The sequence below is a fragment of the Acomys minous genome (genome assembly GCF_964271855.1).
Source record: "Acomys minous genome assembly, chromosome: 3".
NCBI lineage: Eukaryota > Metazoa > Chordata > Mammalia > Rodentia > Muridae > Acomys > Acomys minous.
This window is the reverse complement of record NC_140485.1, coordinates 62010025-62078893: the sequence shown is the minus strand read 5'-3', so window position 1 is coordinate 62078893 and position 68869 is coordinate 62010025. Positions and strand designations below refer to the sequence as shown.

General features: G+C 49.4%; 3 protein-coding genes across 16 annotated transcripts; all 3 read left to right on the top strand.

Moving 5' to 3' along the window:
• The first annotated feature begins 1788 nt into the window (after positions 1–1788).
• On the top strand, positions 1789–16735 carry SPO11 (SPO11 initiator of meiotic double strand breaks). Of its 8 annotated transcripts, none has more exons than XM_084774388.1 (13): positions 1789–1990; positions 4053–4166; positions 6042–6130; positions 6693–6759; positions 7196–7304; positions 7700–7786; positions 8405–8441; positions 8738–8835; positions 11328–11427; positions 11803–11840; positions 12430–12506; positions 15121–15232; positions 16194–16735. In XM_084774388.1, exons 1-13 carry the CDS (start codon positions 1860–1862, stop codon positions 16311–16313), a joined length of 1179 nt encoding a protein of 392 aa, XP_084630514.1. In that variant the 5' UTR covers positions 1789–1859; the 3' UTR covers positions 16314–16735. The 8 variants fall into 8 exon arrangements, 7 of the variants coding, with proteins under 7 accessions (XP_084630514.1, XP_084630513.1, XP_084630516.1 ...); XM_084774387.1 differs by having other exon boundaries at positions 8726–8835; XM_084774390.1 differs by having other exon boundaries at positions 8726–8835; positions 15121–15236.
• Positions 16736–24095: 7360 nt separating this feature from the next.
• RAE1 (ribonucleic acid export 1) lies at positions 24096–39511 on the top strand. Of its 5 annotated transcripts, none has more exons than XM_084774398.1 (13): positions 24096–24217; positions 25840–26130; positions 26588–26682; positions 27233–27337; positions 29051–29143; positions 31176–31262; positions 32534–32620; positions 32741–32812; positions 34439–34546; positions 35977–36083; positions 36160–36235; positions 36678–36872; positions 39092–39511. In XM_084774398.1, exons 3-13 carry the CDS (start codon positions 26593–26595, stop codon positions 39176–39178), a joined length of 1107 nt encoding a protein of 368 aa, XP_084630524.1. In that variant the 5' UTR covers positions 24096–24217; positions 25840–26130; positions 26588–26592; the 3' UTR covers positions 39179–39511. The 5 variants fall into 5 exon arrangements, with proteins under 5 accessions (XP_084630524.1, XP_084630521.1, XP_084630523.1 ...); XM_084774395.1 differs by having other exon boundaries at positions 24096–24378; XM_084774397.1 differs by lacking the exon at positions 25840–26130.
• Positions 39512–43545: 4034 nt separating this feature from the next.
• RBM38 (RNA binding motif protein 38) lies at positions 43546–58124 on the top strand. 3 transcript variants are annotated; one of them, XM_084774400.1, is made up of 5 exons: positions 43546–43943; positions 44955–45647; positions 46166–46289; positions 46751–46805; positions 57021–58124. In XM_084774400.1, exons 2-5 carry the CDS (start codon positions 45417–45419, stop codon positions 57322–57324), a joined length of 714 nt encoding a protein of 237 aa, XP_084630526.1. In that variant the 5' UTR covers positions 43546–43943; positions 44955–45416; the 3' UTR covers positions 57325–58124. The 3 variants fall into 3 exon arrangements, with proteins under 3 accessions (XP_084630526.1, XP_084630525.1, XP_084630527.1); XM_084774399.1 differs by lacking the exon at positions 43546–43943 and having other exon boundaries at positions 44824–45647; XM_084774401.1 differs by lacking the exon at positions 43546–43943 and having other exon boundaries at positions 45406–45624.
• The last annotated feature ends 10745 nt before the right edge of the window (positions 58125–68869 follow it).

The window sequence follows — 68869 nt, the reverse complement described above, 5'->3', positions numbered from 1 at the left end:
CCCTCAAGGCACCTCAGTTCCCAACTGAGGGTTTGACATGAACCCGGCTTCAAAGTCTCCCTCTTGGCTCAAAAACCTACTGGTGGCCCAACCTTGTGTGCACCACTCAACCTTTCTGACCCTCAGTGTAATGACTGAAACATGAGATGCCAGGCAACAGATATGATATGAAGAAGTTTATTACGTGAGAGAGGGAAGTGGGAGGGGCCACCCCAGAGAGACAGAGACAGAGACAGAGACAGAGACAGCAAGAGAGAGGAAGAGAAGAACAAGAGGTAAGAGAGGAAGAGGGACCAGAAACAAGAGAGAGGGAGATGAGGTGATTTTGCCCTTTTTTAATATCCTGGGCAGCCGGCCCACCTAGTGGCAGGTAGGTGATGACATCATAGGTTGCTAGGCAGACTAGGGGCAGTATGCTAAAACCCAGTCTCTGTCCAGAAAATGAGGATGAGTTTTCATGTTAAGTGTACTATCTCCTGATCCATTTAACTGAGGGTGCATCTGCTTACCATAGTCCCAGCCTCTCCTTGGACAGAGCCCTGGCTTTCCCATCCGTCACTAACCACTATGGTTAGTATAGGAGAGGCAACACTGTGATAACAATGAAGAAAGGCTCTTAACCCAGGTCTGGCACACAGACTGTCAGTGTGGACAAGAAGAGGCGGTTATTTCCACTCAGAAACTAATTTGTGTTTAAAAACTATCCAGTGGGGTCTGTGGTCAGGTGGCTCTTATGGAATCAACTCCAACATCCCATCCATGCACCTTGGTTCAAGCCACCTTGCTCCACAGTTTTATCTTACCCTGGTCTCTCCTCTTTGTCAAGGACATGGTCCTTCAGAAATCCTGCTTTTCGCTCTAGATGGCTCAGAGAGAAACAGAGCAGCCTGCAAGGAGAGAAGGATATTCCAGCTTTTAAGGCTTAGGAAGGAAATCCCATTTTCATAAAAACAAACTTTTTATATATTGTAAAGAATGCATTTCTTTCTTTCTTTCCTTCTTTCTTTCTTTCTTTTTAACATTTTATATGTGTGTACTATATACATGAAGGAACCCACAGATGCCAGGGGGCATGAGGTTCCACATCATAGAGTTATGAGTCGCCTGATGTGGGCTCTAAGAACTGAACTTGGGCTTTCTGCAAGTGCATAAGGCTCTTAACGCTGAGCTTTTTCTCCAGTCCAAACAACAACTTTCTTTCTTTTCTCTCTCTCTCTCTCTCTCTCTCTTTTTTTTTTTTTTTTTCTTTTTTGGTTTTTCGAGACAAGGTTTCTCTGTGTAGCCTTGGCTGTCCTGGACTCACTTTGTAGACCAGGCTGGCCTCGAACTCACAACGATCCGCCAGCCTCTGCCTCCCAAGTGCTGGGATTAAAGGCGTGCGCCACCATGCCCAGCCACAACAACTTTCTAAATAAAAGCAAGTCCCAAAAATGATTGAGACGGTAGAAAAGCCTTTAATCCCAGCACTTAGGAGGTGGGAGGCGGGTGGAAAGGACACGGTACAGAGGTGGGAAGCCAGGCTTCCATCAACCCAGGTTTCCACTAACCCATATGCCTGGTCTATGACCGTCCTAGCAGAAAGTTGCAAATATTATTTTCTCCAAATGACCTCACAAAAGGGATTTGCAAATATAATTTTCCCCAAGTTATCAGGCCGAAGAAACCTCAGTCCCACTGGTCCTGACGCTGGCTAAATCTGCATCTGAGCGCTCCAGATCCTCCCCGGAGGTTTCCAGGTGCCACGGAGTCCCTTGCGCCTGCGCACTCTGCTTAGGGGCTGCCCATCAGGCCTTGCTGCAGTGCGCAAGCGCTTGGCCAGAGCTCAGTGACAGGAGGAGCGGCTCGCGGTGTCCGCCATCATGGCGTTCGCGCCTATGGGACCTGAGACCTCGTTCTTCGAAGCCCTGGATCAGCACAGGGCTTCCCTGTTGGCCATGGTGAAGAGACGTACAGGGGAGACCCCTGCCGAGGCCACCCGCATGGCCTCTAGGTACAGCAGCTACGTAGGTCCATGAAAAGCCCTAGAAGGTGCCTCATGGCGCTGAGGTGGCCGCTATGAGGAGAATGTCCGAGGCCGCTCCTGCGCGCTGAAATCGGCCCTCCCTAGTACTGCTTCCCTAGACACATAAGCTGTTTTCTAGAATGTTCCAGGCCCATCCCTTTAGCGTAGGTCCTAAGATTTTCAATATCCTTTATGTCAGAGAGTTGAGACTTGATTTGGCGTTTGTTTGCTTGTTTGTTTGTTTTTTAATGGAATCCTGACATGGTGGTTCTCACCTTTAATGCCAGAATTCCAGAGGCAGAGGCAGAGACAGGCAGATCTGTGAGTTGGAGTCCCACCTGGTCTTCAGAGCAGTTCCAGGACAGCCAGGGCTATTAGACAGAGAAACCCGGTACTGAAAAAAAAAATTTTTTTTTTGAAAATTTTAAAAAGAAAAAAAAGAAGTTATTAGGTTTGGGATTTGCGGTAAGGGATGAGAAGAGGAAAGAGAAAGTACAAAGTGTTTGTACTCTGAAGGATCACTCAGAAATAACAAGGACAGCAACACGTTTTAAGTGATTTATAATAAGGCATTTTCTTGACCTGTAGGGAGCAGATGAATATATTTTAAATGACTTATTTAAAACGAACTAGACACTCTCCTACCACTGCAGGTTGGCTATAGGGAATGCATTTTATGTGACTCACAGTTTTCCTTCCTTGTCTTTCTCATGTATAACCAATTTGCCTCTTAAACACCTTTTATAATAATTTAAGCCCAAACCAGCTACCCAAAATCCCACAGGCAAACATCTTAACAAAAGGATTTAGTGTGTGGTTTAACCTGATTATATCTTCATTTTCAGTATTTTTTCCAAGCTTTGAAACAAATTAGTCATTAATCTTTATTACTTATTAATCTTTAAAAATAATTGTTTTAAAATCTATTTTTCCCAGTGGAAATGTCGAAGATTTTGCAGATGTTAAAACTCAACATTTTGCCCGTCTTCTATGTTTAACTTGGTCCCCCTCCCTAGACAAATGCCAGTGTTACTGAAAATGCATTTGCTGAAGCTGATGGTTTGTGAAATTAACAGGCAGCTGAAAGAAAACTGGGTTCAGTCTTGATATTTTGTGGTGAAGTGGCATGTGGCCAAGTAAACCATTTAGAACAAAACTCACAATTTATTCCTTTCCTGATAGTTACTAATTTTTTGTCTTTTGAATCACTAAAATTTTAAAATGTTTCCTTCTTTAAAGCGTGAGATCAATGAGGGCAACATGCTCCAAGAAGGTGTGTGTGTGTGTGTGTGTGTGTGTGTGTGTGTGTGTGTGTGTGTGTGTCTGCATTGATTCTTGAGAAGGAAGTTCAAAGCTAATCTTACACCATCCTCAGTTAAAACATTTAACGGTTCTAGTTCAAGCCAGGTCTGCGTTGAAGTTCAGCGACACGGAAGTAAGTTAATGTGAGCAAATAAAAATGCATTTGCAAGTTATATTAGCTCGTCGTTAATGCAGAAGGGTTATTTGAGAGATGGATTTACAGGTAAGCCTAGTGTTTTTATCAGTGACCACACTGCTTGAATGCATGTTAAGGTAAAGATGGTTATTGACGTCTGTTTCCAATGCTTAAAAAACCAAACAGAAGGGAGTTGTGGTGGCCCATACTGAGACCAAGGCTGGATTATGGGTTTGAGGCCATCCTGGACTTCATGGTGAGTTCCAGGCTAGCCTCAGCTACCTTGTGAGACCTTGTCTCCAAAAGTAAGGCGAAGCAAAAATCTAATGAAATAAAGAGGTTGTGCCAAGCGGTGGTGGCACATGCATTTAATCTGAGTCTGCGTGTCAGCGCTGACTGCCATGGCATGCAGAACTCAGGAGGCAGAGACAGGCAGATCTGTGAGTTTGAAGCAAGCCTGGTCTACAGAGTGAGTTTCCGGTTGGCCAGGGCTACACAGAGAAACCCTGTTGTGGCAGGTGGTGGTGATGGTGATGGTGGGGATTGTCTTTGTATAGATCTGGGAAATATAATGTGCTATAAAATTGAATCATGGTGTGTTTGTTGTTTCAGTTTGGAGGTTCTTACATCTATAGAAAATGTTATCCAAGACATAATCAAAAGCTTGGCAAGACATGAAGTGCCTGCCTTCACAATAGACAACAGATCAAGCTGGGAAAACATAATGTGGGCATTTTTCAATTTTATTTCTATATTTTAAAAAGATCTCTCCCTCCTTCCCCGTCTCCCTCTCCCTCTCCCTCTGCCCTCCCTCCCTCCCTCCTTCCCTCCTTCCCTCCCTCTCTCCTCCCTCTCTCTCTCTCTCTCTCTCTCTCTCTCTCTCTCTCTCTCTCTCGTGCGTGGGTGTGTACTTGAAAGTGCATATGGGTGCCCACGCAAGCCAGAAAGAGGGAGTCAGATCCCCTGGAGCTGGAATTACAGGTGCTTGGGAAGCCACCTGGTGTGGGTGCTAGGAACTGAGCTCCAGTCCTCTGTGAGAGCAGCAAGCTTTCTTAATGGCCCAGCCAGCTCTCCAGGCCCTGAAGTTTTATTTATTTGAGACAAGGTCTCATTATATTGGCCAGCTGGCCTGGAACTCACTCACAATGTGACCTCAAATCCACAAAGATCTGACTGCCTCTGCCTCCCTAATGCTGGAGTTAAAGACATGTGCCACCATGCGTGGCCTCTGCGGTTTCATTAAGATACAGTAATTATGTCATTATTTCAATTTGTTTGAATTAGAGTTGTAGTCATATGTTATTCTTTTATTTTTTTATTTTTCATTCTTTTTATCTCCTTTATGTGCACCATAAAAAATTAGTGGATTTACAAAATCCGTGCCCAGCAAGAGAGCTGTATAAACTGGAAGTCAGTGTGAAAGATAGGGCAAAGACAAGCAGGCCAGCAATAGAGGTGCACTAAGGGAGGGGGTGCTCAAAGTCTGACCTTGCTCAAAACAGCCCCACCTCTCCTCAGCACTGGGGAAACAACCTGGTGTGACCATCTTCCACTCTGCAAAAGCAAGCCTTTGCTCAGGCAGCGGCAGTCAGTGCTGACATGCAGACACAGAGCAAGCATCCTGAACTCAGTACAAGGATGAGGTTCATTTCTCCCCTCTACCTGTTTGGTTTGGGAGCTTTATCCAAGCTCTCCAGCCCAGTGATAAAGTTTGGCCTTTCTAAGTCTATAGCCTTCTCTACCAAATGACAAATGATTCTCAGACCTTGTGAAACTTACAGAAATAGAGGAGCAAGGCGGGGACACCCTTTGTAATATTATTTTAAGATCAGTATAATTAGCGTAAGCTGTATACTTGGACAATGCTGTTTGAAAGACAGATTTTATGCAGCTTCAAAGAAGCTGCCATGTAGCATGTTTGCCTGGTGCCTTCTGCCACTTTTAGGAGAGCCTGGGAAGATCAGTTTAACAAAGTGATATCAGTAGTTCACATGATATCACTGTGGCTAAATTGAAATAAAATATTTCAAAAATATTAAATTGAGCCAAATTGTTAGCTGAGAATGAGTAGAACACATGATAGTAAAATATGTGTCCATATTTAATATCCACTGTCTCCCAACAAAGAACTACACACACATACTTCACACTGAAAGATGCCTAGTGTGCTTAAACCTTAGCTAGTGACCTAGTAACTACCTGCAGCCATTGAAACCTCTGAGTGTACCTAAGCTCTAGTGCCCACAGAGAGAGAAATGTGGGAGATGGCTGTGTAAGCGGGAGCAGCAGTGTTAGGCTACCCAGCACCCCTGTAAAAACAAACTCTTGCATATGCCTATAATGCCAGGGCTAGGGAGGCAGAGACAGGTGAACCCTGGGGCTCAACGACCACCCAGTCTCTGGTAACTGGTGAGCTCCAGGACAATGAGACAGAGACCACTTTACAAAACAAGATGGGCGGCACATGCAGAAGAGTTCTCAAGATTGACCTCTGTCCTCTGTACATGTGCTCATCATGTGTAGGTCACACCAAGTGTGTGTTCCAAGATTCAGGAATTAATCCCTTCTCATTTTGTTCCTTTGTGTTAAACAAAACTACAGGTTTGAAGATTCTGTTGGCCTTCAGATGAGACCTCGGTGTACCACAAGAAAAGTTAGAAGCGATTCACCAAAATCAGTTAAAAAATTTGGTAAGTAGCCGAGTGTGGTGGCATACACCTTTAATCCCAGCATTCTGGAGGCAGAGGCAGGTGGATCTCTTCAAGTTCCAAACCACCCTGATTTACAGAGCAAGTTCCAAGACAGCCAGGGCTTGCTACACAGAGAAACCCTGTCTCAAAAAACAAAACAAAATTGGTAATTTTCCATGGCATTGAGTAATCAAGAATAACTGAGTTATTTCTAGAGCTTGGCTGTTGCTAATTGGATGGCTTCAGGTGTTCTTTAATAGGTAGCTTGACCTTAACTTTCTATAGCCTTTCATTTGTCAGTAACATCGAGAGCATGCTGCCACTCAAAGTAAGTCCAAGTTCAGGGGACACTACTCTGGTTTGCTACCCAGAAAGCACTTTAAAAAAAAAAAAACCTGATTCACTGGACAATTGCACTTTACATAGCCCTTCTCCTTTAGAAAGGTAATTTTTAAAACATTAAAGACAGACAATGGAGACAGTTAAAAATTTTGATAGCAGTATCTTTTCAAATTAGTAAAGACAGAGAGGAGTAAATTGTTTCTCATGTCTTATTTTCCAGCTCTAATTCTGAAAATATTGTCCATGATTTATAAATTAATACAGAGCAACACTTATGCAACCAAGAGGTAAATATATTGTTCTGGCAAATTCATCTTCAAAGAATGCGGTGTGAGATTTAGTTAAATTAACTTTTTTAGTTTTAAATTTAATATGTATGGTGTTTTGTCTGCATGTGTGTCTGTGCACCACATGCATTTCTGCTGTCTGAAGAAGCCAGAAGATGGTGTCGGTTCCCCTGGAGCAGGAGTTACAGATATTTGTGAGTTACTGTGTAGATGCGGGGAATTGAACCCAGGTCCTCTGGAAAAGCAGGCAATGCTCTTAACCACTGAGCCATCCCTCCAGCCCCCACTAACTTTTAAAATATGCTGTGAAAAGCCATGAAGCCTGGGTGCCAGGTAGTAAGTAGCTCTCCTTGTGTGCTGTGTTCCTTGCAGTAAATGTTCTTACGTAGTGCTCTACATAAGGCTCATTCACAATGTCCACCTTACATCTCCACAGAGACATATACTACACTGACAGCCAGCTCTTTGGGAACCAGGCTGCAGTGGACAACATTATAGATGACATTTCCTGTATGCTGAAAGTGTCCAGAAGGAGCCTGCATGTGGTGAGCCAGTCTAAGTACTAAACACTGCCACAAAACAAAATGGCAGCTCCCCTTAGTCGCAGACAGAGTCCTGCAGAGGCAGGCAGGTCAGCCAGAGCCACATGGAGACATCTTGTCTTGGGGTGTTGTGTTGAGTGTCTGTATCCTTTTTTACATGCCCTTTGGTACTAGATTTTCTCAGCATAACTTTAATCTGTTTCTGATGTGTTCCTTTGATAGACTAGACCAAAAGAGAGACCTTATCAAATGAATTTATTTCATAAATACTCTCACATGTTTTCTCCTTCATTTCTACCTCAATTCTGATCTAAGCTAAAGTACAAATATCTTAACAGATGAGCATGAGAAGAAGCTTCTAGCAACAAGTATGTTTTCAAATGTGTTATTTTCTCCAGCTATCTACGTCCAAGGGATTGATTGCTGGCAACTTGAGATACATGGAGGAAGATGGTACCCGAGTGCAGTGCGCCTGTAGTGCCACAGTAAGCATCCTTCCATCTCACAGGGCTGCACAGCCCTTCCATTTTGAACTAGATTTCATTCCTTACTTTATTGTGTAATTTGGAGATCAGGTTAAAAATTACTTATCATGTGAATATCAGCATGGCTATATGTGCTCATTGGGAGCTCTACACTGAGCACACGGGTTTTAGGCTAATTGTCATATTGAGATAAACAGACACACTCTCCATTGAAATGTGCTGTTACTGTACATTGGCTATTTACATGATGTGTGTGATTCTGAAATGAACACGTCTCGTCCCTGAGTCCTTCCTGATGCGCTGCACTAGAGCAGCAGTGTGGCTCGGCAGATGCCCCATCAGGACAGGGCAGAGCAATGCTGCTAAAGCCTGAATCAGGACACTGTCCTCCATCTTGTCTGCTTAAAGCACAGCTGCGCAAAGCTTCCACAGCTGTCTATGTTTCGGAAGAGCCCCGGGGGGTGGGGGTGAGGGGCTGGGCTGCTCCTCCCTGCGTAACCATCTCTACCCTACCCATCAGAGAAGATTGTGGGCATGGGGCTGTCGGGATGACTTGTAAAGGCAGCCACACCTACTTTTTATTTAACTTACAAACTGTGATTTCTTCTTTAACCTTAGGCTACTGCTGTGCCATCTAACATTGAAGGAATCCAGAGTATCCTTTAGTGGTAAAACTGTTTAAGCTAGAAGGTCCCTGCAGTGAGCTTTGCCGTCCTGCTGTGTAAAATGCAAGTTAGGCTATAGAGACAAACAGCCACAGTCCCCTTGCCAGGGAGCCCAAGAGCTCGCTGCGGTGAATGTAGATACTGGAGGGGAAAATGAAAACCTTTTCCCTACAGTGGCTCTTGTGTTGAGGTACACAGTGTTGTGATGTAGCAGGTGGCTAAGCTTGGGTGCTGTGCTGATAGTTTCCATAGTTTCTCAGCCTTAGCACTGCAGATCTGATCACAGATGCGAAATTTCTGTTAATAGTCGAGAAGGACGCAACATTTCAACGGCTCCTGGACGACAACTTCTGCAGCCGAATGTCCCCGTGCATCATGGTCACGGTAGGCTACCTGCCCCACTTCACCACAGTGGTGCCTGGAAAAGGGGTTCCAGCAGCATCTGTGCATCATATCCCTGACCAATATAATGCATTGTCTAGCATCACAGAGCAGACATGTCCAAGGTGCCTACTTCAATGTCCTCACACCCAACTCAGGTTCAGACTACATCCTCTATTCTTAAACACGGGTAGTTCTCCAAAACAGGGTTTGTTCCCATGCTCCTCTGTGTCTGTGTCTCCCTCACACCATTCCTGCAGTGGTTTCTCCAGTGCTGTGGGGAGCTGACAGGATCTCTGCCTGCTGTCCTTCACACAGGTTGGTATCCCAGGAGATTCATTGGGTCAGTCTAAAGGAGCATGCTCTTTCCAAACATACATGTGCAAGGGCAAGATGCCTCTGCAAACGGCAGTGTCTCAGCCAGCAACAGCCAGCCCAGAAATGCAGTAGGCAGGATGACTGAAGCAACATGTCTACTTCTCAAAGTTCTCCACCCTGGGGCCAAGATTAATGTGTTAGCTGATTCTCTGTCTGCTGAGGGCCCACTTCCTGGTCGCTAAGAAGCTGTCTTCTCATTTGGGTGTTCACATAGCTGGCTAGATGAGACAGAGACAGAGGAAAGTCTTTCTGGGGTCCCTTACATAAGGGCTTCCATCCCTTCGGGGCTCCTGCCCTTCTGTTCTCCATCCCAAAGCCCTATCTCTTGAGTCATCACATTGAAGGGTGGGGTTCTGACATGGATTTGGGAAGGACAGAGTGCTGGTCCACTGTGGGCTGTCAGCTTCTTTCCCAGGCTGCCTTTGCATGGCTGTAGAAAACCTACCCTGGAGAAGAAAGAGTTTCCAATGCTCTCGTTCGGAGGTTGATTGGGAGTGCAGTCCTGGTAGAGCAAGGAATCTATGCGGAGGTGTGAGGCAGCTGGCAGAGCCTTGCAAGGCCTGAGCAGTCCCATAGCATCCTGACTAGGAGGCTTTGCATACTACAGATTATGTGGCAACCTGTGGGTCAGATGGCAGCCATGAGAGTCACATAGTTCTTGGGAGGTTTAGGCTTATCTCAGTGTGAGGATGACTGAGAGGGAGGGCTGAATGAAGAGCATTTAAGAAGGACTAGATGACTGTGCTTGTGAGGAACAAGTCTGCATGGCTCTCACCTGTGGCACCTTACTGTAGTGTTTCCATGGAGAGCCACTGTAGGAGAATGTTAATTCAGAACATGGCTGTTCTGGCAAGAGACCACATCTAAAGAACTTCTAGTTCTGTGTGATCTGGCTAGAACACAAGCATGCCTTTAATCCAGGAGACAGGGACAAATAGATCTGAGTCCAAGGCCAACCTGGTATAGAGTATGTATCAGGTAAAGAAAAGCTGAGGTCCAGGCGTGGTGGCACAAGCCTTTAATCCCAAACAAAGGTAAAGTTAGTTTGTAGAAAGAAGCACCCATGTTTGAAAGTGATGTCTAATTGAGTGGCAGTAAAGGTGATGAATCAGAGAAGATTTGACAGAATAGGATACGCCCAACTATCACAGAAGGGAGCAGAAAGAGAAGCTATTTAAGAGGCAGTTTTACAGAGAAAGGAGGAAGTTTTTACCAGGGCAGTAATAGAGAAATGGATTGCAGAGACAAAACTCAGGTGAAGACGGAATGAGTCAGAAGATTAGAGCATATTTCTGAGTTAGTTTGAGGCCAAGCAGAGCAATTCCAGGCAGAGAGAGAAGCCAAATTAAATAAGTCAGCTGAGAGAAGAGTTTGAGCCAGAACAGCTGAGTTGAACCAGCCCAGAGCTCAGAAAGAACAAGTAACGGTGAGCTCACTAAGCAGTAAGTCTCAGAGGCTGAAAACATTCTAGGCCTAGGTTAGAGGCTAGAAGCTTCCAAGAGTAGGCCTAGACTAGCAGTAGGAGGTAGTAAGCCTCCCAGATAACAACTGAACCAGAAGAATAAAATTATTCTTACAAACCACAGACAGACACAAGCACTCAGCTCTTTATGGGAGAAGTTCCAGTTGTGATTTTGGCATGGGCACTTGGGGTGAGGGCAGAAAATCCTAGTGGTATCTGCTTAGGTGAAAGAGCCAAGAGGCAATATAGAAGATGGACAACTGGCAAGTGTCTAGTTCATCTTTCCTTGCATCATATGGGTCCCGGTGACTGAACTCATGTTGCCAAGCTTTCCCTGCTGAGCCATGGCACTGGCCTTCTGCCATTTTCAATAACACTGCAGTGAGCACCTTTATGTATGTAGGGCCATTATAGTAATATTCCTGATGAAATGCTTCCTGGGCATGGGGTCCCCAAACAGATATACCCAAAGCAGGAATGTGACCATGTGGCCCCTTCTCCCTGTGGCACACTGCACATTTTCTTCACTATCAGCACTAGACTCCCCCACCTGGAAGTCAAGATGGGGTCTCACTTGTCAATATTGATGAAATACAGGCAGAATGTACCCAGTTCTCTTTCTGCAGGCACAATGCCTGATTCTGTCTGCTTTCAGGGAAAGGGCATTCCAGATCTGAACACAAGGCTCCTGGTGAAGAAGCTGTGGGACACGTTTCATATCCCTGTTTTCACACTGGTAGATGCTGACCCGCATGGTAATCTCTCCTGGACTATCTGGGACAACAGTTGTGACTAAGTTGCTTGTGATTATGGTTTTCTGGTCGTAGAACATTTGCATAATATATTGTATGGGCCCAGGATAGCTCCATGATAGTGTACTTGGCTAACATGCATGTCCTAGGTTCAATCTCCAACATGGTAATCAGTAAGTAAATAAATCTCAGGGGCTGGTTAATACAGTCAGAGTAAAGACTGTAATCATTTAAGGCAATGTTTAACATATGAAACTGAGAATATTTTTTTCATTGGTAATGTCCACAGAAATAAAAATGTTAGATATTAGATGAAGTTTGCGAGTTCAGATTCCATAGCTGTGACCTGAGTCTAATCTCAAAGCTCACTCTCAACAGGCATCGAGATAATGTGCATCTATAAGTATGGATCCATGGTGAGTACAGAAGGCGCGTCTGCCCCTCCACCACCTTATACACTTACAGGGATGGGATAGTTTACTTATATCCTAGTAAGCCAGGGCTCTCCAGAGTGTCCTAAGGGAAATGGTGACCTTTTCAAGAGGCTGTCTGAGCTTCAGTGGTGTGAGCCCAGCTCACTCACAGGTAACAGAGGGACAAGCTATGTGCAAGAGGCACAGCCATCTACCTGTTGTGCTCTTAAGAGCATCAGATGGACCATGAATGTCAAGGTTAGCTTTTGGTTTTGACTGTGGATGCTACAGTGAGAGAAGGGAAGACATTATCAAGTCCACACACTAGAGCACACAGTGAACAAATTCACCACCTCTTGAAAAATCTGTAGAGCTGCAAATCCTGGTTCCCTCGAACCTGCTGAGCCTGCATCTCCAAATGAGCCTGTAGCCAAGCCAAGTTCACAGCAGAGGGGTAGCAAAGCAGGGAAGGAGGAAGTGAGTGCAGACCAGAGAGATTAAGAAAAATGGTCTAGAGTCCCTCACCCTGCTGCTAGAACAGAAAGCCAGTGTCCTGTCAGCTCACCTGACACGGCTCTGCTCTCTGTTTCAGTCCATGTCTTTCGAAGCCCACAATCTCACTGTCCCAACAATCAGATGGCTTGGTCTCCTCCCTTCTGATATTAAGAGGTAAGATGACACACTGTACTGTGTGTGACATGCTGTATGTCACTAGAAAAAGCACTGGCTGCCTACAGTTATGAATTAAATTTCTTGGAGTTTCTGTTATTTAAACAGTTAATGAAGGCTAGGCATGGTGATATATGCCTTTAATCCCAGCACTTTGGAGACAGAGGCAGGCAGGTCTCTGTGAGTCCAAGGCCAGGCTTGTCTACATAGTTCCAGGACAGCCAGGGCTACTACAAAAAGAGGCCCTGTCTCAAACAAACAGACAAAAACAAAAACAAAACTAATGAATTTCACTTTTAGCCAGCTCCAAATTATTTTTATAGTTATGTTCAAACCTTTGTACAAGTTCTTTGTATTTAAAAGAATAGTACATAGAGAGTCATGGCAGCATATGTGTAACCCTGCATGCCTGAGTTGGAGGCAGCCTGGGCTCCAGAGTGCATAGAGTCAAGGCAGCATATGTGTGATCCTGCACGCCTGAGTTAGAGGCAGCCTGAGCTCCAGAGTGCATAGAGAGTCATGGCAGCATATGTGTAATCCTGCATGCCTGAGTTGGAGGCAGCCTGAGTTCCAGAGTGCATAGAGAGTCATGGCAGCATATGTGTAATCCTACATGCCTGAGTTGGAGGCAGCCTGGGCTCCAGAGTGAGGCCCTGTCTCACAACACAGATAACAAGTGTGAGGCCTGGAATGGAATTCCAATGCATCCTGATCTTGGACATTCCAACTTCATACAGAGCTTGGGAACTTCCAGCATGTAAAGTCGAGGGTCATCTGAGACAGGACAGTCCTGGGTGGCTGTGACTTTCTGCCAAGAGCCATGACCCTTCTCCAGAAACATCAAGGTTCTCAACTGTTTCTTTGTCCTCTGTTTTTTACATACAACACAATGCGATCACTTTTTGTACCAATAAGTACACTTCTCTCCTGTGACCTCACAGAAACAGCTCCTACTCCTAAACTTAACTTCAGCTTTCCCTGTGACAGCATTTGTTGAGGCCATCCCTTACAGCTGCTCTGCTGAGACTGTAGGTGACAGGAAGATCAAAGGGCCCTCTGGTAATTAAACTTTTACCTGAATTTTTATGTGGTCTCTGAGGATTCCCAGAGACTTGATGGATCAAAGTGTGTGTGTGTGTGTGTGTGTGTGTGTGTGTGTGTGTGTGTGTGTGTGTGTGTGTGCATGAGTGCGTGTGTTGAGGCTTCCCCTGCCTTCAATAGGTCTATTGATTTGTTCTTCCTTGAGAGTGAGCCACCTAGCCCTCACCACAAGGACACACTGCTTTTCAGAGCACAATGGATTAGCAGTCCATCGCCTTTATCAATCGGCCACCTCTTCCCTGAAACACCGCTTTCAAACACTTTAAAATATGTATTTAATTAGTGCAGGTACTGGGTGGGGGTGTGAACAGGTGCATGCAGGCATTGACAGAGGCCTGAAGCCTTGGAACCCCTGGAGCTGGAGCTACAGGCACTTAGGAGCTACTCACCGTAGATGCTATACTCAAACTTGGGGCCTCTGCAAGAGTAGCGTTCACTCTTAACCACTGAGCCATCCCATCCCTCCAGTCCCTCGAGGACCCTCCTGCTGTTCTTTTTCTGTGACAGGAACCTGAGTGTGTGTGTAGTATTTCCTGAGTCAGTGGGCTGTCCTTGTACATTTATTTCCTGAACATGGGGACCATAAAGCTAAGGAGTGATCAGGAAGAAAACATTCCCCTTGGAGTTTTGAATGTTTCCGTCGAAGGAAGCCAAGTTTCAACCAATACTGTGTACTTATGGTCATGATCCCTTGTAGTGACCTCTTTGCATGAAGGCCATTTCAAACCCAGATTTGGAATACAGAGCCCAGTGGCTTTTAAGGCAGAAGTCTTGGAGGAGCTCCAGCGGTGGCTTGTAAACCCTCCAGTGCCCTCAGAGCCACTCCAGTTAGATACATGATCAAAGGAAAGAGGCAGCAAGGAGAAGCACTAGGCTCCCTTCAGTCACCCAGACAGGAAGTGCCACTGGCAAATGCTTGTAATTGTGAGGACACTGAGGAAGGCTGAAATTAGAGCTTACCTAGAAACTTCGGACTTGGAACTTCAAAAGCAGATTGCGCCATAAACCCAGATCTCTCTACTGTTTTCAGACTTCAAACTAGATAAGTGTGCATCCTGTGTAAGAAGATGATAGATGTGTGTCCTTGGTGCCAAGATTCACAAGCTTAGGAGGCGGCCACTTCCTGACTTTTGAGTTCAGCCACTGGCCACTCCTGTCAGAGCTCAGGGCTGCAGGAACAGAACGCCCTGGCTTGTCCGTATTGACTGGCTCGCCTTAGCTATCCGATGTCAGTGCTGTGTTCAGTAGCCACTGCCTGTCTCTTGTAATCTCACAAAGGTGAATGGGGGAGGAGGACCGAATGTGTTTCTATAACAACACAAACTTCTTCGAACTTGGAAAACTCCCTGAATTATGTCACAGAGCCCCCAGATGCTGGTCTTAAGAGAGAGCAATGGACGAATTTGATCATTTATTTTCTTAGGTTGTTGACATAACATCATAAATGCAAGCAAAATAACCATACTACAGGAACATCCTGTTTTCACTCATCACTCCAATCCATTTTTTCCAGGTTAAATATACCTAAGGAGAGTTTGATCCCACTGACCAAGTGTGACCAGATGAAACTGGACAGTATCCTGAGGAGGCCTTACATTACCTACCAGCCCTCCTGGAGAAAAGAGGCAGGTGGTGTGTTTTTATAAAATGCAAATGTGCTTGCTCTCTTTTCACAGAGGGGTAGCTGTTCACACAATACTTTCCGCACACCCTTGAACTTGTTTCATTTTTTATCACTGTTATTGACTTTTAATTAATGTGCTCAGTTAGTGCACAAGATAACAGGGTTTTTTTGTCATTTGTTTGTTTGTTGGTTGGTTTTTCAAGATAGAGTTTCTCTGTTTTAGCCCTGGCTGTCTTGAACTTGCTTTGTAGACCAGCCTGGCCTCAAACTCACAGTGATCTGACCACCTCTGCCTCCCCCACACCCAGCTTAAAATAACAGACTTTATTATGGCCGTTTGTGTGTGTACATCATGGTACTTTGCTCATCTTCCCCCACCTCTGCAGGTCATCCCTGAAGACCGGGCCTGTTCCTCTCCCAACATGGTCCCCTTCTGCTCTCACACACACCTCCATGTGTAAGACTAGACAAACAGCCTTTTATCTTTCTCTCCTCTATTACCTGTTCTCCTCCCCTCCCCTGTTAAAGCCACCTTCCCTGACATAGTCTCTCTTCTATATTCATGTCCTACATGTGTCTAGAACTCTGTACATGGAAGGAAACATGCACTATCTGTCCTTCTGAGTCTGACTCATTTTCTTGAATTCTACGTCACCCACTAACTGGTAGCAGTGCAGTTTGGCAGTAACAGTTTGTTGAAATCACCTCACATGAGTAGTTCTACAGAGGCGATCAGCACAGTGACGACGTCTGTCTTTCCTCCTTCACAGTTAGGTCCCTTTATCAGTGATGCAGTGATGATATCACAGTTTATGGGGTAAAAAAAGAAAAGGAAAACCCTCAATTTGTAGTCGTAAGGCCCACACCTTACCATCTTGATCAGTAGCCACTGTAGACGTCCTAGCAGGTCTGAAGGTGTCTAGCCTGCAGTTCCTGACATGGGCTGTGGTACCTTCTGGCAGATGGAAATGATGGCGGACTCTAAGATGAAGGCAGAGATCCAAGCCTTGACCTTCCTGTCGTCAGACTATCTCTCTAGAGTGTACCTACCCAACAAGCTGAGGTTTGGAGGATGGATATAAAACCACAGTTGAGAGCTTGTGCCACCAGAGCTGTCCATCAGCTTGTTTGAACTGCAAACACTGGGTAAAAGAGTCTTAATTCTGCAATGGTAAAAATAATTTTACATTAACATTTTGTCAAAACAAACTTCATAATGCTCTCTAGAAAGTTTGATCTTCTATAAAGACAGATTCTTATTCTGTGTTTTAGAGTGATTATAAAATAATTTAATTTTAAATTTTATTAGAAAAACATATATATCATAAAATCTATAAAAATATTTACTTCTTGTAACATGGCTAGTGTAGACATGAAGTATCTTGCTAGCAACAAACACGGCAATCAAAACTCTGAGAGGTTGCAAAGGAATTACAAGTATTTCTTCCTAGTACTTTCTTTTGTCTCATGGTATAGGGGCTTTGCCACATTGATGTATCTGTGAAACCAGTAAAGTTTATTATGAACAATTATTCGAGTTGGTGTGTGTCTTGCTTTATGCATTTCCAGTGTGCTTCTCTAGCCATAACACTGTACCAGAACCAGCCACACAGCGCTGCCCACAGCCAGGCATCTGGATTCCTCTTTGTTCTCTGAGTGCTAAGAGTTACTGAAGGAAGGCTTCTCTTACGGTAGACTGTGCTCTCACCTCCTCTGGCTCTACCTTGATTTCACTAAAGGTTACCTTAATGGTCTGGGTACATCCCTTAAGGGAACAGAAGCATCAACTGTCAGCAAGCCTGCATCCTTCCAGAAGGATGGGGATGTTGCTTTGTAAGGATCAGCGGCAGAGATGTAAGGACCAATTCTACAAGTGTGTGTGCTGTCACTGTGGACACCTGCTCTCACTTCATTCTCCCAGTAATGACTCTGTAGTTTACAGGTGAGAGCTTTGAAGGTGTTCCTTGTCCAAAGCCACCATAGCATAGTAAAAAATAATACCACCTACTTCAGTGGACAAATGACAGAATATGCAGGGCTACAAAGAAATGGGGATGACAGGCCTTGTTCAGAGTTAAGAATTCCGAGACACCAGCAGCAGAGAATTCAATTGAGCTGGGTCCTGTGTGACTGCACACAGGTCACATAGCCATGACCCTAGCCCTGCCCAAGAACTTGTAGTAAAAATTAAATGAGGCAATATGACAATCAAAGAAGAGACCCAATACATATCACATGGTAAGTAGTTTTCTAGGAGCTTTACAAAAGCTAACTCATTGCATCCTGTAAGTTAAGTACCTTACTCACACCCCACTTTGCAGATGGGGGAATGGAGGTACAGGGAGATTTAGTAGCTAACTGCTCCATATCCACAAACCAACAAGCACTGGAGCTGGACTTCACCCTGGAGGTCCAGAGACTGCTGCACAGGGGACATAGAATGTCCTTCCCTAGTGGCCTACGTGCACACTGCCAGGGAAAAGTCTAAGCTACGTGCTAACTCAAGGCCCCTGTTATCATACCTATGGCATTAGGATGGCTCCTGAACACACAGGACACTGAAAATGTTGTTTTGAGAACATTTTAATATGCTATTGATTTGACTTCCTTGTAAGACATACAAAATTTGAACTCTTTATAAACTAAATTTTTAATCTATACACATTACCACCATGCAATAATGTCCCTGAATTTTGACAAGCTACAAAGGAAAATATCAAGTTGGAAATATACTTAACCCAAAGAACATCTGGGCTAGGCTACATTGTCAAAAATGGGAGGGAACCCAAGTCCACAACAGTCATGAAAATTTGGAAATAAACTTTAAAATGGCTTGCAGATTTGTTCAGTTCATCTAATTAAATTATCTAAACTTTATGACTGGAAATTTTCTTAAAATAATTTTCCCATTATTTGGGAAATGAAAATGGAAGATCAGCCGCACTAAAGTTGGCTTTGCTGCCCACCTTTATTGGATGCAGATGAGAAACTGGTGCTAAGGTTTTGGGAACCATCTAGAACTCTAACTCACAGGACTTGCTTTCAGAAAGGATTACTGCACAACATCTCTTTCAAATGGCAGCTGGCAACAGACATGCCCTCAAGGTACCCTAGACCCATGTGGAAGAACACACAACTGGAATCTGTTTATAGTTAGAGTGAGGACGAGTGAGGACCACAAAAGACGTTCAGAGACTCTTTGTTTTTCCTTAAGGGCTCAAAATGACCCTCATTTTTAAAAAGCTCCATGCAACATCCATTTTCTGGGAAAATGAACTGTCCTTATTGGTGATGTTAATGATTTCAGGGGGAGGAGGGGACAAGCTGCACTCTGGACAAAAATAGGGCAAATCTTCTTGGATGTCCCTCATGTCTTCTTTCAGGCCTCCTGGTTGACTATTAGTGCGAGACAGGTATCTGTTGGATACTGCTAGAGAGAACAGATGCTCTGCAAAGTGTGCCACCTGACGCTGGGGTGTCTACAGAAGGCAGTGTAGAGCAACACTGACTATTGTCACCAACCAAGCCAACTGCCCCTAGATAGACGCCCAGCAACTTCAGCTTCCTAAGACAAGCCAAGGCTGCCCTCTGCTGGCAAAAGCTTGCTGGGCACTTTAATCTGTCCACTCTTTTGAATAGGTGTTTCCTTAAAATTATTTCATTGAAAACGACTAGATGGGCAAAGTATGAGACTCATAAAAAGAAGACACGGGAAGCCAAGAGGATCTCCGGTGAGTACTTCTGAGACCTCATGAGCTAATCTCCTCTGGGTGCCCCCACTCCCAAGAGTCCACACCTGGCCACCAAACTGCTCGCAAGCCTTAAGCCAGTTTATGAAAAGTCCCAATAAAAATGTCAAAATTAAATATAAGTTGAAAAATTAGCTGAAACAAAAAATTATAAGCACATCCAGTGCCTTAATAGAGGAGAATAAGCTGCACTGTGTCCTGGGTTGTTTTCTCTACTTCACCAGTGTGGTGATAGTCACAGCCAAACTTCAGTACTTTGATTTTGTGAGCTTTTGCCCATACCGAATATATGGATGATTGATCTTTCTTTGGTGTTTAGGCATGGGAAAGAGTCAATATTCCCTCTCGTGTCATCCAGGCTTTGAGGTTACCTTCAGTCACCGCCTCTGTGATGGGGAAGAAGTTATAATCTGGTTTCCATCTCACAGCCAGGGCGAGGGAGGGCAGTAACAATAATAAGACCCTGAGGGACCACTGTGAGGATGAAGTGAGGTCCTGAGGGACCACTGTGAGGATGAAGTGAGGTCCTGAGGGACCACTGTGAGGATGAAGTGAGGTCCTGAGGGACCACTGTGAGGATGAAGTGAGGTCCTGAGGGACCACTGTGAGGATGAAGTGAGGTTATCCACACAAAGCATGTGGCTGCCCGGTACGGCTTAGAAACAGTCACAGAATGTGAGCTGCTGTGTCACTGTAATGATGGGACATGCAACAGCACCGTCCCTTACACTCCCTTGGACAGCATCTCAGAGTTATCTGGGGACATTTAAGAGAATAATTCCCTGAGTTCTACCCAAGACCTACTAAGTCAATCTTTATGAGGCAGTCCAGGCATGAAGGGGTTTTGTGGCTTTTTTGTTTTGTTTTGTTTTGTTTTGTTTTGATGTTCTCAGAGAGTCTAACAGCCTGGTTGGAATCCTCTGTGGGGTTGTGAGTCCAAGCACCTTAGATGAGAAGGTGGTAGAAACGTGGGTTCTTGGGGCTGGAGAGGTGGCACTTTCTGATCTTCCAGAGGTTCCTGAGTTCAATTCCCAGCAGCCACATTGTGCTCACAGCCATCTATAATGTGATCTAATGTCCTCTTCTGGTGTGCAGGTGTACATGCAGGCAGAACACTATATACATAATAATAAATATTTTTTAAAAAGAAATGTGAGTTCTCAGGCCTTCCTTAGACCTGTTAGATCTACATTGTACAAAACTGCATGAATACGGCTCTGGAGAGATGGCTCTGAGGTTAAGAGCACTGGCTATTTTTTCAAAGGTCCTGAGGTCAGTTCCCAGCAACCACACGGTGGCTCATAACCATCTATAATGAGATCTGGTTCCCTCTTCTGGCCAGAATACTGTATAAATAATAAATAAATAAATCTAAAAAACCAAAAGAAACCAAAACAAAAAACCTGCATAAATCTAAAGCTCTCTGAGAAGGTCGGGGAGCAAGAGGACCCAGGACACCTGCAGCAGCCTCACAGGGCTAAGGAGCTTCTCGGTGACCAGCAGGCTTCAGAAACAGTGGGGCCAGACCCAGGAGCTGTAGAGTATAGGCTCAATTTCCTCAACAAGTATATGCTATTATGAACTTATTAGAAGAATGTACCTCCCTTACAACCCGACTACCCTAAACAAGAGGGAAAGGAGACTAAGGAAAACAAGAACAAAATCTTCTGGGTGTCAGTTCCTAGGAGCGATTCTCCTGGCGTAGTCAGCAGGGTTCCAGCAGACCAGCCATTCCACCAAAGTTGCTGCTGGAACCTGGAGCAACTGGAACCCAGAGCCTCAGCCAGAGCCCAAAGCCTTGAAGCCTTCCCTGGAGTGGTTCTCTCTAGGAGCTTCTCGAAGTGGAGTGATGAACACCCAAACAATACCAAGACCCCCAAAAAAAGGCCAGCCTCCTGTTTGGGGCTCATTTGTATATCTCCTCTCAGAGTCTGTACTAGGATGTTTTTCAGCTGGCAACAACCAAGCTCCCCCCACAAAGTGGTTCGACTTCTAAGTGGATACACATCACCTGCTCTCTCACAAGTCTGTTCCCCATCCCACACTTGGGATCAAAACAAAAACATGTTTCTCTCTCTTAAATAGCAGCCTTTGAAACAAAGGGCTGGAGGGGGTCGGATATTAAGATACATTAAGGTTGGGGAAGAAAGATGACTTCTCTACCAGATGTGATCCCTGAGAAGTTGCTAATAACTATTTAGAGCTGGCTGCATAGACTAAAAAGCCCCAGTTAGAGTTACATGTTACAGCATTACAGTTGCTGTGATGAAACACCAGGACCAAAGCAAATTGGAGAGGACAGGGTTTATTTGGCTCATACATCTACATCACAGTTCATCATCAAAGGAAGTCAGGGCAGGAGCCTGGAGGCAGGAGCTGATGAAGAGGCCATGGAGGCCGGCTGCTTACTGGCTTGCTCCTCACCAGCCCAGGGATGGCCCCACCTACAATGGGTAGAGCCCTCCCCCACAAATCACTAATTAAGAAAATGCTTTAGAGGCTTATTTACAGACCAATCTTTTTTTTTTTAAGATTTATTTATTATTTATACAGTATTCTGCCCACACGTGTGCCTGCCCACCACAAGAAGGCACCAGATCTCATTACAGGTGGTTGTGAGCCACCATGTGGTTGCTGGGAATTGAACTTGAGACCTTCAAAAGAACAGATGGTGCTCTTAACCTCTGAGCCATCTCTCCAGCCCTTACAGACCAATCTTAAGGAGGCATTTTCTTTTCTTTTTTAAAAATTTATTTTAATTAATTAATTTATTTATTTATTTATTTATTTATTTATGGTTTGTTTTTTGAGACAAGGTTTCCCTGTGTAGTCTTGGCTGCCCTGAACTCACTTTGTAGACCAAGCTGCCCTCAAACTCACAATGATCTGCCTGCCTCTTCCTCCCGAGTGCTTGGTGGGATTAAAGGTATGCAGTACCATGCCCGACTAAGGAGGCATTTTCTTTTTTCTTTTTTTCTTGAGACAGGGTTTCTCTGTGTAGCCTTGGCTGTCCTGGACTCACTTTGTAGACCAGGCTGGCCTCGAACTCACAGCGATCCACCTGCCTCTGCCTCTCGAGTCCTGGGATTAAAGGCATACACCACCACACCTGGCCTAGGAGGCATTTTCTTTCTCTTTCTTTCTTTCTTTCTTTCTTTCTTTCTTTCTTTCTCTCTTTCTTTTTGTTTGTTTTTTGTTTTTGGTTTTTTTTTTTTTGTTGGTGTTTTGGTTTTTTGAGACGGGGTTTCTCTGTGTAGCCTTGGCTATCCTAGTCTCGCTTTGTAGACCAGGCTGCCCTCAAACGCCTGCTTCTGCCTCCCGAGTGCTGGGATTTAAAGGCATACACCACCACGCCTGGCTAGGAGACATTTCCTTAACTGAGGTTCCCTCCTCTCAGATGACTTTACTTTATACTATCAACAGCACTGCAAGGACCATGTCCCTAAAGGAAGGTGTGCTGTTGTTTGAGGGTTGTAGAAGTTGGTGTAAGGCCTCTTTGGCCACTGTCAGCTGGAGAAACCCGATACTTTGGACTTAACTCTCACACAGGACTCTAATGAGAACAGACAAGACTACAAATTCCATGTAACCAAACTGAAACTTGTTATTGGATTTTTCAGGGGAAAAGAGCAGATAATCACCAAGTCTCCAATAGGCCAGTTTCGACTGTATTTTATGGAAGTCCCTGAAACCAGGTAACTCAATGTTAGTTTTTATTCTTTTGTTCTGTGACCCTGTTCTTGCCTTAAATTTAAAAAAAAAAAAAGTTTGTTTTAGAGACAGAGCCTTGTTGTGTAGTTCTGACTGGCCTGGAACTCACAGAGATCTGCCTGCCTCTGCCTCTACTCCTGAGTGTGGGGATTGAAGGCATGCCATGGTTGCCCAACAAGAAAGGTAATTTTAGCCAGGTGTGGTGGCACACGCCTTTAATCCCAGCACTTGGGAGGCTGAGGCAGGTGGATTGAGGCCAGCCTGGACTACAAAGCAAGTCTAGGACAGCCAAGGCTACACAGAGAAACCTTGTCTCGAAGAAAAAAAAAAGAAAGAAAGAAAGAAAAGTAATTTTGTAGCAACCAATCACATTATTGTCTTCTATCTTTTTCTGCCTCTGAAACTACCTTCTCCAGGCATGGCTCAGTGGTTAAGAGCACCGCCTGCTCTTCCAAAGGACCAGGGTTCAATTCCCAGCAACCACATGGCAGCTCACAACTGTCTGTAACTCCAAGATCTGACACCTTAACACCAACGCACATAAATTAAAATTAAATATTTTTCAAAAACTACCTTCCCCCATTGGTTTACTGGAACCCTCATTCTGGAGTCCAGCTATATGTTGTCAATTTGAATGACACCTTTGACGTTCTATATGGAATGTGCTATAAGAGCAAGTCTTTTGCTGGTGTCTCAGGCCAGCTTAATACAGACCAGTACACGTGGCTCAGTAGTTAAGAGTACTTGTTACTCTTGAAGGGGCCCTTGGTTTGGGTCTCAACACCGGCTTGGTGGCTCAACTGTCTGTAACTCCAGTTTCAGGGGATCCTATACCGTCTTCTGGCCTCTGTACGCATGTGGTGCATACACATAGATGCAGGCAAAACATCCATGCACGGAAATAAATCTTAAACAGCCCTGGAGTACGCATCACGTCTCGTGATGCCCCTGGGCAAGCAGGTACGCAGCCTCTTAGAGGACAGTGTTGGACATAAGTTGGTGAACTCACTTTTATCTTTATGCATATGGGTATTTTGCCTGCATACATGTCTGTGCACCAAGTGCATGTAATGCCCACAAAGTTGGTTTTCTTGGAACTGTGAGCTGTTCTGTAGGTGCTGGGAATCGTACCTGGGCCCTCTCCAAGAGGCCGCTGCTCTTTACAGTTGAGCCATCTTTTTAGCCCCGCGATCACATCTGTAGACGTTTAAACAATAAATATAATATACAAGTAAGAACAATTCGGTTTCTCAACTAGTTGCCTGGCAACTGCCTAGGCTACTTTTCCACCGACCCGCAAACTGCTGGCAGAAGGACTCCTCTTGACCTCAGTAGCTCTTTTGCGCATGTGCGCCCGCCTTGCGACCGGAAAACGTCATCCCTTGACGGTTTCCGGGCAGTCCCGGAAGTGGCTTGTGGCGCGTGCGCGGTGCTTCTGTGGTAACGGGGCAGTGTCTACCGGCTTGGAGCGACTCGAACCTCTGGGGGTCTCCTGGCCGCGCCCTCTCCGCCCCGCGCCGGAGCAGGTTCGTGGCTTCGGGCCCCGCCGCGTGCGCCACCCACAGGCGGCCGTGCTCCCTCAAGAAGCCTGGGCCCGCGTGGGGAAACTGAGCTGATCCGTGTGCCCTCCCCTCGGCCGGCCCTTTCCTCGTGTGCGCGCCGCCCAGGCCACGGAGGTGGGGATAAGGTGAGGGAGGGAGACGCGGCGGGTGGCGGGTGTGCCCGTGGCGTGCGCAGACCGGAGGGCGCGGCGGACCCGGCGGGTGTGGGGGCACACTTGGGAGGTGGAGGGTCAGAAGTTCAAGACCAGCCTGAGCTAACAGAGTGGGTTCCCAGCCAGCCTGAGCTGCGTGAGTCCTTGCTTCAGAAAGCCCAACAAAACACCCCTCAGAAATATTTGGGCTGGAGAGAGGGCTCCGCGGTTGTTGCAGACAGAGGTCGGGCGGCCCCGACAGCCGCCTGTTCACTCCAGCTGCAGGAGATCTGACCCCCTCTTCTGGTCCGCGTGGACGCTGCACTCACTTGCACATACCCACACAAATGACGTCAACATAAATTATACGGTAGTGGAGCTTGGGATGTCTAGCACTGTGCCTGAGGGTCATTATTTTCATAACTCCAGGAAGAAGGTATTAGTGTTTCCGGTTTCAAGGTGGGGAAAATCAAGAGTAATTCACGGTTGGAAGACACACAGCTGTGCAGAAGGCCAGTCCCTCCTTTGCTGGCTAGTGCAAGCAGGAAACCTGCAAGTCAGGCAGGCTCTAGGCATCAACACTTGCGTTGTCTCACTAGGCGTTTCCTGAGATGTGGATATGCTCCTAACTGCTTCTGACCCATCGTGTCTATTTGAAGCCATCGGAACTCAAACGGGTCCCCAAATTTCCTTGCAATTTCCCCTTTCTGTGTTGTTTTAAAGAAGCGACCCCCATCAGCAAGTGGATCATTCAGGTGTTGGCCTCCCTGTGGAGAGGTGGCTGACTTGCTTAATAGTTTGAAGTAGGACTAAAATATATGTGAGTCTTCAGTTTTAGTGCACAGATGGTTTCCTCAGAAATGGTGCAGTTTTTTTTTTCTCTAAACAAGTTTTCTTGTAGTCTAGGCTCTTCTCAGACTTTTGTACAGTCAGGGATGATCTCATCCTCCCGACACTACCTCCCAAACGCCGAGATTACATGAGCCGTCTCACCTGACCCACCCTAAACTACCTGCGTTTTGTTGTTGTCCTGTGTATGGGTGTGCCTGTTACGGTCGAGCGTGGTCAGAGGACTGCCTTGAGATGTCAGTTCTCGCCTGCTTTTATGTTGATTCTGGGGATCAAACTCAGTTTTCCAGGCTTGTACACGAAGTGTCGTTACTGCCTGAGTCATCCTGTTGACCACATCTGTAGAGTTGGTCTGGATCTCAGGAGTCCTGGAGAGTGTGCACTGTTCTCTCTGCACAACAGGAAAGTGAGGAAGCGTGGTGAGGGATGTCAAGTGGGCTGGAAAAACCCGGTGGTGATGATTCTTGATGGCTCCTAGTCTACACTGTCACACTAGACCTTTTAGTACTCAGCGGGCAAAAGCACTTTTTCTTTCTTTCATTCTTTCTTTTCTTTTCTTTCTTTCTTTTTTTTTTTTTTTGTTGTTGTTGTTTGTTTGTATTTTAGAGGCAGGGTTTCTCTACGTAGCCCTGGATGTCCTGGAACTCACTCTGTGGACCAGGCTGGCCTCAGACTCTTAGAGCTCCACCTGACTCTGCCTTCCAAGGGCTGGGAATAAAGTTGTGAGCCACAGCGTCCAGCGTGGATCACCTTTCTTAAAGCCTTCAGAAGAAATTTGGGACTTCTGCCAGGACTGGTTGTTCTTTGGGCACAGGAGGCCCTTCTGCCTACTGCTGAGTGCCTAGTGTACCGTTCTGTCTCTGGAGAGTGGTAGCTCTTTTCTAACGGCTGACTGAGGTACTGTAACATGTCCGTGTTGGTGCTTAGTGCCAGCAAGGACATCCTTCCAGTAGAGTAGAGGAAACTGGGTATGGAGTGTGGGAGAGTCTCCCTTCATGGCTTCCAGAGGCTAAAAGGGGGGTGAGTGGGGGGCTCTGTGCAGCCCTGTTTGGCCTGGAACCCATTGTGTGAACCAGGCTGATGGGGGGCTCTGTGCAGCCCTGTTTGGCCTGGAACTCATTGTGTGAACCAGGCTGGCCTCATATCCAGAGATGGACCTGCCTCTGCTTGGTGTTGGGATTATACTATGCTGGACGGAAAGGCTCCTTTTGTAAGGTATTCTGTTTGCTGAATACTTAAATCTCTGCTGAAAAGCCAGGCCTGGCTTAGCACTGCACTGTTAGTCTCTGTGTGATGTACTTTGAACTACCTAAGAGGGGCCTGTCCTTAACATCTCCCACTTGGTGTTTTACAGCCAACATGAGTCTGTTCGGATCAACCTCTGGTTTTGGAACTGGTGGGACCAGCATGTTTGGTAGCACAACCACGGACAATCACAACCCAATGAAGGTATTACCCAGACCCTCGCACGACAAGCAGAAAGACTCAGGCCAGGCGTCCTACACTGCTGACAGCTGGAGAGGCAGAGAAGTGGGGTGGGGTCTCTGGCTGGCTTAGGAGTCTCCTGGGGTGAAGCTGAGAAACTGGAGCATAAAACTCACCCTCTGCAGAACTAGTGTCCTGCCCTCACTGGTAGCTCGCCACAACTGCCCAAGCCTCCTGAGAGCTGCAGCAGACATTGACCCAACCCTGAGCCATCCTGATGGCCACATCTGCAGAACTTAGTGTGGATCTGGGAACAGTCCTGGAGAATGTGCACTGTCATCTATTTGCACAGCAGGGTGAGGACTGGGCAGGGGTGGGCAACTTGGCCAAACACTTGGAGCAGATGGGGGCCACCTCATGCTGGTGCTAGTGTTTTCTCTGACCTGTTTATATTATTCCTGTGTTTGGTCAAAGCAGGGAAAGGTCAAGTCCAGTTAGCTTTCAAGGTGAGGAGAGACAAGCTCCTCATCATGGTGGTGATTTCTGTGTTTTAACACTGACCTTCCCTCCCCAGGATATCGAAGTAACATCTTCTCCTGATGATAGCATCGGTTGTCTCTCGTTCAGCCCACCCACCTTACCAGGAAACTTCCTTATTGCAGGATCATGGGCTAATGATGTAAGTGTCTCTCAGGCAACAGCTATGTGGGCAAGGCTAGCTTGCCCTTCAGCTCCATTCTGTCTGTGAGTGAATGAGGCTAAGGCTTATGCATGGCCCTTCCTGAGACACAGTGTAGACACTGCGCCCTTCTGAGTGGCAGCAGCACAGCCAGGTGCTGCCCAGAGGTTCCCTGCTCCCAACTCAGCTGAGCTGTTTATACTGCTTGTTAAGAACCTTTGTTAAAGGCACCCAGAAAATGTTCTTCAGGTGAATGTTGAACTTCTTAGACCTTAAATAACAGGGCAGACTCTTCAAAAACTGTTAATTAGCCACTTTCCTCATCAAGCTAGTGAGTACACGGAAGGAAGTGTGGGAAGTGGGCATGAACATCAGGGGGCTCCACTCAGCCCATCAGCTCTAGACTAATCTGCTACATGCATGATCAGAAAAAAATGGACTCTTTTTTTTCCCCCTATCAAGTTAGCAAAAATAAGCAACTTTGATGAGTCATAGTATGAGGGAGACCAGCCAGAACAGTGACAACAGCTCTTCAGAAGTCTTTCCATTTATCCCTGTGTCCTGTTGACTCTCCATCTATAGCCTGGAAGAGACACCTGATACTGCCCTTGACATCCCCCAGAGTTAGAGACTGTGCTCATGTCCATGTTTCAGGACAATGGCTTCATGTGGATGGGTGTGAAACCGGGACACAGATCTTCACAGCTAACCTTGGTGCCCACAAGCCCAGGGCTACAGCTCTCGAGGCAGAGCATTCACATGGGATGTGATGCCCTAGGTTCCATTCCCAATTCCACAGAAAGCCCAAGCTTAAGGGCCATACTTAGCTTCTGCCTGGCATTGCTGTATGGGACCAGACTCAGCTACACAGACAGGCCTGGCTCCTGAAGTGTTTAGAGAAAAATGCTGAACTGTCCTGCAACAGTGAGGCTACGCTAGGGAGTGGTGGGGAGGAAGGATGTGAAAATTGAACAAGCTCGTTTTTTCACTAACTTGCTGCTTCAGTGGTAGATGAAAACCAGGTTTGGTGGTACACACCTGTTATCCCAGCCCCTGGAAGTTGAAGCAGGAGGATCACAAGTTCAAGGTCATCCTCAGCTTCATAGTGAGTTCAAAGCCAGCCTGGGCTATGTGAGACCCTGTCTCAAAAAATAAATCAAATTAGAAGTACATTCAAAGATGGTCAGAGTGAGAGTGCACTTGAGGAAAGCTGCCACTGCAGAGGTGAAAGGCATAGAGGCTGGCCATGTGTTCCAGACAGTTTTCCTGGTTTGTTTGTTTGTTTTTAAGATGTGTGTGCATCAAAGAAAGTCTGAATGCACACAGAACTTAACTAGTTCCCTGGTGGAATTAGGTGGGTGTATTTTCTTGTGATAGTTACAAAATCTGAAAAATGCGTAACTTTAACAGGAAAATGATGCATGAAGCATTATAGTAGAAAAGCCAATTTCCTCTTCAGGCCTGAGTGGTTAATGAATGAGCAGCTTACTTGTAGTGTCAGGTGCAAGCAGTACTGTTCTTGTCTTTCTGCTACTCCGCAGTAGAAAAGCAGCTGCCTGTACATCTTACTAGTTTTGCTTTTGAAGTTATATAATGGGATTGATGCAGGAAGTGTGCATAAACTGTACTAGATATGTGCACATCAGAGAGCAAGAACATATCCCACACCCCACCCCCACACCCTGTTCTCATTAATCTGTCTTGTTTTTACAGGTTCGCTGCTGGGAAGTGCAAGACAGTGGGCAGACCATTCCAAAAGCCCAGCAGATGCACACTGGGCCAGTGCTTGACGTTTGTTGGAGTGATGTATGTTTTGTTTCCTTTGGTTTATTTTTTGAGACAGGGTCTATATTAGTTATTTTCCTATTTCTATTGCGATGACAAAACACCACAATCAAGGCTGCTTATTTTTAAAACAGTGTTTGTTGACTTTATGGTTTCAAAGGGTTTGGGTCCATGATCACAGAGCAGAGGCAGGGTTACAGGAACAGTTGAGAGCTCAAATCTTGATCTGCAAGTAGGAGGCAGAGGGAGACACTGGGAATGGTCTTGAAAGCTCAAGTGTAACAGCCCATGGGGGCCATTCTCACTCAGACCACCACGGGCCTCACAGTGCAGCCCTGGCTGGTACAGAACTCACAGAATTCTGTAACCCTCAGCTTTCTGAGCTCCCAAGATCTCAGCAGAGATTTAATCTTCTGTAACAAAATGCCTAGGGCCAGAAGTGTCCTGGTTTCCAAAGCAATTGAGTTGTGGTAGCACACAAAGTTTGGAGCCTGGGATTTTGTTTTTTGGTTTTTGTTTGTTTGTTTGTTTCCAAGACAAGGTCTCTCTGTGTAACCTTGGTTGTCCTGTACTCGGGTTTGAAGACCAGGCTGGCCTCGAACTCACAGCATCCACCTGCCTCTGCCTCCCAAGTGCTGGGATTAAAGGTGTGTGCCACCACGCCCGTCGAGCCTGGGATTTTGGATTTAGGTTATTAACCCTGAAGCTTGAATGTCTGCAGAGGAGATTCTGTACTTCAAATGTTCCTTTCCTTTTTCTCTCAGGGCTCAGGGGAGGGAGGGCCTTTTCCTTTTCTGGGCCTGTGCATGCTAGATCAGAACTCTAAACAGGACAGGGGTGCCTATCCTGGCCTTCTAAGGTTTGTTTGGTTGGTTGGTTTCTCTTTGTAGGCTAGGATGACCTTGAACTCAGAGAGTCACCTGTCTGGCACCTTTACCACCTAGCTTGTCTTTTTTTTTTTTTTTTAATTAGCAGTGTGTGTTATGGTTTGAATGTAAAGTGACCTCCATGGGTTCTTAGGGTTTTTTGGTTAGTTTTGGTTTTTTGTTTGTTTGTTTGTATGGTTATCACTGTTTTGCCTGCGTTTATGTCTGTGTATTGTTTTCAAAGGGTGTGAAACCTTTCAGACCTGGGGCTTATAATGAATGTGAGCTGTGGAGGCAGAGCTAAGTACCTATAGGTTGGATACCTGAGGATGCCTTGCCTGAGATGTGACAGGCAAGGATCCAGGTGCTATGCCTCTGCTGCTGAGAGCCTCTGAGGTGAAAGACGTCCTTCTAGAAGGTTCTGGGCAGTGCAGGGAGTCCCCTGTCAGTTCTGTATGTGTTTAGGCATAAATTAGTTTTATCTTTGTTTGTTTCTGTAATGTATTTGTGGGTGTGGTGTGTTATTTTGTGTAGTGGTGTTGGTGTCTTCCTCTGCTCTCTTCCCCTACCATGTAGGTCGTGAGATCAGACAGGCAGGCAGTGACCTTTACCCGCTGAGCATTTCATCAGTTGACATGTGGTTTTTATTCTGTAGCTTTCACAGTCCTGTTTGTCTTTCGTTCCTTTGTTTGTTCCTTTGGTTGGTTCAGGGGGGTTTTGTTTGTTTGGTTTTTAGAAACAGGGTTTCTCTATGGAGCCCTTGCTGTCCTGGACTTATTCTGTAGACTAGGCTGGCCTTGAACCACGAAAATGCACCTGCCTCTGCCTCCCGAGTGCTGGGATTAAAGGCGTGCACCACCATGTCCCACTGTGGGGGCAATTTATTTTGCTTTTCAACACAAGGTTTTTCTTTGTATCCTTAGCTGTACTGAAACTCCATTTGTAGACCAGGCTGACCTTGAACTTAAGATATCTGCCTCTTTCTGCCTCCCAAGTGCTAGGATTAAAAGCGTGCACTAGCACGACCTCATGAGATCCTGTTGCTGTGTGAGCTTTGAGTAGCCAGCTGTACGTGTGTAATGTTTATGAGACTAGTTTGAAGTTTGCTGGCAGACGCTTGAGCCGTCTTTGGGTATTGTGGAGACTTATTTTTGCTCAGCCAGCAGACTGTCTCTGTTTTATTTTAGGATGGGAGCAAAGTGTTCACAGCATCGTGTGATAAGACAGCCAAGATGTGGGACCTGAACAGCAACCAGGCCATTCAGATAGCACAGGTAAGCAGCCTGCGGGTGGGCTGATGAGACAGCACTGAACAGTTTGGTGTAATGGACTAAAAAACTCTTTAAGTATGTGTATGGTTTGTTTTGGTTTTTCAAGACAGAGTTTCTCTGTGTAGCCTTGGCTGCCCTAGAACTCTCTTTGTAGACCAGGCTGGCCTCAAACTCAGAGATCCGCCTGCCTCTGCCTCCTAAATGCTGGGATTAAAGGCATGTGTCACCATGACCACATAGCCTGTTTTGTAAGCACCCTCTTCTGTGCTAGTATTTTGCAGAGCACTTTGCCATAAGTCTCCCATGTATATATAGGTGGTGACAAGAGTAGTGGTGGTAACTTCTGTAAAAGATGAGTAAGTTGTCCTTGGTGTATTTGGCATTCTGGTACCTGTATGTGACTTGTCTCTGTCAATTACATGTGTTCACTTGTCACTCAGCAATTGTTGGTTGAGTCACTGCCATGTGCCAGGCAGTATCTTCAGGATTAGGACACCCGTGTGTCTTATCACCTGTCTTAGTCCATGTTCTGTTGCTGTAAAGAGACACCATGACTGCAGCAACTCTTATAAAGGAAAACATTTAACTAGGGCTGGCTTAGAGTTTAAAGGTTTAGTCCATTATCATCATTGCAGGAAGCATGGCAGCACACAGGCAGACATGGTGCTGGAGAGGTAGCTGAGATTCTCCACCTGGATCTGCAGGCAGCAGGAAGAGGGCCTGGCTTGAGCATTTGAAACCTCAAAGCCCATCCCTGGTAACTCACTACCTCCAACAAGGCCACACCTCACAATTCCGCCACTCCTGCGAGCCTATGGGAGCCATTTTCATTCAGCCCAGCACCTCACCTGAGGAGCAGCAGGCTGGTTGTCAGCTTGAGGACTGCTAAGAGTAGTAGTGAAGGTACTGCCAGAAGCCACTGTAGTAGAAGGATGGGGAAGGCTCCTGACCTGGTCTCCACAGGAGTACCAATACTGAAAGCCTCTCCTCAGCCTTCGGACTGACACATCCTAGCGAACAAGTCAGCAGCACTAGTAGCAGTTCCTGTCAGCTATTTCCAGTGGTTCCCTGTGAGTAAAGGGTAAGCTCAGAAAGGAACATAGCTTCAGTAGAAGCCCTGGGGGTCAAGGGAAAGCACTAAAAATGCCCGTTGATGTTTTTGTTGTTATTGAGTATAACAGCATTTGATTAAGTTAGTTCCTTTGAATTTTTCCAGAACTAGAGTTACTGCCCTAGTTATTCAAGTGTCTTCCTGGTTTTTGTCTTGTTGAAAGCATGATGCTCCTGTTAAGACCATACATTGGATCAAAGCCCCAAACTACAGCTGCGTGATGACTGGGAGCTGGGATAAGACTCTGAAGGTACGCGGTGTAGTTGAGGGCTTGTGCGCGCACACTTCAAGACGGTATCGGCCCCTGCAGACCTCAGCCCTCAGCCTCAGTGCTCAGCAATCTCTTACTGCTGCTCCTTTTTGCTTTCAGTTTTGGGATACCCGGTCGTCAAATCCTATGATGGTCTTGCAACTCCCTGAGCGCTGTTACTGTGCAGATGTGGTAAGAGTCTCACTTCCTTTTCAAAAGCTGAGTAAGGGCAGCTTCATGGCATCCTGCAACTTGTAGGTGATCTAAACCCTTCAACTTGAAGACACTCAGCCCCTGTGTGACTTTGGGGCTGCATTTGCCCTAGAAGTGCTGTGTTTGGAGCATTTTCTCTTGCTTTCTTTGGGGCTGGAGATGAAAACACTGGACTTTTGGTCACTTGTTTGAGCATGTGCCACCTGCCCTTTATGTGGAGAGACAGCATGTGTGATGGTAGAGGAATGCAGACAGACGAAATCTTGTGTGTGGCTCTGATCTCTGGGACTACCTGAGTAGAAGGGATACTGAAGTGCTTTCTCCGTGCCTTTACTTAGGTCTTACAGCTTTATAGTAACTGCCCCATAAGGAGATCCATCCTTGGGAAAGTGCATGGTGGGGGGCTGACGCTCACAACCTGAGAGAGCATAGTTGCCGGTGCCTGTAATCCCAGATCAGAGGCGGGACAGTCTCTGCGTTCTAGGCTAGCCTGGTGTACAGTGTGAGTTCCAGGCTAGCAGAGCTCACAGTAAGACCCTGCCTAACAAAGGAAATAAAGAAGAAGTACCTGGTACTCAAAGTCAGGACAAAACTGCACTGAAGTACTATGGGCCACTATCATATGAAGGTGTGGAGATGACCATGCGTTCTCATTGGTGACTCATTGTGCTTTTTAAGTATCCAAAGTTTATAGTTTAAGACTCTAAAGGACATAGTAACAAAGGCCTGAAACCCTATATAGTTCTCAGAATGCACCAATAAGAGGATCAGGGCAAGAGACCAACCAGCCTAGGCTGTGTTGCAAAAATCAAAAACAAACCACCCACCCAGAGTAAAACATCTTAAATAGATGTGAGTGTTCTGCTTACAGGTGTGGTTTCTCTGGGTTTTCACAAACACATTGATACCACTGAATTATTTTTTGTTTTTCTAGACAGGGTTTTCTGTGGAGCCTGGCTGTCCTGGATCTTGCTCTGCAGAGACCAAGCTGGTTTCAGACTATTTATCTGCCTTAGTGGGTTTCTTGTGCCTCTACCTCCCTTCCAACCCTGCAATACTAGGTAGGAGAGAAAGAAGGATAGAAGGGACAGGGAATGTAGGTCCCTTTAGACTTAGCTCCTTGGGGCAAGTCTCATCGTTGTAATCAGTATATCCAGCAGCTCAGCTGAGCAGCAAACAGCAAGCGCAGCAGCAGGATGAACCAGCCTTCTTCCTCCTCAGACTCCTTTTCCTCTCAGTGCTCTGGAATTTATACCCTCTCAGAGTCTTCAGAATTAAACTATCTGCAGCTGCACCACTCTCTGAGCTGCACAAAGCACTTAGTTAATAGATGTGGACAAACTAAGGCAACCCCATATCCCACACTTGAGATTAAAACGAAAACATATTTACATAAATAACTGAGTTTTTAAAGAAACCAAACTTCCACTGCAGAGATCCACCTGCCTCTGCCTCCCAGGTACTGGGATTAATGGTGTGAGCCACAACTACCACTACTGAATTGCGAAACTGTTAAACATTAGAATTTTCTGACTACAGTGTTGACTGAACACTTTGGTGTAAAAGCCCTATCTTCACATCAAACGTGTATCTTCTGTTCCCTAGATATACCCAATGGCCGTGGTGGCCACAGCAGAGAGAGGCCTGATTGTCTATCAGTTAGAGAATCAGCCCTCTGAATTCAGGAGGATAGAGTCTCCACTGAAACACCAGGTGGGTACCAGGCATTAAGAGCATACAGTGTGCTGGGGGCAGGTGTGCAGCGCCTGTTCTGAAAAGCTTGTTGCTATGTTCAGTGGAGGGGAGTTTAAGAAAGGAAACAGTTTCACATACATGCTCACCATCGTGGTTGAGCCACACTTGCCCTGTGGCTTAGTGCTGCTGAGTGTACCCAGCCCATCTGGGTGGACATGGTCTGTCCTCCAGCTCAGGCCTACCTGGCTTCTGCTTCCGTGATCTAGGTCTCTTTCCAGCTACATCCTAGCAAATGGGATCAGTTCCTGTCAGAACAGAAGAGGACAGGGCTCACAGGAAGGAGCACCAGCAGTGTGAAGTCCACAGGGAACAGAGACTAGTGAAGTGCTAACCTGTTACCTTTTAAAGGGTATAAAGAACTTGTAACAAAACTAATGAGCCAATTAAAAACTTCCCCAAAGGTAATAATGACCTGACCAACAAGTGTGAGGGCAGTCGGTGTTTTAGTTATTCCAGGAGAGTCCAGAGGCAGCACTTGCCACATAGGGACCACTGTTGTCAGCAAGTCAGAACATGGGGCTTTAAGGAATGGTGCTGTGGTGGAGAGCACTTGCTGCACAATAACAAAGGCCTAAATTCAGATCCCAGCACTCAGGTGACAAGATGGGCCTGGTCCAGTGTACGCCTGTGCTGCGGGAGCTTGTGTATCCCTGGGTGACTGCCTTAAGAAAATACACAGGAAGTGACAGGAGCAATTGACACCTTCCTCTGGTTCCTGTGCACTTGCTCACATGCCTGCACACATATACCATACCATTCACATGTGTGTACACACACAAGAAATACAAATAGTTAAAATAAGAAAGGTAGCAAGTGTTGGCTAAAGTGTGGTGAGAGAAATACTCATTTTAATATGTAGTAGGCTCATGATAGCCAAGTGAGTGACTGTTACCCCTAAAATGAAATAAGCTTGTCATTGCCCCATGCATGAACTTGGGGGCTTATATACTAACTGCAGTGAGCCAGGACAGAGCCTAGCCAGATCCCCTTATATGTGCTAGCCAAAATACTGGCTTTGCTATGTGTAGCTTGTCCAGGGCTCCCTGTAAGAAGGCTGGCTGTTAACACTGTTTCCTGGCCAGGGAAACAGAACAGACACTAGGTGCCTGCTGATCAAAGTAAGACCCTGCTCCAAGTACAGCCCTGGGGCCTTGGGCTGGGAGGGCTGTGTTGAACAGGGGCAGCTGCATTGTAACAGATGGCCTCTGGGGTCCTGAAGCTGTGGAAGGTTAGAGAGTAGCATTTGCTGGGGAGACAAAAATGCCTTCGTATTTGAGTCATGGTTGAAGTTCTTCTAAAGCCTAAAAATAAAGTAACATTTATGTTCGTACTTACTAGTCTTTACTTACATGCTGATAATCATCCCTCCCCTTTTATTTGAACCATAGCATCGATGTGTGGCTATTTTTAAAGACAAACAGAACAAGCCGACTGGTTTTGCTCTGGGGAGTATTGAGGGGAGAGTTGCCATTCACTACATCAACCCTCCAAATCCGTAAGTGACACTTAGCACTTGGGATGCTCTTTCCAACTGGTTTTGAAAGGAAGCTCAGACATTCTTTGCTTTTCAGGGCCAAAGATAACTTCACCTTCAAATGCCACAGATCCAACGGCACCAACACTTCAGCTCCTCAAGACATCTATGCGGTACGTTGCAACAGCACTCCATCTTGACAAGAAACCCTCCCCAGAACCAGACTTAGAGTTGGCATTCCAAATGCACTGGGCCCAGGGGTCATGGGGGGTTTGTGTTGGTGTTTGCAGACTTCAAGGTTCTTTACAAACTTGTTGACTGTTCTTGATGTGCTTGGATGTGAGCTTGCAACTTGTCTCATAGTGATGGTCAAGAAACTAGTCTACTAAAAGAAATGCCACATTTTCCCCTAAGGTTGCTGCTGTGACCAGTGGTACAAACATGACTTCCTGTTTGGGGACCTCCTGGAGCAGGTTTAGTTCTGAGCTGCCAGTTGGCTTCAAACATCATGGCTAGGGAGTGAAAAGTTCCCATGCATTTGGTTGTTGACTTTAGCAGAGAGCTACATTGGCAGAAAGCTGCTTCTGTTTCTTACTATGTATCCCCCCTTTGCAGGTAAATGGAATTGCTTTCCATCCTGTGCATGGTACCCTTGCCACTGTGGGGTCTGATGGTAGGTTCAGCTTCTGGGACAAAGATGCCAGGACAAAACTAAAGACCTCGGAGCAGTTAGACCAGCCCATAGCGGCCTGCTGCTTCAACCACAATGGGAACATCTTCGCCTATGCATCCAGCTATGACTGGTCTAAGGTGAGGACTCCGAACCAGCTCTACTCCTCCCTCTCAGGACACTTGCTGACTCGGTGTGGGGTTTAGTATCATCTTGAGTCAGCCTTGCACAAGGGGATGCTATGTCAGAGAGAGCCATCATGAGCTCCTCTCTGTTCTTAGACACAAAACAAGCATACTGGGAGAAGAGGGAGTAGACTGGGCCAGGCCGCTGAGGTGTTGCTCCAGTGGCATCAGTTGATTTGGGCAGGAAGAGGCGCTACTGGGGCTCTAGCCAAATCTTGAGGCATTGTAGGCAGTGGAGTGTGGGTTAGGGCCATAACTCAGACCTCCCTGTGGAGTCTCTTTAAGGAGAGGCCTGCAAGTCATTTCTTGTGGTTTTCATTCCTCTTCCCTTTGCTGTACACTGGATTGTCCCACCCAGCCTTGCTCCTCATTGACTCCCCATCTGTCTCAACTTCTGCTGCTTTCCTCCTACTCCACTTAAGTTCCTACTCCATTTTTCTACACTGTTTTCTCCCTGCCGTTGCCCGAGAATGCCTACATGCCGGCCTTGGAGAGCCTGCTCAGCACCTTCGAGGCATCACCTTCCCATGTGCACACACACGCTTCTGTAGCTGGAGCCCTGCGATTCACTCAGCCCCCACCCTGTCCCTGTCGGGTCTCCAAGCCTCCTTGCTGTTTCACTGCAGCTTTAGTTCTACTTCCTAGGGCTGCTGTAAGCATCCTTGGGAGGCTGTTCCAGTGTCCTCGGAGTTCTTCAAATGTTTTATTCCTGAGGTGCCAGTCCTCGTGCACAGCTGCTGCCTCCTGGCTCCTCTGCTCATTTCAGTGTGTTCCCAGCCTTAGCCAGGGTAGCACCCTCATGGCAGCTAATAACTAGCTCCAGTTCCAGGGGATCTGATTCCCTCTTCTCACCACCCCAGACATGTGGGGCACATACATATACTCAGATATGCATGGACACACATGTAAACAGAGCTTTAAATTAAAAAAACAAACAAACCCGCATCACACTGTAGTGATGGCTAACACTACCATCACCGCACTCAGAAGGCTGACTGGGGCAGGAGAGTCACAAAGCCTGAGCTGTGTGTACAGCTAGTACTTGTTCAGCATTGTGGCAAGGCCCTTGGCTCAGTCCCCAGTACCACCAAAGAAAAGGAATGTTGTTAAATAAGAAAAGGCCTGCATCCTAACGGGAGCTAGAGAGCACTTAACAGCAGCACACTGGAAGAGAAAGCTTATTCTCTGAGTACTACTGAGAGATTAAAGTCACAGCTGAGCATACCTTTAATCCTAGCACTGGGAAAGCAGAGGCAGGTGAACTCTGTTGAGTGTGAGATCGCCCTGGTCTACATAATGAGACCCTGTCTCAAAAAACCAAAAATTAAAAAAAAAAGAAAGAAAAGAAAAAAGAAATTGTAATTTGTGCAAGTGTGTGGGATCACAGCCAGGGTTGTATAAACATGTTAAAAACAGGCTCAGGGATCCTCTGCTCTGAGCTAGTGGTTGTGTCTCCAGTGTGCAGCCATGGTTACATATAGAGCACACAGCCTGAACATTCAGAAAAGCTACGCTTCCCATGTTGTGATGATGTTACCACTAAAACACTAGAGCTTAATTAATGTGCCTGCTGGGGTAAGAATAAAGACAGCAAGAATATACTGCGGCTGTGTCACCTCTCCATCGCCTGTGATGAGCTGCCTGGCCCTCACCTTTCTAAGGCTCACCTCACCTGTGTGGCTGTGGTGCTGCATTTCCTCTTCACACTGGGGTCTGTTCAGAGGGCTGGCGCAGACTTCACAACCTCTGCAGGCTGGCTGTGTCCTTTTGATACAGAGCTCCTCTCAGCCCCCACCCACTGACGCTCCTAGACTTGCACTCTCCTGGGAACTGTGCCTTCCTATAAAGCATGGGAGAGCTCTTCTGGGAACCTCTGGCCGGGGCTAAGGCTAAGCCTGAGACCCCAAGCAGTTGCCTTGCAGTGAGGTCACAGAGTAAAAGGGCTAGTGCCCAGAAGACAGTGGGAAAGACCACCCCAGCAGAACACCACTGGCAGCCAGGCCCCCGGCTCTCCTCTCTGATGGTAAAGGCTGTGTATAACACATGACTGTTAAGTTCCCTCTGTCCTCTGCCTTCCCTGAGGTGCTTCAGGCTCTCAGAACAGGGCTTGGTGTGTGTTGCTTTTGCCGTTAACACTAAGGTCATTGGTTTTGTTTTTATTTTTCTTCCTTTAGGGACATGAGTTTTATAATCCGCAAAAGAAAAATTACATTTTCCTGCGTAATGCAGCTGAAGAGTTAAAGCCCAGGAATAAGAAGTAGTGGCCTGAAGCTGGGGGCTGTTGGAAATTCATCTCCACCCCACCTCATCTCTGCCCAGCCTTGGGCTCCAGCTCTGGGTGGCCCACAGCCCTGGGTATGGGTCTCCCTTCCTGGAGGGACTGATGTTCTTGCTCAGCGGTCAGCCCAGCATCCTGGCCACTTGCCTTCTCTCCATTCCACTCCCTGCTGCAGTTTTCCTGTAACTAAGGGAACTGAGGTTCTAACTGAAGTGAGAATCGTGAGGGCATTGTGTTGTCCTGCAGTATTTGACAGTGTTGGGTGGGAACTGTTGATGGGTCCTGTGTTGTTTTATAATAAAATATTTTGAAGATGGCCTGTCCCTTCACCTTCCCCAAGTCTCAGGAAGTAGCCGTTCCATCTGGTATCGGTGCTGGGTTCCAAGCTTATGTCAGCATTTTGGTCAGCCCCTGCCTTGTTGAGGAAGGTACTGCCTTTCCCAGCATTGGGGTCTTCCTTCCACAGCTTTCATTTATCCCACAGAAATGGGAGACAGTAGATCCTGGGTGACTGGTCCTAAGGGCCTGGGGTGCTCTTAAGAGTCCAGCAGGCAATTCAGGTGAGACTGTGTCAAAGTACATGTCAGGGAAGGCTGGGGATGGGCTGAGTCATACAGTGCTAAACCAGCACGTAAGCCCTGGGTGTCTCACCCAATTTGGGCAATGGCCTATAGAGGTATTGGTCATGAAGGGCAATGGATCCTGCTCCTTGGTGGAGAACCTTCCCATGGTGGCTTGGTAGTGGTAACGTGGCCCCTGGAGAGCCAGGAGCTCTGGAGAGGGGTGGGCAGAGGCAGACAGGGTGGCTGCTGCTGGACCCCCATGACTCTGGCAAGAGGGACATGATTCCACTCATGGGACTGAGAGGCCAAGTGTCTTGGTTTCATTTCCTGTTGCTGTGATGAACTACTCTGGCAAAAGCAACTTCAGGAGAGAAAAAGGTTGTTTTAGCTCACAGTTCCAAGTTACTGTCATCATAGCAGGGACTGAGGGAGTCAGCAGCAGCAGCAGCTTGAAGGAGTTAGTCCATAATCCCAGAAGCCAGTGGATTGTGTGTGTGTGCGCGCTCTCAGTGTGCTGCTCTCACAAAGATCAAAAGCCCCTACTTAGAGAATGGTGCCGCCCGCCCCCAGTAGGCAGGTCTGCTCACACCATCTAACATTCAGCATAGTCCCCACAGACTAGACTTAGTCCCTCGCTGACACTCCCTTTCCAGGTGAGTCTAGATTGTGTCAAACTGACAAAACTAGTCATCACATTAGGGACCACACTTAGCCAGCTATCTCCCCAAACAACTAGCCTTCTGATTCCATTAAGTTTCAGCACACTGAAGATCCAACGGGTGAAAAGCACCCCCAAAAGTGCTGATGAGACAGAACAGCACTCTCTCCTACACACACACACACACACACACACACACACACACACACACACATATCCACCACTAAAGGGGCCTGGATATGGCCAACCAAGAGGAACCTGGGTAAACCCAGAAGCCCACTAGGGTCCAGGGCTCATAAGTGGAAGCAAAGCAGATCAGAAAGCAACAGAGCCCATGAGACGCCATGAAACCAGAAGAGAATGTTGGTCTGGAGCCTGTGAGAAGCATGGGGGTGGCACTCTTGGTCAAGGAGCAAGGGTTCTGTCTGGAGCTGCCTCAGCTCTTCTCACAGAGGCCCAGCCTCCATGATGGTGAGAGGATAAAGCGGAAATGCTTTAAGCCCCTGCGTGCGTGCCAGTTGCTAACAGCGGCCATGGGAGATGTGTGCAGGAGCTGCTTGTGCTCAGATGCATGGGCACGATGAGAGATGGGCCTTGTCTTCCCTAGCCAGAGCTCAAGTGACCTGGGATCATGTGCGTATGGCAGACCCAGCACTCTCCCATGCACCTGTGCCTTGGAGGCCACGAGAAGCAAGAGGCTGAATGCCACTGTGCAGCTGTCTCCAAAAGCTGGACCTGCTGCTTGCCCCACAGTGCCTCCACACTGCAGCACCAGGCAACCACCAGCCCCATTATAATGGACCAGTACGAGAGCACATACATGACTACATCACACATAATGAAATTAATACTCATAGAATTGTGAAATAGGAATATTAAATGAATGTGAAATATAATGTGAGATTAATATTAATATAACAACTGAATTTAATGTTTTGAGACAGGGTCCCATGTAGTCCAGACTAATCTTGAACTTGCTACGTGGCTGAAGAGAACCTTAAATTATTTTATACGTACACATGTGGTGGCTCACGCCTTTATTCCCTGCACTTGGGAGGCAAAGGCAGGCACATCTCTGTGAGTTCGAAGCCAGCCTGGTCTACAGAGAGTTCCAAGACAGCCAAGGCTACATAGAGAGACCTTGTCTTAAAACACCAAAATATATATATTTGTGCACGCTTAGACATGTGCTCTACCTACTGAACCACATCCCAGCTTTCACAGCTATATTCTTAATATGATTGTTTCCTTTGCAAACCAAGGCATTTTGTTTAAGTCTTTAAGCCATGACTCTGAGAAAGGTCCTCCAGTCTCTGCAGATGACCACTGGCTCCAGGAGGGGACACGAGTCAGCGTGCATGTGTGTGTGTGTGTGGTGTGCAGGTCAGAGGGCAACTTTGTAGAGTCCACTCTCTCCTTCCACTTTTACCTGTGTTCTGGGGATTGAACTTGGGTCTCCAGGCTTTCAGCTCAAGTACCTTTGACTTCCTGAATCACCTTGCTAATTCTTGAATCCAGAAAGGTCTTCAGAAAACCGGCTTGTCCAAGATGCTGCCTCCCACTTCCTTGTGGTGTAGTCTCTGGTCACTTGGTACCCAGTTAGATCTATCCAGCCTTTGCTGGCTCCCAGGGCAGGATTTCCCCCCACTGAAACAGGGGATCCTCACAGCACAGGGGACCACAATGACAGCATCACAGGGGAGGTAAGATCTGATGGTGGTTTCAGGCTTGTGCCAAGGGCTCTGCCTCCTCCAGAGCAGCTGACCATTTGAGTTATAATTATCCCCTGGCGGCTAAGCGCCCCAGGGACTCGCCAGCCCCGGCTCCGCCCCTTGCCCTTCTTAGGGCCAGCTGGGCAGTCAGTCTATGCCTACACCATCAAGGGTTCTGACAGCTGGCCTTGCCAGCTGGGTAATGGGGCAGCCCAAGCCTGAAGCTGGATCAGTTCTGAGCCTGAAAGGATGCTCTTCCTTGCCAGGTGCTGTTGACCCATCACAGACACAAGTTTATACAAACTGTAATCAACAGATAGACTAGCTGAGCTATGCTGCCCCCCCCCCTCCAGCCTGGAAGATGAGGTTTTGAGTCCCCCACCCCTACCCCCACCCCTGAGTTCTAATGCTGACTCTGCCCAATCTGGCTGCATTGTCCTGGGACATGTGCCTACCTCTCTGGGATTCCACTGTCCCATCACAGGACCAGGACAGCTTCTGAATGGGGCCTAGAGGGTGAGATGGGGTCCTGGAGTTGGACTGCCTCAGGAGCCTCGGTGAGTAAGCCTCAGCCCCTCCACCTACAAACCAGGCCCATGGGTTAAGTCACCTAATGTAGGGGAATCCCCAGTGAGGACCTTAGCAAGCACCACAAAGGCCAAATGAACTTCATCAGTAGTGATGTGTGAAGCAATTGCCAGCTCATACCCCTGAGCCAAACATGGAGGCGCAATGCTTGTAATCACAGCAGTGGCAGGATAGAAAGTTGGCCTGGGCTGCATAATGAGACTGTGTGATAAGTGGCAGGAAGGGGAGGATTCATTAGTTGACAGTAGCTGCAGCTGTCACTTCTGGGACTTTGCATCCACCATTCCCTACTATCCCCTCACTCCCCACCCCCCCTCCCCCGTGGGGCCTGTGCTTACTCTTTCCTGCCCTCTTTGTCCCCTACTAAGTGCCCACCTGGATAACTGTGCCTGGTGGAAATGCTTTCTATGCAGACCCATACACTTCTGGCAGCTGCACTCTTCGGGGATGGAAGCTTGACGGATGTCTGCTTCCCATTCATGGCATCCCTGGCCCCAGAGTCGCGGCGGCGGTTAGAGCATGTGTGTTCAGGACACGCAGGGGATGGTTACACGTGGGAGGTGGAGACCCTGAACAGGTGCAAAAGTGGGTGATTCAGAAACCTGAAGAGCCAGGGGGAGCGACGAGCAGGGACCATCCTCCGACAGCTATAGTTTGGAGTCAACGGCCCGCGCTGCGCTCTAGCAAGTTCTGCGATTCCCCTCCCCCTCCTCCCGCCCAGGCGGCAGCACGTGCCTGCAGCGTCCGCCGAGCGAGCTTCTCGGGGCGGGGCCCTTGGGAAGCGGAGGGGCGGGGCGGGGCCGTGGCAGGGGCGGCGCTGGGACTTGTAGGCGAGGAGTCCTGAAGCCAACAGTCCTGGCCACCAGAAGCAGGGTGCCACCCAGGGGAAACTGAGGCCCCAGGAAGGCACTCAGGTGGCCCAAGACTTCAGGGCTAGGCAGTCTCGGCCCTCTAAGAATAAGTCAAGAACACACTACCAGTTTTCAGAGGGCGCTTCAAAAAGGGGCCTTTGGTCTGGAGGCCTCCTCCTCTTTACATTCCACATGGATTCGCTCAACTGACATTTCCAGGAGGGGCCTCTCTTGCCAAGCTTGATGCTAGAGCCCAGTTGTCAAGGAGCTCACTCAGCAGCCGGAGACCCTTAGACCAAGAGGAGGCCTGGTTTGGGTAGTATCTGGGGGAAAATAAACCCTACAGCAAAGGAAAGGTGAAGCCTAGAGGGCAAAGGTGAGAAAACGAGGCTGTGCAGGGATATCCCCAGCAGGCTTTAAGGCGTGCGGCTCTGTGTGAAGCGGCCTAGGCAGAATCAAGCTTTATTAGCAAAGCCGACTGAGTGGGGCTGGGCCTACACGGAGGCTACCTGCCTCACTGTCCCTCTTGACCAGTGGGCGGGGCCAGTTTTAACCCCACTAAACCCCGCAGGCCCTCGGGTCCCAGTGGGATAGCCAGAAACTTGGGGGATTTGGGGGATACTGGATCAGGGAGCTTGCTTCCTGGCCCAGCAGCTAAGGCATCGTACCTACTTCTGTGTTGATATTCCTATTTTCTGTTGTAGACGTGGCTTCATGTCACACAGGCTGGCTCCTGACTTTGTACAGCAGGGGACGAACCTATAACCCTCTCTAATCCACCTCCTCAGTATTAGGATCACAGGTGTGCAACACCACGCTGTTTGGAAGGCGTGTCTCTTCCACAAGGGGCCCCATGTTTTGCATTTGCAGTGGGCCAGAAGAGTTCTGCAGACTGTCATCTTGTCCCAGTCGTGGCCCTCTTTCTCCACATGGCATACTATGCTTTCTACTTGTTTTCCTGCTAAGGATAGCCCCCACAGGAGTTCCCATGCCAGTGACAAGGGAGCCCTGCCACCTATGGCCTCCCCCAAGGTCTCATGGCACTTAGCGTCCTTCAAAACTGTAAAAGGTATATTCACTATCAATTAATCCTTGTTTCCACAGAAACCCTAGGATCCTGGGATATGCTTTTACTGAAGTCCCAACACAAAGTGCCTGACACCCCAGGACCCCAAAAGTACTTATGATTAGAATCGTTTCTATTAAACCCCCCCCCAAAAAAACAAACAAACAAAAAAAAAAAAAAACAAAGGCAAATCCACTTTGCTTTTACTTTTTTGTGATAGGGTCTCATTTAGCTCAGCTGACCTCAAGTTTACTACAAAGCCATGGATGGCCTTGAACTTCTGATCCTTTTTCCTTCCCTTTCTGAGTGCTGCGTTTACAGGTGTGTGTGTCACCAGCCAGATTTACGTGAAGCTGTTGAGATCAAACAAGGTTTGGCGAATGACCAGCTGAGCCACAGCTTCGGACCTATTAACAAGTCGCTCAGGCGTAAACCACTGATCAAGCAGCGCAGGTAATCTACCGGACCCTGCGCCCAGCGAGACGAGCTGATACGGGCAGGCCAACACGCAGGAGCTAAACCCACTTGCTGGCCCGGCGTCCTGGCACAAGAGGCGTGTTTAGAACTACGTTTCCCGACAGGCCCTGCTTTGGGGGGGAGGGAGTGTCTGAAACGGGGGCGTGACCGCGGGGCGTGGCCGGCTACAAAGGCGGCCGGCAGCCCGCGGGGCGCAGAGTAGGCGCGTCGCGGCGGAGCGAGGAGCGGCGTGGGACGGCGTGGGCGACTCAGATTCGGCCTGCGACACCCCCGCATGCGCCGACCGGCTCGGTAGCGGCGGCCCCGATGCTGCTGCAGCCCTCGTGTGCCCCAAGCGTGTTCCCGCGGCCACCCGCCGCTCCCAGCGCCATGCACGGCTCGCAGAAGGACACCACGTTCACCAAGATCTTCGTGGGCGGCCTGCCCTACCACACCACCGACGCATCGCTCCGAAAGTACTTCGAGGGCTTCGGAGACATTGAGGAGGCCGTGGTCATCACCGACCGCCAGACCGGCAAGTCCCGCGGCTACGGCTTCGTGAGTGCCCGCGGCGCGCGCACCTGCCGCCGCCCCTCCCCCCACCGCCTCCCAGACCCGCCGCGCGCAGCCGGGACTCCGGGGCTTCCCGGGGCCGTCGGCCCTTCCCCCACACTTTCTAGCTGCCCCAAAATAAGCGTAAGCTTTAGCACCAGCGACTTAAAACGGTTCCCCACTTCCTTCCACTCTAGTGTCCCCAAACTTCTCCTCTGAGAAAGTTAACGGTACTTTATGCTGGCCAGGAACAGCCTGGGGGCCTCCCCTAGGGGTTCACTTTACTCCACCTCCCAGGGGCTTGTCGCTGTCTTTGAAGGCTCGATTTCTTAGCACTTGAATTTAGAGGAAGGAGCTGCAATCCTGGGAGCGAAGACAGTGCCCCAAGGGTCCTGAACACTAGATACCCCACCCCAGAGGAAAGACCCAGGGATGGCCTGATGCCAGGGCAGAACCCTCTTCCCTTCTCTGCCCTGCTTCCCTCAGCCAGCCACCGAAGCCCCTGACCCTCTGTGTTCCTGCAGGTGACCATGGCAGATCGGGCAGCAGCTGATAGAGCTTGTAAAGACCCTAATCCTATTATCGATGGCCGCAAGGCCAATGTGAACCTGGCCTATCTGGGTGCCAAGCCTAGGAGTCTGCAAACTGGTAAGAGTTTGAGTTTTCTTCCCAGCCTTTCTTGTTTCTATATTCAGCCTTGGTAGCAATCTGATGGAAAACGCTGCCCCCGCTCCCCCTTTGTCCCGGAGTGGCAGCCAGCAATCATGTGCCTGCAGAGCCAGCTTAGGCCTGGGAGCTTGATCCTCTTCCTCAGCAATGTATCATCCCAGGGTTACCAAATCTCAAATGTCTGTTCTACTCTTGGAGAGGGAAGGAGTCAGTTGCCGTCTACGGCAAGGCTGTAGAGTAGGGGACGCCCAGAGAAGCCGCTACTACCTGCGGATTTCTGTGCTTTGAGTTTTGAGAGCTCACTGGTGAGGACAGAGACGGTGGCTGGGGTGGGAGAGGGCGCTAATGATCCCTTGTGACTTAAGTCAGTGTGGCAGGTGTTTGTGGCCCTGGGACTTTACCCATGCAGCATGCTGTCCCTAACTGTCCTCTTGTTTTAGGCTTTGCGGTTGGTGTGCCACAGCTACACCCCACCTTGATCCAGCGCACCTATGGGTGAGTGAGTGGATATGGCTGGTGCGGGTGGGAGGGCCTTGAGGTGGGACAGCTGTGGGCTTTTCAGGCTCTCTCATCTGAAAGGCTGGGGAAGTGGCTGTTTTCAGAAATTGGATTGAGTTTTGGGGGTTGGAGGGAGAGGTAAGACCAACTGCATTTCTGTAGCCCAGAGGGGAGCACAGGCCTTCAAGCCTGCTGCATAGCTTTCCCCCACTCAACCTGTGCAGTGCATGTGGGGACAGCTTGTTTGGGAGATAAGTAAGTGCACACCTACTGCAGGCAGCTCTTCAGAAGTGTATACCAAGGCTGGACCTACCCGGGGAGCCCCCGGATGCAGACAATTGCTGTGAAGGGAGCTACTGTGGGTCTGTACCAGCTGAGGTTTGCTTTTGTGAATGGTGTAGTAAGTGGCTCTCACTGGTTGGGTGTTTTGTGGGTCACTTCCTCCATGTCCCAGCTTCTTCCATACTGAAGTGATAGGCCTGATAGCTGCTTAGGGAGGGACTTACATGCGTAAGGGACACACAAGTTGGACCTATCTGTTTATCCAATGCAGACTGTCAGTGCATGAGCCGCTAGGTGGGGACAACTGACACAGACCCTACCTTCTGCTAAATCCTGGCTGCCGAGTTTTGTGTCTGAGGTGGGTGGGTGGGGTAGAGTAGGTGTGTGCTGGAGCTTGGCCAGCACAGCGGGTCAGATGAGTTGAAGGTTCTGCTTGCGTCCTCATAGCGTGCCTGTCCTTCAGGGCCGCACTGGCATTCTCCTCACCCATTCTTGGGAGTTGGTGTGAGCTGAGCAGGGGTCTAACAGCCTGTGTTTCCTGTCATCGTGTCGCTAGTCTCCTGAGGGAGTACTTAGGGTGCTACCGTGGCAGATGGTGCCAGATCACTTTTTTGGCCCGGGATCTGTTCCCTGTGTGTTCTAGGCTGTCTGGAAGGAGGTTGGAAATATCCCAGCCTTGGTATCTTCATGTTAGCCTGTCTCCTGCTGGCTGTGTGCGGAGGGTGCTCTCCAGTAGCTTCGCTGTGCTCTCCTAGGACTGATTTTGAGGCTGGTCTGAACTGAGATGTGCTCACACAGGCTCTGTCTATGACTTACATGGCACAGGGTCTCCCCGCTGGGTTTGACATAGTCACTGCCTCTGAGTCACTAGTGCTTGGCTTTGGTGGTCCTCAGATCTAGGTCCACGTCCTGCCTGGTACTCCAACTATCACCCTTTAGCTGCCTTTTCTCATCTGGAAAATGAGCACACCACTCTTGAAGGACAGCATGCTCTAGTCGCCAAAAAAAAGCTCCCTTACTGTCCTCAGATGGCTAGTGTTACCTAGGGGGTGGGTGATTTGTAACTTGATTAGTGGGCTGGTCATCCAGCACTGTGACTACAAAATGGCCTTGTAGTGTTTGTTGGTTCCAAGGGGTGTAGACCCAAATGGACAGATGGGCACAGGGGATTGGCCAATCCACATTGCCAACGGTCCTTGGGTTCCTCTGAGGAACACCCCACCTCTTGCCTTTGCCAGACTCTCAGAGAGCCCGGGTGGTGGTGGTGTGGCCAGGCCTTGCTGCCTGGGTCTGTTGCTGTGAGCACCCAGCTGGGAGGTGGAATTGGCCTGTCAGCAAGCCCCCTTTGTTTTTGCAAACAATCTGTCCCGACCTAGCTGGGCCTGACTCAGCGGTTGGTTTTGTCAGTCGGCCTTGGGCTGCCCTGGCTGAGGGCCTGGTGGGAGCTGGAACCCTGGCAGCTCAGAGCCTGCAGGCTCCTGGCTGTACTTTTTTCCCCTAGGCCCTTGATACTCTGAAGACTATACAGACCACCTGTAGGCCAAACCACTCGGGTCCTCCTGTATCTGCGTAGAATACCCCTCAGCTTATAAGGACTCTGATGGACCATGCTTTGCCATTTGCCTGGGTCCTCCTCTGCTTACTCCATGCCTGCTTGTTGAATAGGCCTTGCTAGCTGCACAGCCTGTGCTTGTCCATCATGGAACTGTATGTGGGGCCAAGGCTTCATATTTGGTGAAGACTTCTCCACTATTGCAGTCGCTATTGCTAGCTCCTAGGCCTGTGTGGTAATCCCTGGTAGGGATAAGTGACCCAGGGCCTTCTAGCAAGGCGGTCTCTGCTAGCCCTGGGGCACAGTAGGTAATGCAGGTGAGAAAGGATGGCTGAACAGCTGTGTTGATCTGGCTTGTCAGGGCCTCCAAGGGTCAAGGGTGTCTGTGCACATTGAGCTGAAGGCTTGCGCGGAGCTGAGGTTTGTCTCTGGCCCAGTAGCTCTTGGAGCCTCTCCTTAGCTATATCTGAAGGGCCTGTTGCTCCAGGAGGCTGTTTTCCCTGTTCTTAGGGGAACTTTGCTGTGGTAAGATGCCTGCTCACACTTTCTCCCTAAGATGGAGCCAGACCCTAAGGTCTGAGGTCAGGCCAGGGTGCTAGGTGTCAGGTAGCCATGGTGATGGTAAGGACTGATTGATTGTGGTCTATGGAACATGTTGATCCCAAGCCATGGAAAGCTATGGGGTTTGTACTGGGTGGTCCTTCAACAGGCCCTGTAGCAACAGTGAGTGGCCAGCCCTCTCCCTAGGGCCACTTAGGCCCATCCCTCCCTTCCTAGCACCTCCCTGCTCATGTGACAGTTCTCGGATGAATCTGTTACATCCAGAGATCCCCTTGCTGGCTTGAGCTTTCCCACAGTCATCATTTTAGAGACTCTGTTCTCTGGGATGGACCAGTACGTTCAGTCTTGGTTCTTTGGGATGGACCAGTCTTGACACCATGTCACCAGGCCTATTCATCAGGCCCAAGGAGAGGTGATAGGGAGGAGTCTGTTTCCCCCAAAATGGGGTACGTGGTGGTGAGAATGTGCATGTTAGACTGTTGACTCAGATGCTCTGAGTGAAAGACTGGGCCAACCTAGGGCCCAGTGTGTCAAGGGCTCCTACAGGAGTGTTGCTGAGGTGCTCCCTGGGGGGCGAGCAGTGCTGTGTGTTCAGTCTTGACTGGCTAGGTGAGCCATAGGGTCTCACGCTGTGTCAGACAGTCCCTGCACAGACAGTGCACCTAGTGAGGGGCAGCTGGGGGAAGGGGCACTGTCCCTGCACTTCAGAGGGCTTTGTTCTCCTTGCACTGAGCACAGTGAGGTTCTGGCCCAGGCCTGTCGAGGGGGCCGCAGTGGGGAAGGAGGTAGAAGTACAAGCATGAAGCCAGGCCCAGAACAGCAGGTGCAAGCATGCTCCCCACCACCTGTGCGGTGTCTTGGGGGGGGCTCTTTTTGCTTCCCTATCATCACTTCCTGTTTGGCAGCCTGTCTGGAGGCAGGCGTGGGCTGTCTTGTCTGACCCTCCCAGAAGGCATGCAGCCTATGCTGGTGCACCTGTTGTTTGTCCCTGTCTGCTGTGACAGAAGCTAGCCTCAAGCGCTCTTAGGTTCCTCTCAAGAGTTCAGTTATTGCCAGGCGCCTGGGGTACCTCTTCTGAAGCCTCAGACTATGTCTGTGACATGGAGGTCCGCCAGGTGGCCCACTGGTGCAGGACTTTCAACCTCCCTTGGGACAGTGGCCTGCTCCCTTGCCCAGCCCTCCTTTAGGTTCAATGTCAGTTGGGAACAGGCAGGGAATCTACAAAGTGATACTGACCCTCCCTTCATGTCAGGCCAGGGCCCTCCAGCTCTGCTGGTGTGACCACAGTGCCTCCTGCCAGGAGATAAAACAGATCCTCGCAGGATGGTGCAAGAGCTGTAGAGGGAACCAGAGCCCAGTCTGTAGATCCCCAATGGCCTGCTCCCTTGCCCAGCCCTCCTTTAGGTTCAATGTCAGTTGGGAACAGGCAGGGAATCTACAAAGTGATACTGACCCTCCCTTCATGTCAGGCCAGGGCCCTCCAGCTCTGCTGGTGTGACCACAGTGCCTCCTGCCAGGAGATAAAACAGATCCTCGCAGGATGGTGCAAGAGCTGTAGAGGGAACCAGAGCCCAGTCTGTAGATCCCCAAGTACAGAGACCACCCCACTGTTCTTTTTCTTTTTCTTTTTCTTTTTTTTCTCTTGAGACAAGGTCGTGTTATACAGCCCAGGTTGGTCTCAAACCTGTCGTGAGCCTCCTTTAGCCTCTTTAGTACTGGGATCAAAGGCATGCACCATCAGGTTTTTGTTTGTTTGTTTGTTTTGGGGGGAGTTTTTTGAAACAGGGTTTCTCTGTGTAGTCTTGGCTATCCTGGACTCACTTTGTAGACCAGGCTGGCCTAAAACTCAACAGCAATCCACCTGCCTCTGCCTCCCGAGTGCGGGGATTAAAGGCGTGCGCCACCACACCCGGCCCATCAGGTCTTATATAGTGCAGCAGACCTTACATTCCTGTTTTCGTCTCTTGCTTTCTCTGGAGCTGGTTCTTAAATCCAGCCATATGCATGCTAGACAAGCTGTCTATCCCTGGACCACATAGCAATCTCCCTGCTTCCCAAGGGCTGGGATTTAGATTTGTTTTGAGGGCGTTTCTCTAGCACTGGGTTGAGCCAGAAGGCCTTCCTTTGGGATAGCCTGAGACATCCAGTCTGAGACAGGGAATCACCTGGAGCCCTAGCTCAGAGAGAAAGGCTAATGTGCCAGAGTGGACAGTAGAAGGCCTTGGCCTTGGAGTCAGAGGCCATCATAGTGTACAACTTTGAAAATAGTTAGTAGGTGGAATTTGGACAGGTTCGGCTGGACCTGCTGTTCCCAGCTCACTCCCACAATATAGTGTGTCTTCTCCATGTCTGCATTTACCTGCGCCAACACTCACCTGGCTGTCTGTGAACCCCAAAGGATTCCCAGGAGGCCAGCCAGGCTGCCACACACGAGCCACCACCCCACCCTAAAGCTGGGGCTGTTGGTAAGCTGCCAGGTTGCCTCTAGCACTGTGGCGTAAGGCCCTAGGGAGAAAGAAAAAAGTGAAATGGGCTCATTTGCCTTTTTCATTTTTATTTTCAGTGGTGGCTTCGTTTTCGGGAAATGGGCTCTCTGAGGCTGCTGTCAGTGATTTTTCTGAGAGTTTGGCTGCACAGGGGCAGGGCCTTTACTGACACTGCCTTCCTTTAGCTCCATTTAGTAGTAGCTGTGGTAGCTGTGCTCGAGGTAGGGAGACAGATGTCTCATGTCACTTCAGATTTCCTACCCCTCTTCCAGGGGCAGCAAGGAGCCCAGGGGATGTGCCTGTGACATCTTAGTTTACTAGTTGGGAAACTGAGACCAGGAAAAGCTCCAGCAAGCAATGGGATCTGGACCCTGAAGCTCTTCTAGGCTGAGTCAGCCAGGCGCTTCTGGCTGTTTGTTACCCTGACTCCGGACTTGATGTAAGGAGAGGTCAGCTCTTCCTCTCCTAGTGGGTCAGGCAGCTTCTCATGGCTCCACCCTTAAGGCTCAGCTGCCATCCCTGACCAGCACCCACAGCAGCCCACTCGGGTATACCCCTTCAGCCTGCAGTGGCTACCCGGAACCAAATAACCAGTGGGAAGGCGAGAAGTCATCGTTGCCCCAGCATCCCTGGCACGAGGAGGGTCGCCAGAGCTCTAGAATTTAGACTCCTTTGGTGGTCTCTGGCCTGGGAACTCTTCTGCTGCTACTCAGTGGTGGGATTAATTGTCCTGAACCACTCTGGCTTGAGAAAGGTCAAAAGATGAGTAAGGAAATGTAATTTTGGGAGTGAAAAGACGATGGCATCTGCTCAGCCGAGCCCTGGGTGGGACTGAGCCTGAGAAAGCTGGTGGCAGAGTACTCGTAAGCTGGAGAGTGTAGTCACTCAGCCTTTAGCTTCTAGACCCCAAGACCTGGGTGTGAAAGGTCTTTGTCTTCTTGGCCTCTCCCCAGGCCCAGATGCTGCCAAGAGCATGGTGTTCCCACAGGGGTGGAGATGCAGCAGCTCGTGGGCGTGACACCCAAGGGCTATGATAAGAACCAGGCAGCTGTTGGGTGGACTGACGATGACAGTCAGGCTGCCTGTGAGCTTGACAAACAGAATTGTGCCTCCTGTCTCATCATACCCTGCTGGTGGCTGAGGCTGCTGCTCTCTCTGCTGTCTCATGGCTGGGCCTCGGGCTTGCCTGGGGTGCTCAGGTATCCACCAATGGCTGTCTGGGCCCTTGGGGACCCTGAAACAAGAAAGCTCTGCCCTTGAGGGTCATGCAGGTGCACACAAGTAAAAGGTGGGAAGGAAAAGCAGGGGCAGGAGGGGCCCTCAGGATGATGCTAGGGGGGAGAAACCTGGGGTGCTGCCAACACCTTTGATTGGGTGACTGTAGTGCAGGGACAGCAGTATCTAGGTGGAGATCCAAGTGGAGGGGTAGGTGTGGACTGTTGTGTAGGATGGCACAGGAGCAGTTTGGATCTGCTGCTAGGCCCAGTGGGAAGGTGCTGAAGGATTCTGCTCCGTGGATGGCATGGTCTTGAAGTCTTTAAGGAAACACTTTGAAGTGGTATGTGAGGGACTCAGTGGGCTGGGTAAGTGGAGTCCAGCTGGCCTGGACAGGTCAGAAGGAGAGAGAGTAACATCGACACCGAAGCACGGAGACACAGAGCGCTGAGTCCTACAGGGCCCTGCGTGGCTGAGGTGGGTTGGGAGGCTTGTGTTCTTGCTAGGCTGGGTGTGATGGTTGAGCAGTGGCTTGCATTCTTACCTCTGAGTCTGAACCAGCAGCACCTAGGAAGGCTCTGAACACACAGGGAACTTCTAGGTTTCAAGCAGGTAGGGCTGGGCCTGTAGCAGTGTGCAGCCTGGGACCGGGCACCCTTGGTCAGGGCACAGGGCTAGAGCCCAGGTGGGTTTCTAAGTACAGAATGTGACTGCAAGAGCGTTCTCTGGTTGTAGACTCCTGTCCCAGCTGCTGCCACCATTGGCCTGTGGTGGCAGCAATGTAGAGTCTTCGTGCTGCCCCTCAAGTAGTAGTGTACTGCTGCAGTGGGCTTGGTTCTTCACTGTGGGTGATTCTGTCTTCCAGGAACTGCCCTGCGTGTTTAGATATTAGCTGTGTTCCTGGTGTCTATTCCTGAGGTACTAGTAGCATCCTGCAGAAAAATGTACATAAGTAATGGTTTAGAACCATGGTTCCAGTAGAGCGTGGTGTAGGTAGGTGACTTGGCTGGCCATTCAAGCCTCTGAGCCTCTTTGCCTGCCCTGTGTCTCAGACAGGTGCCGTGTCACACAGCACAGTGGTATCTGGCTGAGACTCAAGGAAAGTCCAGGTGAACAGGAAGAGATAGGGGTGACCTCTAGCATCTAAGGCATATAGGGCTGGATAGGTCCTCCAGGTGGACAGAGCAGGAAAACAGCCCCTGCTATAGGCATGTGTCCTTGCATGGGCCGTGAGTTGGCTTTTCAAGGAGCCTCAATGCAAACACCACCCCAGAGGTATTGGATAAGGGTGTCCCCTCCCTTGTTCCCACCCATGTTTAGAAGTGTAGCACTGTAAAGCCTTAAACTTGAGTGCTTGAGTCTTGGGGGAGGGGGTCCCCCACTCACACACGCTCAGGTATGGGTGCCAAGATAGGCTTTGCTTCTCTGAGAAGGCCTTAGTCCCAGTTAGGACCCTCCTATAGTCTGGATGGCAGGGAGCAGGCGTCAGCAGCACCCTCTACCAGAGCCCTGGATTCAGGAAGGCAGGCCTGTGGGATGGGGCAGGGCCTGGCCCTGGACCCAGGCCAAGGCAGTGGGTCTGCTGTGGGGCAAGTTTTGTCTCAGCAAGGGCTTAGGGATCTGGTGGGCCAGTTGAGTGGCGATGGGGAGGAGGAGCCACGCCCCCCACACCGACCCCTTCTCCAGCCTGTTGTGCTTCCTCCTGCCTGGGCTTCTTCCCTGATGTACCCTCAGGCCCCACTTTCCTAGCAGTCTCCCCTGAGCTCTAGTTTCTGTCCTCTACCTCATCCTGCAGAGCCCAGCCCTGTGTTCTGCTCATGGCTGTGTGCTGGCAGGAATCTGAGACTGTATCATGCAGCCTAGAGGTAGTATTTGAATGCACATGCATGCCATTTCAATCAAGGAGGTAGGGCAGCCAGCAGAGGAGGGTAGACACCTACCTGGGGCTCCCGCCATAGGCTGTTGGGCCTTATAACTGCATCCATTTGTCTGTGTGCCATATAGGGTGCTGGTCACTGCTAGTGCATGGTGTCTTGGCAATATCTGGTTAGCTTCTGCTGCACTTTGAAAATGGAGAGGGCAGTTATGAGGGCAGTGGGTGCAGTTTTCCAGACAGTGTGGGGTCACACCTGTGTGAGGCATGCCTCCTTGTATATACCCCATTGGTTCTCCTAGCTCCACCCCAGCCTTCCCTGTATCCCTTTGGTAAATGTGCTGTCAGATGCTGCTATGGGGCTAGGGAGATGACTCAATATGTAAAGTGTGAGGACCACAGTTCACACCCCTAGAACCTAGGATGCGTTGGGTAGTTGCAGCAGGTCACCTGTAATTCCAGCATGCAAGAGACCGGTTCCCCAGAGCTATAGACTCTATGGGCTCTGGGCTCAAGTAATGTGGAGACTAACCCAGGAAGACACCTGGCATCTGTCTCTGGCCTTTTCTGTACACACTCACTACTCTGGTGCATTTGTGTGATAGTCGCTGCTGCCTCTCTGCCACCTACTGTCCATGGCTGGCCAGTGCTCCACCACACACTGAGGCCACGTGTCACTTCTCCATTTGTGACTGGTCGGTACTAAGATGCTACTCTGTCACTGGTAACTACAACTCTTGTTTAGTCATGCACATGGGTGCCTCAGCCAGCCTTGTGAAGATTTGGGACCTCCTTGTCAGTGCTGCCTCTTCCCTCCATCTCTGGGGGACATTCTCTGCACGCCACCTCCCTGGGGTGGCCTTGGGAAGACCTCATTGGACCTGTGCACATTAGGTGTGCTCGGCCAGAGTCTGCACTTACCTTATCCATCATGGTTTTCTCTTTCAAAAGTTTTACTATGGGCGATGGCCTGGCCTGGGGGTGGGGGCACCTTCACCCTAGAAGGTGTTGGATGTCACTGCACTGGTCCCCTGGGTGACCTGATTATTTATGACTTACCTAGGCACGTCTCTTTGGGAGCCATCTGGCCATGGAGATGTGCATATCCTGCTGTAGGAGAGTGGGCTGGGTGAGCAGAGCGATAGCTCTAAGGAGCAGTTAGGTTTTTCCTTAGAGCAAATCTTCACTTGAGCTAGGCTAGGCTCTAGGCCTGTCTTAAAGATATTAAGCCGAGGCTCCAAGTGGCCCAGAGGCCCTTGGACACACCACAAGAGAGCTGTGTGCTGATACCCTTGGTGGCATCTGCTCTGGCCACAGCCACTCTGCTGCTCTTAGTGCCATCTTGTGACACACGGGCAGGGATGCTGCTGCACAGACAGACCTGAGGCCCAGAGGGGCTCAGCCCTTCACCCAGGCCTGCCCAGCAGGAGGCTGCCTGTCCAAACATATCCAGCAACCTCTGCTTCATTTCCCTGCTACCTAGCCTCAGTTTCCTCCTGCAGTAGTGCTGTGCTTCCTGGGGTAGGCCATAGACTAGGACAGCAAGTGGCACCGAGAGCATTTCCACAGTGACTAGGGGTGGGGTAGGAGCTTACAGGTGCCCTCCAGCAACAAGTTGTAGGATCTATGTAGTCACTTAGCAGGGGACACTCAGCATTCTTGACTTTAAAATGGACATGTTGGCAGAGGAGCAGCAAAGGCCTCTGGAGCCTCTTTTTGCCCAGCAGAGCACAGGTGCACCAGCAGGCCTGTGCCCTCCATCCTGTCTGCCTATCACCCATTATTGTGCCTGCAGTGGGTGTGCCTGCATTCCTGCTGTCAGGAAGGCTGTGGGTGGCTAAGGAGCAGGATGTCACTGAAACTGTAGGTACCTGGCATATGAGCTGCACCATTCCCCAAGTTTTTTCATGGGCCCTAAGCTCTGCCGGCTACGCTGTTCTCACTCTCTTGAGATTCCTACCTTAAACAAAGGCCATGTGTTTATACATCGTACAGCGGCTCCTATGGGAGATGTGTGGAGAGTGGGGGGTCTAGTCTAAGGAGGAGAACAAGCATTAAGTGGCCTCTGGAGAGATGGCACTGCCCATGCAAAGGCCCTGGGGTTAGAGTGTACTAGAGGTGTTGCTGCATCTGTGTTGTGGATGGGTGTACAGGCTAGAGGACACTGGTCTGCTCTTTGCTTTCTGATCCTCTGGCCTCCCCCACTCTGCCTATGGTCCACTGACACTCTGCTTGGCCCACAGGCTGACTCCCCACTACATCTACCCACCAGCCATTGTGCAGCCCAGCGTGGTGATCCCTGCCACCCCTGTCCCGTCACTGTCTTCGCCCTACCTTGAGTATACACCAGCCAGCCCAGCCTACGCCCAGTATCCTCCAGCCACCTACGACCAGTACCCGTACGCTGCCTCGCCTGCCACAGCCACCAGCTTCGTGGGCTATGGCTACCCCACAGCCATGCCCCCAGCCTTGTCTGCCGCTGCACCTGCAGGCACCACCTTTGTGCAGTACCAGACACCTCAGCTACAGCCCGACAGGATGCAGTGAGGCGTGTCCTGCCCAGGGTCACAGCCACCGCCTGCCAGCCTTGGGAGCCACCAGCACTTGGGTCTCCTCAGGCCCCTGGGCCCACCTGCCCTGAAGGCACCAGCAAACTTCTTCTGCAGCCCTGCTGGGCTTGAGAAGGAAGGGTACACTCATTGGGACCTCTGCAGCCACTCCATGCCAGGTGCCTTAGTCTGGGACGTCCTTCCTCCTCTTTGGGAACTAGCCTGTGGGTGGAGCCGGGCTCCCGGAACCCCGCCCAGCTGCCTTTCAGTCAAAGCACTGTGCCATGTCCTGTTGGGAATGTTTTGCTCTGGAGGCAAGACCACCATCACCAAGAATCCCAAACCCATTTTTTACTTAGAGACTGGCTTTGGTCTATAGTTCCCTGTGGAGACAATGACAGTATTTCTCTGTGACAGTGTCACTGACAGCCTCCATGGAGCTCTTCCTCCCCTACAGGGTGGCCATCACCAGACAGCAGCCCTGCAGGGCCCTGGGCTCCTGTCTGTCTGACACTGTCCATGTCACCTGCAGAGGTGCCCGTCAAGGCAGATTCTCAGGTGTCTGTTGCTGTGCCATTGAGGCCTTCTTCCTGGCCCTGTCCCTCAAGGCAGGCTCTGTGCCCACCCACCTCCCATTGTCACCTGTGTGCCAGTCCAGGAGCATGACCTAGATGCACAGGAAGAAAAGTTCTAGCCCACATCTGGGAGGGGTAAAGTGGGCATCTGGCAGCGCAAGCTGCCCGCAGGCTGGGCAGTGGGTCCCTCCACACCTACCTCAGGGAGCCAGTGTGTAGGCATCCGCAGCATGCCTGTTAGTCAGGGCCTGGAGGACAGAGGGAGTAATGTTATAATAATATTTTTATTAGAATGTTCTGATTATAAAAATAAAACTTGTTTTCTTTAAAGAAAAAGTTGATCTGAAGTTTTTCTCTCAATGGCCATGGTGGTCCTGTGTCCAGGGTTTCTGACAGCTGTCCATCAAACCCTTACCTTGCTTCGCCTCTTCTGGTCACTAGCTTGAGTGACAACAGGGCCTGCCCCAATACAGCCCATCCAGCAGTCTGAACCAGAGGGCTCCAGCCACCACAAGGTAGGTATCTGTTGCCGCCAGGACTGCACAGGGTCCACTGTCGACATGATGTTCAAGCCTTTAGAAGTGGACCTGGAACTGTTTTCTTGAACTGTCCCTTGGGTTTTGGGGGACCTTTTCTGGTTTCCACTTGATTGGACTTTGAGATGTGTCTTCCCGCATCTGGCCCAAGCCCAGCTGGACGGTCAGTATTGGGTTTGCTTTTACTCTAGGCCTCAAGTGTCAGTTTGCAAACACTGAGGGGTCAGGAGGTCAGTGTGGGGCTCTCAACCCACAGCTGACATTTGTTGCCGATGATAAGAGTGTGGGGCCAGGGAGGGGTGGCGGGCACTGCCAGGGTTATCAGGAAGGCCACTCAAAGCCAGCGTGCTTCCTGTCTCTATCAGCTGGTGGCAGCCACAAGAACAGGCCCTCAGGAAGGCCCCTTGGTCTGGAAAATGCCCTCCTACGTCTTAAGATTGTAGGAGAGTTCAAAGGCATGGTTTTGAGCCAGGAAGAGCAGGCTGGGTACCTGCCGGCATCACAGTCACACTGCCATCAGTAAGGGCAATTCTTGTTACAGGACAGTTTCCCATGGGTTGTCCCCAGATGGAGATGGCAAGCCGCAGTCACCATTGTCCCTGGTGCTGCATGGTGAAAGGTCTAGTGTGGGAGAGGCCATACTGTCCTAGGACGGGAGTTCTCCCTGCGTCACCTCCCAAGGACAGGATTTCTGTTCTCAGTGTTCCCAGCTACCAGCACAGACCTGGTGCACAGTGTGACCCGGAGGAGGCAGCAATCTATCCAGCCCTTGGGGCCCTGTCCTCCCCCGTCAATGCAAGGGCGCGCTTACAGATTGCACATGTTGTGTTATGTGTGCCCTCGTAGCAAGTTCAGATGGACACGTGCATTTGCACACTACCTGTGGACATTCACACGGGTCGTTCATACAAAAACCACACACTAGATACACTTCTGTAATCACACCTACCTGATTCAGCTCATATGCATACTTGCACAGGTATCCGCAAGGTGACACGCGTGCATGTGTGTTTCATGCACACTCCCAACCCAAGCACACTGGATAGCATGAGCTGGGCTTGTGTGTCACCTGTGCTGTGTGGTAGATAAGGACCATGGCCTCTGGGCCTGGGGTACACATTCAGCTTTGAGCTGGAACCACTTGGGGAGGAGCCAGATCTGGCTAGGAGGTGGAGGCGGGGTCTAGGTGGCTGGAGGAGGGGAGGACCCAGGGCCCTGGACTGGACTGTCTCTGTGCAGGGGTAGTCAGCTACCACTCCCTGCTGGAGCTTCTTCTTGTAGCTAAGTGCAGGTGGGCAGCAGGCCAGAAAGTCAGGCAGAGCCCCACCGTTATCCTACGTGGAAAGTTTGGTTGAATGCCTTTCATAATGCTTGTCCCGAGCGTAGCTAAGATCCAGTTGCTACTCGGTGAGCTGCATAGTCTTCCCCCTCTCCCCTTCCCTGGGGACCTAGCCCTGCTCAGTGGAATTCCCATCGCTGGGCACCCACCACTATGAGGCTGTCAGGCCTCGAGGTGTATGAGTCGCTGGCAGGTCCTATTTGCTCTGTTCAGCCTTTGAGCCTCAATGTGGCCAAGGCATTCAAGCACTGACTACCTCTAGCCAGTATCTTAAGCAAAGAGGACTTACGGGGTGTGGCCTCCCACAGTCTGAAAACTGGCTAGGGGAGGGAATATGCAGGCTCTTCCCTTGCTTAAGCCCTCCTCCTTGGTGTCCTACACTCCAGTGCAGTCAAGAGCCCGCTTGTCCCCTGTGCCCTTGGATGTACATGTTCCTAGTTCCTTTCAGGGCTTCAGTTTCCTCTCCGCACAGGCTCTGCTGATTCTGCACTTCCTAGCACCAGCTTCAGCCTTCTTGGGCCTAGGGGTTGGCTTGGGTCAGGAAGGCCCTCTCCTGCCACCCAGTGTCCTATCCCAGCGATTGGCTAGGAAAGGATGTGGGCCCTGTCTGGGGTCATGAGAGACACAGAGGCCTTCTGGAACTCCTGGAGGAAGCCGGCTAGGAACAGATAACCTTGCGTTTCTGTGGGGGATGGAATGTGCTGATGGGCAGGCAGGGACAGCTGGGAGCCAAACAGGGTCTTGGTGATCTCTGGGAGGCTCCTAGGCCCAGCAGTTCTGAAGTTGGACCTCAGATGTCTGTTTTCACTAGTGCCACATGGAACATCTTAACCAGTCCCCTCTCAGACGTCAGTTTCTCTATCGGGTATGCAGACAGGACCTGCTGCAGTCAGGATGCAGTGGGAAGGGCCAGTGTTCAGGTCATGACTGGCTCTACCACACTAGAACTTGGACATAATGGCTGGAATTCCAGCAACCATCCTGGTCCTTAGATGATTGACCCAGCCATAGTTATATCTCTGATAAACTGATGACCAAGACCCACTTCCCTGGATCATCACTAAAGTGAAAGGGGGTGGATTATGTAGCCTGCCCAGTAGCATCTGAGGTGAGATACAGACTCAGCTCAATCACACAGCCCCAAGAAAGACTGAGCAGCAAGCGGAGGTGAGAATTACACCCAATTCCTGTGAAACCCTTTGAGCTCAGGCCTCTGCTCCCCAGAGAAAGGACCCACATTTCCAGCCATCCACAGCCACACTACTAGCTTCAACCTCATGTTTCCAGAACTCAAACTGTCCTGGGAGTCTGAGAATTCATGTGCTCCCCGCCGACATCTCCCTGAGACCCTGGCACCCCATGGGAGGCTGACCATCCCTGTGCCAAACAGGCAGCCATGACAAAGGATATCCAGTTGTGTCCAGATGCTGCCAGAGTGCTGGAGAGTGGCTGCCTGATTTAACCTAAGCACCTTAAATCTAGTCACATAAGACCTCAGGACCAGGTTCAGGCCACGCCCCATCTCTCCCACCTCACCCACACAGCCAGCTGGGTGTTGCCCCCACTCATGGCCTCGCTTCCTGCTGAGTCACACTGGTGTTTTTCCTCAGACATGTAAACACTGAGCCAGGACCCCAGGCAACAGGTTGGGGTGTCTAGATACAGCTGCCCAGAGCTCCCTGCTATGGGTGTCACCTCAGGCAGTGGGGGAGGGGCGGCACTTGCTCTCTCAGGACCTCCTGGGGTTGTGGATAAGAGCCAGGCTTTGCTTATCAGCCAGTTATTCTATCCCTGGGTGCTCACCAGGGCTGAGAGCAAAGCCCCTACCACCCTACCCCACCCCCAGCTCCTGCATGGCCCACAGCTCCAAAAAGCCCTGGATGCCACCTGCTGGCCCCTACCTGGCAATGGAGTCTTTTTAGAGAAATTTTAAGAATAGAGATATTGCTCTAAATTATAGGTATAAATAGTCCTGCTAGAATCTGGGTATTGTGGCTTAAGCCTGTAATCTCAGTATTCAAGAGCCGGAGGCAGGAGGATTGTCTTGAGTTTGCAGCCAGCCTCTGTTTCAGAATGAGACCCTGAGCTAGGCTTTGGTGGCGCACGCCTTTAATCCCAGCACTTGGGAGGCAGAGGCAGGCGGATCTCTGTGAGTTTGAGACCAGCCTAAAAAGAAAAAAAGGAGAAAAAAAAAAAAGAAAAATCAAAACAAAAAATACGAGAATAAGACCCTGTCAAGGAAACATAAGTAAATAAATAAATGAATGCATGCCAATTGCAATGCAGATAAACATTCGATGGAGAAGTGATGGTGTGGTGGTGTGCACACAGGCTTTGGCTGTTTTCTTTGTTGGATTTTGTATCCCAGGCCATGGCCTGGAACTTGAGATCCTCCTGCTTCGGCTGCCTACCACACAGGATGCAGCATTTGCTCTTGGAGCAGGCCCTGTGTTGAGTCAAAGGGGCTTGCAACACTAAGCCACAAAGTTGGGGGACAGGTTCCTTATATAGCAACTGAAACATAGCTGAGGGGCAGAAAAGAGACTTCTAGAATGAGGAAACAACACGTAGAAGTCATAAAGTATCTTAGAACCTCACCCTGGAGGGCTGGGCATGGTCCTCAGCGTTAGAGTGGGCATGGGCAAAGCCCTGGACTCCATCTGCAGCACACACATGTGGGCATATGCATCCCTCTTGGTGCCCAGCCCAAAGGGCTCACTTCTAGACAATGATTTTGTGTTTAGTTAACTCTTCCCTCCCTTGAGCTTCTAGCGTGATCTTTAGGACTCCGCCTCTGTAGCAGAATTTACAAGGACACCCCTCTACGCCGACTTAGTCCGGTTGGCATAACTGTTCAGAGAAGGCTGTTACGCCCCGTCTCCTGCTGCCCAGCTGACAGCATCAATGTGTCCTGTGGAGGATCCTTCACATTAGCCCTCGGGAGCAAAGAACAGCGGACGTGACCTCTGAGAGAGCAGTGTGCTCCAGGCCCCCAACAAACGTACTGTTTCCACCTGGAAGAGCACTGTGCTTTCCTGAGCAGAGGAGGTGAGTACCAGAGAGAGGGAGACAAGCCTGCTGCTCACCTCTAGATCTTAGCCACGGAAGCCTCCATGAAGAAGAGCCACAGAGCAGCTTCTTCTTCATGGAGGCTTCCGTGCAGGCTAAGAGCATACAGCAAAAGGAGCTGCCCCCTCACACGCCGAGGTCCCGTGATGGGGATGGGTTTGACATATTGAAGGAACAGGCATGTGTCCACTGTGGCTCGTGGGGCGGACAAATGGCAGTGAAGAGCTCATCTTTGGGCTTATTTGAGAGAGAACTGGGCCCGGAGAGATGACTCAGCAGGTTAAGAGCACTGGCCGCTCTACCAGAGGACCCAGGTTCAATTCCCAGCACCTACATGGGAGCTGACAACTGTCTGTGACTCCAGTTCCAGAAGATCTGGCATCCTCACACAGACATACATGCAGGCAAAAGCCAATACACACAGAAGAAGAAGAGGCTGACGGGTTGGTTGAGGGCCAGGAACAACAAAAACAATGGGAAATCTGGTGTGGGGACTTAGGGCCTGGGCATGACAGGCAGGTGGCATGCCACACCCACACCCAGCTTTGTCTGGGAAACCAGCACAGCCTCCCTGTCTGGAAGCACTATACTGGGAGGTGGTGTGTGTGTGTGTGTGTGTGTGTGTGTGTGTGTGTGTGTGTGTGTTTCCTATGCACATATATTATTACCTCATTACCGGAGGCTACAAAGACTACCTGCAGAGGGATCCCGGGTTAGCATGGGCAGTCACCAGCTTCTTAGAGAGTGATGGGGCTTGAGGAGGGGCTGGGAAAGGGCTGGGCCAGCACTTTTTCACTGAGTCACCTGCACTGGGAGCCCCAGGAGTCTGAGGGCAACACTGCGGGGAGCAGATTCATTGGATTCTGTGACCCCAATACAGAGGAACAGGGTTTTGTCATTCCGGTACCCAATGCCATGTCTGGCACACGCTTGGTGCTCACTAATGCCTATGGAGAGAGTGGTCAGGAAGAATGCGGACCCTGCCAGAGCCTCTCAACCACAGGGCCTTTGCACGCCCACTTTGCTCTGCCCTCAGTGCCCTTCTCCAGTGGTTTCTGCCGCCTCCCTCACTCTGTGTCCCCACTGCTGAATAAGCTTTTGAGCTTGACCCCTGGGTTTGGTCATAAGCCCCATCAGTTGCTCCTTCTCTTTCTTCCCATCCTGAACCTTGAGCTCAGGGGATGGAGAGTGTTTCTGGCCCGTCGTGAGTGCCAGCCTTCAGTGCCAGCTTCACTTTCTCCATCCATGAGTCCTAAAGATTTGGGAGCGTGGCTTGGTGAATAAAGCACTGGCATAGCATGCACAACCGGGTTCAATTCCCAGCCGTGTATAGTGCTATGCTTCTGCAATCCTAGCATCTAGGAAAAAGGAGCATCCGAAGCTGAAAGTCATCCTTGGCTACATTTTTGAGTTCAGGGTTAGCCTGTGCTAAGTAAGAACTTGTTACAAACAGAATTTTTTTGTTGTTGCTTTTTTTTTTTTTTTGGTTTTGGTTTTTTTGAGACAGGGTTTCTCTGTGTAGCCTTGGCTATCCTAGACTCACTTTGTAGACCAGGATGGCCTTGAACGCACAGCCATCCACCTGCCTCCAAGTGGTGGGTTTAAAGGCATGTGCCATCATGCCTGGCTAACAGAATTTAACTTAAACAATTCTGCAGCCATGGAAGTCCCTTGAAGCAGCAGCATCTGTTCCCAAATTCACCCCTGAAGGCTGGTGTGTCACAAGAGCTGCCTGTGGGGTCAGCCTGGGGAAGGAGATGCAGCTTAGCTGTGGCCTACAGAGCCGTAGTACAAGTCAGATCTCTTCAGGAGTGTCCTGAGAGAGGTCAGAGGTGGCCCCTGAGAGGTGGAGTGAGGCCCCTGTGGGACAGCCTGGCTGCCTGTGGACTTGAGTTTTGACCATATTTGCCCAGTGACATGTGGCCACCCCAGGCTGTGGCATAAATACCAGTTTATCAGGTTTATTTACTTTGTTCCTGCAGAGCTCAGAGGGAGCCAGCAGCCTCCCTGGGTGGTGTCTTCCACTCAGAATGCAGCTCTGGGCAGGAGGTTGGACCATTGTTGGCATAGCTGGGGCCTTTGGAGCATCTGAGCCATCCTTTGGGGTTCTGGGGCAAAGGAGACCAGGCTCAGCCTAAGCACTCTAAATCTCCAGAAGGCAAAACAGAATATCTTTCCCATCAGAATCATTTTTGGTTTTGTGGTTTTTTGTTTTGTTTTGGGCTTTTTTTGTTGTTTTTGTTTTTGTTTTTTGTCTGTTTTGTTGTTGTTGTTGTTTGTTTTTTGAGACAGAGTTTCTCTGTGTAGCCTTCACTGTCCTAGGCTCACATTGTAGACCAGGCTGGCTGTGAACTTGAACTCACCGTGATCTGCCTGCCTCTACCTCTTGAGTGCTGGGATTAAAGTTGTGCGCCACCACTCCCGGCTTTTTTTTTTTTTTTTTTTTTTGTCTTTTTTGGTATTTCGAGACAGGGTTTCTCTTTGTAGCCCTGGCTGTTGTTCTGGAGCTTGCTCTGTAGACCAGGCTACCCTCAAACTCACAGAGATCACTTGCCTCTGTCTCCTAAGTGCTGGGATTAAAGGCGTGCACCACCAGTGCTCTCCCAGGGGCATCTTAGCCCACCTTTGTCACCAGTAGGTCTCCCTGTCACTGTGTGTGACTGAGGCCGGGCTGATCAGAATGCCAGAGGCAAGCAGCCTCAAGGAAGCCTGGGACACAGGCTCCTAGCCCAGAAGAGCCCTGGAGACACAGCTTGGGAGGGCGAAGGGGGATTGAGGCCTGCTGTTCTTTACATAGATGCTCCTGGAAGCTTACTGCCTCAGGCATCATGACCACAGGGACACTGAGCAAGAAAGCCAGCTCGGGAGGAGACCATGGGGGAAGCAGAGAAAAACTGAAATGGTTGCATCTAGCTGTTCCTGAGGCTGAGGCTGTGATGGCCATCGACTTTTCCCACTAAACTCTGCCTGTCATCTCTTCCTCCTCCTCTTTCTCCTCTTCTTCTCTCCCCCCCCCCCCTTTTTTTTTAGACAAGGGCTCACTTTGTAGCCCAGGCTATCCGCGAACTCACTATGTAGCCCAGGCTGGCCTCTGGTGGTGAACTTGCCTCACCTGCCAGGCACTAAGATTCCAGACGTAAACCAGCATGCCTGTTCCCCCCCCCCTTTTGTTCTTTGTCTTCCTTTTTAGTATTTTTTTATTGGCTAGAGATAGAGTCTTATGTAACCCAGTCTGGCCTCAGACAGTAGCAGAGGATGACCAATGACCTTGAACTTCTGCTCTGTCTCCACCTCCCTAGGGCTTGGATTATAGGTGCGGGGCACTGTACTGGGTTTATATGGTGCTGGGGCATCTAAATGAGGCCTTCGAGCCTGCTAGATAAACACCCCAGCCACATGGCCTGCACCCCCCTCCCCCACTTCCTTTTCCTCTTCAGCACTGTAGACGGTGCCCAGGGCTTCCTCTGCCAGGTGGGTAAGTGCTCTGTGACAGTGCCTTGGCCTGACTTTTTCTTTTTGACACAGGTTTTGCTGTGTAGTCCAGGATGTCTTTTTTGCTTTGTTTTTGAGACAGGGTTTCTCTGTGTAACAGAGCCTTGGCTGTCCTAGAACTTGCTCTGTAGACCATCTGCCTCTGCCTCCCAAGTGCTGACATTAAAAACATGAGCCATCACACCCTTCACAACATAGCTTTGAACTAGCAAGCCTCCTGCCTCCCACACAACTGGGCCTCCAGGCCTAAGCCACCAGGCCTAAGCTACCAGGCCTGACAAATGTATTGACTTTCTTCTTTTAAGTTTTCTTTTTATCTGTGTGAGTGAGCGTATGTGATGTGTGCAGCCATCCACAGTGGCATCAGATCTCCTGGAGCTGGAGTTTTAGGTAGTTCTGAGCCCCCACAACCTGAGTGCTAAGGTCTGAACCAGTCCTCACCACAGAGCGCAGAGCTTAACCTCTGAGCTCTCTCCATGCCATGCATGGGCCGTCTACTACAAATCACCGGCTTGGCTTAAAGCAACTCTTCATCCGTTGACACAGTTCAGTGAGGAGGAACTCCAACAGGCTGCAGCCTGGGGTCCCACAAGGACAAATCAAGGAGCCCTTCCGTAGGGCTCCAGGCTGGGTTCTACCCTCTATCTTGTGGACCAGGCCTGGTCCACTGTGGGCACAGCAAGCCTCTGTCCTGAGGCAGCCACCTTCCTCCTCCTGCTTCTTAGGTCTTCCAGAAAAAGTGACTCGAGACCCACAAGCGTCCAACCATCAGCTTTCTTCTCTGCTCAAGCTGGAGAATGTCCCTCGCTGTCATGTGCTAGGAGCCGGAAGGGACACCTGGGGAGGTCAGAAGAGTTCCCTGTCTTAGGTACGTAATCATGCTCTCCTTCACAACTCTCACTTCCCAAGGGATTGTAGTCTGATGGCTGAAAGGAGGGCACACATGTCTCTTTATTCTTTTTTTTTTTCGGATTTATTATATTTTATGTATATAAGTGCTTTGATATGGGTGTGCATTGTGTGAATGTAATTCCTTCGGAGGCCAAAAGAGGGCATCACATCCCCTGGACCTGGGGTTACAATTGGTTGTAAGCCATCATGTGAATGCTGGGAACTGATCCTGGGTCCTCTGCAGGAGCAGTAAGTACTTTTGACCTCTAAGCTATCTCTGTAGGCCCGAATACTTTAATTTTTGTCCATGCCTTTAATCTCAGCACTTGGGAGGCAAAAGCAGGTGGATCTCTAAGTTCAAGGCCAACCTGGTCTACAAAGTGAGTTCTAGGACAGCCAGGGCTACACAGAGAAATCCTATCTCAAAAAGACAAAAACAGCCAGGCTGGTGATGGAGCATGCTTTTTCCCAGCACTTGGGAGGCTGGGCAGATCGCTGTGAGTTCGAGGCCAGCCTGGTCTACAAAGCGAGTCCAAGATAGCCAAGGCTACACAGAGAAACCTTGTCTCGAAAAACAAAACAAAACAAAAAGAAAGAATGAATGAATGAATCCTATTCTCCCCAAGCTGCTTTTAGTTGATGTTTTGTCACAGCAACAGATATCAAACTGGAGCACAGAGCATTTTCTATGGTGCAGATCAAAGTCAGCCGATTTCTGGGGGAGGTGTCAGCCCCTGACCATTTGAGGCCTCTTGACCCACTTGCTCAGTGCAGACCACATCAGCTCCTCCTCCATGGTCTGAAATGGGACTTCTAGGCCCTGTGGGCTCTGTCACCATCCTCGAATGAAGGCAAAGTTTGTACCATGGATAGGACCACTGGACAGGTCTGTGCGGTCCATCCTCCTGCCATGGATTTTGGCAGCACCCACTGTGTGGTGTCTGCCACAAAGAGTATGGGCATGCAGGAGCAGGGGGACATGGAAGTGTGAGATGTGGGGACTGAGCCATTCTGGCTCCATTTCTCCTCATTCAAATTGAACAATACCCTTGCCAACCTTGTGCTGTTATTTTACAGGCTGCAAACATCCCTGGTGGGGCTCTTGGGGTATCCTTCCCCTCACTTGCTCTCTTGTGCCTGGGGCTCCTAGCCCAGGACACCTGTGCCCACAGCAAGGTCTGGCCTGCAGGTGCCCAAAGGGCTCCAACCTGCTTTGTGACCAACCCTTCCTGACCCTCCCATCCCCAACTCACTGCTCCCTCCATGGAGCTACTTTCCCGTACCCTGAGGGCACCCAGGCTGTAGCCACTGTGTATGGGAATGCCTCCCGGGTTTCTGGCTGTCTGTCAATCCCAGGCATTGTCAGTCTCAGGCTATTGTGCATTGATGATCCATTATGTGCAAATCTGCCTGCAACTGAGTGGAAAATGAATTGTCCTAGTGGGGAGGCAGAGTGTGTTACTCCTGGAACTTAATTTTAGTCTCATACATGCCTTGGTGAGGTGCTGGGTCCTCCCCCACCAGCAGCCTTGCCTCAGCCTCAGGATCTTTGCGCCCACTCTTCTCATCTCTGCCTCCCGCCTTCTGTTGACCAGACTCCCCCCTCCCTCCCATTTTTTACTTCCTCCTTGCCTCTGGCCA

Bases quoted from the DNA above. Each gene is read 5' to 3' on its own strand.
- SPO11 (XM_084774387.1), top strand. From the start codon at position 1,860: ATGGCGTTCGCGCCTATGGGACCTGAGACCTCGTTCTTCGAAGCCCTG. The intron at 7,787-8,404 runs GTAAGCATCCTT...CTTTAACCTTAG, and splicing joins AGTGCGCCTGTAGTGCCACA to GCTACTGCTGTGCCATCTAA. The intron at 8,836-11,327 runs GTAGGCTACCTG...GTCTGCTTTCAG, and splicing joins CCCCGTGCATCATGGTCACG to GGAAAGGGCATTCCAGATCT.
- RAE1 (XM_084774397.1), top strand. From the start codon at position 26,593: ATGAGTCTGTTCGGATCAACCTCTGGTTTTGGAACTGGTGGGACCAGC. The intron at 36,236-36,677 runs GTACGTTGCAAC...CCCCCTTTGCAG, and splicing joins CTCCTCAAGACATCTATGCG to GTAAATGGAATTGCTTTCCA. The intron at 36,873-39,091 runs GTGAGGACTCCG...TTCTTCCTTTAG, and splicing joins CCAGCTATGACTGGTCTAAG to GGACATGAGTTTTATAATCC.
- RBM38 (XM_084774400.1), top strand. From the start codon at position 45,417: ATGCTGCTGCAGCCCTCGTGTGCCCCAAGCGTGTTCCCGCGGCCACCC. The intron at 46,290-46,750 runs GTAAGAGTTTGA...CTCTTGTTTTAG, and splicing joins GCCTAGGAGTCTGCAAACTG to GCTTTGCGGTTGGTGTGCCA. The intron at 46,806-57,020 runs GTGAGTGAGTGG...CTTGGCCCACAG, and splicing joins TTGATCCAGCGCACCTATGG to GCTGACTCCCCACTACATCT.